The sequence below is a fragment of the Ambystoma mexicanum genome, chromosome 5p (genome assembly GCF_040938575.1).
Source record: "Ambystoma mexicanum isolate Mex_15411 chromosome 5p, UKY_AmexF1_1, whole genome shotgun sequence".
In the NCBI taxonomy this organism is placed as follows: domain Eukaryota; kingdom Metazoa; phylum Chordata; class Amphibia; order Caudata; family Ambystomatidae; genus Ambystoma; species Ambystoma mexicanum.
Genome location: NC_090930.1, coordinates 1,042,811,303 through 1,042,883,391, shown reverse-complemented (window position 1 = coordinate 1,042,883,391; position 72,089 = coordinate 1,042,811,303).

The window sequence follows — 72,089 nt, the reverse complement described above, 5'->3', positions numbered from 1 at the left end:
CAGGCACACACACATAATGTTCACAGTTTAGGATAATGGGCTGGCACCTGGGATGGCCAATCAGATTCCAGGGGTGGCACGTGCCACCCCAGGCCGCTCCCTGGACACGCTACTGCACCCCTGCGCCCCGGGAGGATACTATCCTATAAACGGAAGTCTCATAACTTAACCAGACTTTATTAAACTGGACTCCCATAAAGTTGCAGGACATGCAAGTCCAATGTCTTCATCTATTAAATAAGGTTCGTTTACAGGTCTCAGTGGCAGAAAGCCACAAAATTCCACCTGCACTAGAAAGTCCTTGTTTTTATTTTGGAGTTTTATGTGGCTCCATCTGCAAGCACAGTCGCTTCACAGCGCCTCCAAGGCAGAAGGGGAGGGGAGGTGGAAAGCTGATCATGCCCAGGCTTTGGACATATTCAGATCAGTAAATCAGGTATGAGGCAAACGTATGAGTGAATATCAATATATATGGCCAAATAGGCTAACCCTTCATACAGTAATCAAATTGCATGTGGTATCGGAGAAGACCGGATCACACCCCGTCAGACTAGCACAGACTTCTTGATTCCGAGATGACCCAGTAGGAGGGAGTTCTGTCATTCTCGTAGGACTAGCTTCTGCACCTCTTTAGTGTGAAAGTAAAGTTGAGGCCCTAGAAAAGGCAACCCTTATTGTGCGCATCAGTTGGGTTGTTCCCATCCCCGATGAGTGAAGGTGTTGGGGATGAAGTACAAATCGATATCTTGGTGCATCTGTGAACTTAAAACCTTCTTAACTTGAGGTGTCGTTCTTGTCTTTTCAACTTCCGGGCGTTATAGTCAAGACATGATTAGGCTTTCGCATTACCATTGGGTACTCCCGAGCTATATGTGGTCATAAAGGACAAGTCCGAAAATAATAGGGTCCAACTTAACTGCCTGGCCAACAGGGCTTACACATATTTCAGGAAATTATTCAGGTTATGATGAGCAGTGTACATGGCCATGACTTGGTGCGCCCCCAGGAGGTAGTGCCATCCTTTACTGAAGGCTTGTTTGATGGCCAGGAGTTCATGGTCAGTCACATAGTGGTTCGTCGCAGATGCAGTGAAGGTCTTAGAGCAAAAGGCCACTAGACGTACCTCATTCGTTTTTGGGTGTTGTTGCAAGTGTATGGCTCCATGGCAACGCTGGAAGTGTCAGTTTCCACTAGAATCGATGGTGTTGGATTGGGTGCACTAGGTTAGGTGTAGTGGTAAACCTCCTCTTTAACCCTCAAACGCCTAGCTCTGCATTAGCGCCCCAAGCAAACAACTTCCGTTTCAGTTATTGAATGATCCGCCTCGGAGAATAATTAGATGAAATGCTGCTAAAGGTTTCTTTATTTTAAAATCTTTGTATTGGTTATAGGACAAAACAACACGAATCAGGAAAAACACTACCTAAAAGTCAAAACAAAAAGAGACAAACAACTCAAAAATAGGGCAGACTATAGGCTTCCTTAGGCAGCAGAGGGGAACCTACACATTGTTGATAGTGACACATGATAGACAAAATCATAGAATAAGATGTTAGGGGGTTACATATTTGAAATTATTGCAAATCATATCGGCGTGAACAAATGCAACTATGCAATAGCGTTCTTTATCCATGTGAGGGCATGTCTCAGCCCTCATGGGGGTTTATCATCCGATTGGCAGAACCTTGCCTGCAAAAGGGCCATCCATGCTTCCAAGTTCGTAGTAGGCTCAATCATACCCCCCCCTCAGAGCTCTATACCTTTCCGCTGTTTCCGCAGTGGACCACTACAACAGGGTACCTCCTACCTCTAGGGCAGTCACCAGGCTGTCCAGATGAACTTGTTGATTTCTAACTGACACCAGGTCTCCTGCGGAGTGCCCCAAGGCTCCATCCTTTCACCAATCCTTTCTAACGTGTACATGGAGCTTCTGCACACTTTCCTCAAAGATCCCAACATAGCCATCTACGAATAAGTAGACAATACTCAGTTGTATATGAGAATAAATAGTGTGCAAGATTTAATTTGGCTCTGCGATTACCGAGCGATCATCCAGTCCAGATGTCGACTACCAACTTCAAACTAAACACATCTGAGACTGAAATCGCCCTCATCGGTTCCCCCACTAAAAAACAACTCATCCAACAAATGCTCAATGATATGTGCCTAGAAGGATTTGATCCACAACTCTCAGACGAAGCTAAATCCTTAGGCCTCACCATAGACAGCAGCCTGTCCTTCCACAAACACATAGCCAAGAAGGCGCAAATAGCCTGGTTGAGAATCTCTACCCTTCAACCAATTAAATCCTTCATCCTGCTGCAGGAATTCTGGACGGTAGTGCAGGCCCTTTTGGTCTTGAACATTGACGAGGGAAATGCTCCCCTGACAAGGTTCACAGCTGCTCACTTGGTTCCCCTAAAAGCAGTCCACGGGGAGCACAGAAATTTGATCAAAACACCCCCATCCTACACAAACTACATTGGCTTCCACTGCAAGCCAGGATACTGTTCAAGACTGCGTGCATAACCTACAAGCAGTCATGAGTTGCACACTAGCGCACCTAGTGTCTAAGTTCCACATATCCACATACATTAAGAATATTTTGTGAGGGACCAGCTATCAGAGGTATTCTAGAGACCTACTTTTCTATGTAACCAGGGTGGAAATAACCTATAGGGCTCAAATGGGAATGGGGATTAATTTTTACCAGCGCCCAGAAAAGGGCAATTACCGGGTCCGCCAAGGTCGGCATTACCCGGTTATTGGCCTTTTCTGGGTCCCGGTAAAAAAGCATTACCGGCGGCAGCCACCGCCTGCCTCGTAATGAGGCCCATATTCTTTCTACACACCGGCCTGATTCTTGGCATATCTATTGCCCAGGGGTGAGGGCTGATAGTGCTGTGAAATGAGACAGGGGCAGGTTAGTGAAAGATTCAATAAATTGAGTTATTGGTATGGCAATCTTGATTGGGGAGGGAAAGAATTCTCTGCATTGATTGTTGCCGCATAAATATCTCTTACAGCAAGGGGAGTGAAACAGGGAATTTGAATGTGCATATTTAAATGCACACATGTAAATGCCAGTTAAGAATAGGCCTCAGATGTGTTTTAACGCATCTCATCATTTGCACCAAAATATATTTGGAGAATTTGGCCTACGTTGTGCATCTCAGACTTACACCATTTATTTTCTTTGAGAATCATTTATTTTGACTGTGCAGAAAGGAGGAACAGGACCTTTCAGAAGGGCTTGAATGCATTCAATGGTACTGTAAGGAAATGTATTTCTATTGTTCTGCTTTTAATGGACAGTGACAGCACATCATGGTGAGACTGCTATATATTATTGGAACAGTGCAAGCACTTAGCAGATCATTTTAAACGAGGAGTAGTGTAAATCTAATGTGTTACACATGAGATTTACCTTTCACATCACTGTCAATCATGTGTACAGTGGGGAGGAGGGATGGATTGTACGTTGATATTGTGCCTCATTCTTCCTTTCCGCGATATTAATACTCCAGTATGTTGAACCCTTTTGGTTCTTTTAATTAAGATAATATATTGTACGATGGATCGGATGGAGAATAACTCTCACACCAAATAAGAAGACTCACTCAGGAAGTTGGCAAAGTGTCTGTTTTATTATCAATTATCTAAAACAGAGAGTACAATGGACATCAACAGACGTCTCACAGCATGGTCTCAATGCATTTCATAAAAAAACATTACTGGCAAACAAAGCATGCTCCACAAAAAGCATCATAGAACAACCCATTATAATGCTTGTAGATTTCTCAATTGCGAACGGGGCGGATGCAAATGACTGTTCACAAGGAAAATGCCCTTTCATAACCGGGTCTAAAATTTCACTGTAATATTCTAGAGGTTTGTACCCTAATGTAGTTCTCTGTATAAGTACTGCTGTCATAACTGTCCCATTTATATGTGAAAACAAGAAGAACTCCTCAGCATAACTAGGAATTCCTAAAAACGGGAGCTGTACAAATGCTTTCTTCAATTCACCAAACCATTCTTCCATTTCCTCAGTCCATTCTATTTTCTGCTTATTCAACTGTGCTTTCTTTAAAGCCTGCAAAAGGGGTCTTTGTGTATGAACTATAGTCAAACACCCATTCTCTCACATAATTACATAATCCCAATAACTGTTGCATCTGCTTCACAGTGTGCGGTTTTGCAGTTTTCATGATTGCTTCAGCTCTTTCAGGTGTTACCTTCTTTACCTCATGTTCGCTCAACTGCCCTATGTAAAACACTTCTTCTTGACAATACTGAAGCTTCTCCTTGCCTACCTTGTAACCCATGTCTGCTAGGATAGTCATCAACTGAATTGAGTCCTGCCTGCACTCATCTCCTGTACTGTATCGCAGTGTTTTTCAAATCAATATTGCCTAGTTCCATCTGTAGGGTTCTATTAAGGGTCAGTGGGGACTCACAGTATCATTGAGGCAGCCTTGTGTGTTTCGGATGTGTCTGGCGGAATGAAAACAAAGTCAAGTCAAGTCTTGTGAGTCTTTATGCAACGGGATTGAGAAAAATGCATTTTTCAAATCAATCACAGTGAAATATTGCACTTCTACTGGAATACTGCATAGTATTGTTGCTGGATTAGGAATTAAAGGAAACTCTGCCTCTACAATCTGGTTAATCAGTCTCATATCTTTTATACATTTCCACGACTCTCCCTTTGATTTCTTCACAGGCTACACCGCGGTATTGCACAATGATTCTGATGGTACCAGAATACCTTGCTCCATCAGTGCCGAGATAGTCTCAAAAATGGCTTTGTTTACCTCTTGAGACACAGCTTTATTTTAACCTCCCCTACTCCTTCTAATAGGGATACATCATAAGTGCATGTGATCCATAAAATATACTGTGGTCTCTCCACCCCTTTTTCCAACAAGGGAAACTGCGTAAATCTCGATTCGCAATCGCCTCCCATTGTTGGCATATCTATAGTGGGGACAATTGTTCCTGATCACCTTCTTCCTGGCACTGACCTTGACCTGTTTACATATGGCAGTGATTCTCTCTTCTTACTGTACGATAGTCCTCTAGGGCGCTCTGAATATGCTATAGGATCGGGCGTTCTTTCTTTAAGTTGCTCTAGATCAGACCATCTTACTTTCTTCACTGCCTGCAGTCCGCCCTCTGCGGCACATGCACCTCCTCCCTCTTCCCCACAGAAGGATTCTCACTCCTCGTCTGACATATATAGTCCCCAACCAGTGTGACTCTCATCCCCGTCATCCTTGTCTAAGGTCAGTCTACTTAAAGACAAGGCTCTATCCTCAAGACTGAATGGATTATTCTCTTTGCTGCATGATTGCAAGACTAGGGTGTGATCTCCCTTCCCCCAGCTGCCCGATTTGCCACCTTCTCTTAAGTCCTGATAGGGTTTATCAAACCTATCTCTGATGCTCCCTATATCGAAGTTCTCTTCTAGGGTCACTCTAGATGGCCCTGGCGTTGCTCCCTGTAATGGGAGGAACTCCTCTATACTGCTCCATTGTAGTACTGGACTTGGCTCCATTAGCTCTTTTTGAATGCGATCAATATCGTTATCACGCTTTCTCCTTTTTCGTTCTAATTCTTCATCTACTTCTCTTTGTTTACTTGATTCAAATCTAACTCTTCCCTCTTCCTTTTTTGTGTCGTCTCTCCTTATCCCTGCTGTTCTTTCTTCCTCTTCACTTCATCTTTGGATTATTCTGCCTCTTAATTTCTGTGCTTCCTCCTCTTCTCTCTTCCTTTCTTGCTTATCCGTTCTTTAATTGCTCTCTGTCTGTTCTCATATTTGCTTTACTCCTCTGCCCTTTCTTCTTTCTCTTGTTGCTCCTCCTGATACATCTGTTCTCGCCGCTGTCTGCTCTTCCTTTAATACTCGTCTTCTTTCAATATCTTTTCTTGTTCCCTGTCTTTCCTATCCTGTTCGTCTTGATCCCCTCCCGTGGCCTAACTTCCTCAATGTTTTTGCCATCTAGCTTAAGTAATATCTGTCCTCCCATCCATTCATTCTGTACGAGCATTACTTTGTCAGCTTTATCCTTCTCTCCTTTCCATCTCTTGATCTCTTGTTCTATCTCTGTTGATACATTCAATTGCTCGCTTTTCTCTTCCCTATTCGGGAAGACCGTAAATATCTCCTCTTTTCTCTTAATCTCTTCTGGCCTATCGTCATTACTGTAAGCATGCAGTTGGTATAGTGAATTACTGTACCCCGTCACCGCTATCAGTTCCTTTAATGGATACAATCCTACGTCTTCCATGCTATTGCATTTTACCTCAGGCGAGATAAGGGGAGCAGAAGGCTTGACACCTTCCTCTTTACAATGGTTAAGCATCCAATCCTCAGGTGGTAGATCCTCTCTCCATTCCTGGTACGTCTTCCAAAGCTCTAAAATAGCTAACCTTTTCTCCAATTCCTTTCCTGTGTACCAGCGTGCAAGTATGTGGTCATGTTTTGCAATACTGCTTTCGACAATGATCCCCCTTGTGGCAATGGCATGAACATCTTATCTGCCGTGACTTTCACCCACTCTGCACTGTACTGTTTAAGCTTGGGCATGTGCTTTGGCAATCTCTTACATAAATGCATCAGTCTCAATTGACTGTCAATACTTACCAGTTTTTACAAAAATACTTTTAATGTAAAACAAAAAACATGAGCGCGCTCCAACAATCGCAGCTCAAAACCTCTATTTTTCAATACTCCCAGTCTCACTTTGAGTCGGTACCGACAGTTTTGCTATGTCTCCTTGACCTTTTCTCAATTCTCCTTACACAATTGTCACTCTTCGATAACTTAATTTACCACAATTACACACACAGACTAGTCGACTCTCCACATTTATCCTCAGTGATCACTCCTTTGTCTCTGCCCCTAATAATACCCGAATCACAGGATTTGAATTGTCATTTTATATGGACCTGTCCAATATGTATCCAAGTTTACTTCGACTGAGTGTATGACAACTCCTTCTAAACCCCTTGGGTTAGGACTCCCGCACTTTCTCTCTCCTATTTACACAAAAAATAACACTTGTTACTTTTCCCGTTATTTTTAAACTACCGGTTACTTTTCCCCGTTATTTTTAATCTACCACAATCCCATCCCCTCAGTTTGCCATTCCCCTTAGTCTACTCACCATTTGCTCATTCAGCTCGAGGCCTTCGGTATATCGGCCTCCCCTCCATACGACCACTTTCGTCTTCCATCTTCAAAGCACCTGTGGAAACCAGGAGGGATTTTGTCAAAGAGTCTCGATTTTCTTGCAAGAATTCTATATCGGCCGCTCTCCACAGGAACTCTTGCGATTTTACAGCTAGATGGCGGAGGGTACTGGATCCTCCGAAATACTGGAGTCTTACTGGTTGATGGGTCTTGCTACCAAACCATCCGACATACTGCAAAGTGAACCCTTATGGTCCTTTAATTAAGGTAACACATCGTACGATGGATGGGATTGAGAATAACTCTTACACCAAATAAGAAGACCGAATCAGGAAGTTGGCAAAGTGTTTGTTTTATTGTCAATTATCTAAAACAGGGAGTACAACGGACATCAACGGACATCTCACAGCATGGTCTCAATGCATTTTATAAGAAACATTACTTTATAGCAAAAACTTGTCATATGTGACGTCATACTACATGGCAAACTACAAAAGCCTTCATGGAATTGTGATTGGACTAAGGGAGTGTCTAAGTATACTTTTTCATAAGGGATTGGCTTGTGATTGGGTCTCTATAGTCATGTGGGCAACTCATGCCCTCCCTTAGTGCAAGTCATCTTTGACAGTGATTAGAAACACGATATGTCATTGGCTCTCAAACTATACGTCCCTTCGTTATATGTCCCTCTACAATTGGTTGGCACACTTGTACCCTTCTGGAAGATTTGATTCTCTAACAGCACATAAACTGGTACCCCAGGTGCTGGTGGGTGGCCTTGACCATCCATACCTTCCCACCCAATTAGCCCATCATCTTTCATTACTCATGCCTTCTGCCATTCAGATTGCCTTTGAACTTGGCCTTGTAGTAGCTTTTCTTCTCTGGGAATATAAGGGAGTGTGAGCACGTTCTTATCAAGGTCCAGGCTTGCATGCCCACATCCATTTCCATATTGGACTCACATGACAGGAGACTGTGAATCGGCCCATTTTCAGCATTTTTTTCTCGTGAATAAAGAAACTTGGCATTCATGGTGTTCTCTCTTTGTAACTTAACAAGGGATGCCTCGGTGTCTCACAATCACTGTTCTTCAAGTACTGATAACCCATTTTGGCTGCTTTAGCTTTTGACACAAGGCCAAGCAGTCTTCCTTTGGTCCATCTTCTAGCCTCTGCTTATTTCTTTGCTGTGACACACACACAGCTATCAATCCTCCTTTCTCCACGGGTTGAGTTTACTAACATTGTGACACCGAATGTCCAGATTCTACATATATACATATTGGCGGCCTATACGTATAGCCAGCCTTTACGATTACTTGGGGCCTCATTACACGGACAGCGGTAAGGGTTAACGGTCACCGTTAATGGTACCGGTGACCGTTAACCCTTACCGCCTTACTACGAGGTCCCTTTGCGGGTTGGTGACATTAACGCCTGCTTTTTGCAGGCGTTAAAAACCAACCAGCAAAGGGACCAGGGAGCTAATTACGGTACCGCAATTTGCGGTGCCGTAATTAGCACCTTCCCCATTCCCATTATGCCCTATGGGGCAAAAATGGGAATGGGGAAGGGCAATGGGGGAAGGGGGAATTACTGCCCCACCAACCTTGGAATGGGGCGGTAATTCCCCTTTCCACCAAGGCGGTGCCGGTATTTTACCGGCATGGACCAAGGTGCTAATAGCACCTTGGTCCACCGCCGTCCGTGTAATGAGGCCCTAAGTCTACTTGCATTACAGCATCTGTACAGTTATAAAAATGACTTGGATTTTCTGCAGTTCTTCTGCACATGTGCAATATTCATTCCGCACATGAAAGTCTTCTCGATTCTTTACTTCGCCATCTTGTTCTATAAGGTCTATGCTTTCTCTTCTTTAGTCATCTTTCTCAGTGTGTCACGCTCATTTCTTGTTATGTCACCAGTCTCTCCTTTTCACATCTTCACACTTCTTCGGGGCTCTCCCTCAGGTGACCATCATCTCTTCGGGGATACATCATATAGGGTTTTCTCAGTGGATACCTTCTCTCAAAGGCTCTTTGTGGTATAGGTACCATTAATGGTGTTGCATATGTCGCAATTTCTGGTTTCCAACATATAGGCAAAATATGGGATGGGACTTCCTGCAGAGGCATTCAGCTGCTCCTCCATGTACTTTCAAGCTGGCGCAAATGCTGTGGATTCTAATGGAATCCGCCTGAATTGTACACCAGCAAAAAGCCGGCGGATGCCTTAGAAATCAGTTGTAAAAGCTACCTGCCATGTGTAAATGGAAGGCTGTGTTTACTCATTTTGCATGGAGGAGTGCAAATGGGTGGTATACAAGCAAGTGTGCCAACTTTTTACACTCCATTGTTGCACTCTGCATAAAATGGAAGATTATGTGAACGGGCCTGCCTATGCAAACCTGTAACTGTAACAGGTCCCCTCTGTGTAAATTACACAGAACACAAGAATGAGCTCCTTCATGCTCTCTCCAAAACGATGGACAATATTGTATGCCGCAGGTCGGACAACCAACAATGCCCAAGCCATCCTCAAGGCTGGCCGCTATGAGCAAAATCAGCACATCTTCTCTTTTACAATGCACTGGGTTGTAAATGTTGTTCATTTAGAGTACCCTAGAGAAGTATAGTTGTGTGACAGATCTCCCAGTTGTGTGCGAAACATGCTTCCACACCATAATACTAGAAATCAATAAAAATTGCAAGCAACTATTCCTATGTATGTAATGCAAACTCTCACAAGTTGAGAATTGGATACGCCAGAAATGTCTATTTTCCAGTTCTTTGTGTTTTAAGGTTATCCTGAGATGTCATATAGTCTGCTTTGATCACATAAAGGCAAATGTTCTAAGTATCAAACCTCAGTGTTGCCCATGCAGGTTGCTGCCAGATTTATTGCACTCTATATTCTATTATTACAGGTCGGCAGTCACAGGCCCTCCTTTCTCAGCATATTTATTTGTTTATTTGAATTTTGTTTAGCGCTGGCGCAGAAGTACCACATGTTTTCAGAAAAGGATTAGAGGTTTAGGATACACAAGCGATGGCATTGGAGGAGGGCAGAGTTATGTGTGGGGAAACAGGTATGTTTTGAGGCTCTTTCTGAAAGATGTGACGGAGGATGCAGTGCTTGTGTGGAGAGGTAGGGTGTTCCATCCCCTGGGTACCCAATACGTAAATGCTTGTTTTTGTGGGCATGTGCGTTTGCAGAGTGGAATGTGTTTAAGGTGTTGTCTGGCTTGTTTGGTGTTTGTGTGGGTGATGGGTTTGAGTTTGCCATGAAGGTAAAATGGACTTTTGAGGTGGATGGTGTTGAATGCAATGCAGAATTCTTTGACGGCAATTCTCTGGGCTTTGGGAATCCAGTAGAGCTGGGAAAGAGCAGGGGTGATGTATGAATGTCTGCGTAGTTGGAGTATGAGTCTGGCTGCTGCATTCTGTATGGCTTGCATGGGTCAAGAGTGTTGATGGGGAGTCCATTGAGGAGTGCATATCTATAGACCAGCTTAGAGAGAACCAGTGCTTGGACTGCGGTGCAGACGTCGTCAGGAGGAAGGATACATCTGCTGTTGCGTAGAGAATGTAGTTATAGATTGCATCTTTTGGTGACAGGAGCTATGCGTTCTGTGAGGGAAAGGTGGGGGTTGTTGGTGAAGCCAATGTATTTAAAATGTGTGAGAGGGATATGTGTGGGTTGTCCATGGCGAACTCTGGAATCCAGGAGGCAAGGTTGGGTTTGTGCCTTGAGGGACAGATGAGGAGTTCTTCTGTTTTTGAAGGGTTCAACTTGAGGAAGTGGGTGGCCATCCAGCTGGTGATGGTCGAGAGACAGTTTTGAGGATGTGGAGATGTGAAGGGGAAGACATGTGAAAGTATATTTCTGTGTCATCTGCGTAGTAATGGAAATGCATTTTGGTTTTGTTGCTAAGGGTCTGCCCAAGAGAGTCAACATTTAGGTTGAAGCGGAGTGGCAATAGGGAGGAGTCTGGCAGGACCCCATATTTGACAGGGGTGAGGCCTGATCGATAAGGGGGCATGGAGACAATGTATGTACTGTCAGTGAGGGTTTATAGTGAAAATTTTCGAAAACAATAATGTCGAAAGTCATTATTTCGAGAAAAAAATGTCGAAAAAAAAAGTCTAATTTTTTTTTCGATGCGTTTTTTTTTCGAAATGGGGGGTTCCCCCCAACCCCCCTTTTTTATTTTACCCATTTTTTATACTTACCAAAGCCAAAAAATACATATAAATAAAAAAATAATACATTCGACTTTTTTTTTTCGACATTATTTTTTCGACATTTTTGTCATTCGACATTATTTTTTCGAGATTATGACTGACCACCGTCAGTGAGAAGGAGATGAACTAGCCAAGTACGGTGCAAGAGAGATTCATCCTGTGGGCTACGATGTCTAGTAGAATGGTGTGGTCCATGGTATCAAAGGCTGAAGATAGATAAAGGAGTATGAATAGTGATGTGTATCCTTTGTCTCTGTAGAGGTCATCAAGGATGTCAAGAGTAGCGGTCTCAATGCTGTGTTTAGGCAGAAAGCCAAATTGGAAGGGGTTGAGTAGGTTTTTTGTTGTGATTTCTTGTTGCTGTTGGGTAGTTAGAAAGTGTTCCATGATTCTGGTGAGGTATTGTAGGCTAGTAATGGGAGAGACAGGAGTTGATAATGTGGAGCCAGCGCGGAGCTACTGCGGTGATGCAATTGGATTTCATTTATTTTGATAATGTATTTATTTTTACTGCTTGAGCTGGGCACGCATCACCCAGGAAACGTGCAGGTTTATTTTTGGGCAGTGAGGGTGACCAGGGTGTCGGTGTTGATGGGGCGGAAGGTGTGCCATCTGTTGGAATGTTTGGAAGTGGGGTTTGTGAGTGGGAGAGCTGAGGGGAGAGCTGTCCTGCTGTTGTGTATTTTGGAGTTTATTTGGTTCATAAGGGAGATGCATACTGCAGTGGATGGGGGTGCGGAAATTGTGGATGGTGGTTTAGAGAGGGACTTGACGATGTTTAATAGTTTCTGGGTATGATTGTGTATGGCTCTTTTATAGTCATGGTGGCAGTGTCTAATTGGTAGCATGGTTGAGCGGCATGGGTTCTTTTCCCAGGCACTTTCTAGGCATCTGGCTTCCTGTGTGATAAAGAGGAAGGAACTGTTGAACCATGGTTCGTGGTGGTTGTTGTGGGTTGCTTGTAATTTGAGGGGGGAATTTTGTCGAGTGCCAGTGTGATGATGTTGTATTGATGGAGTAGAGTGGAGGGATGTGTAGGGGGGAAGGGGTTAGTGGTATGAGTGGTGCTAAGCAATATGTTTGGTTTGTCAGGCTTGGGGGTAAGGGGGTGTTTGGCAGGTGGTGGGATTTTGTGAGGTATGTGAGTGTGAAGGGGATAGCAAAGTGGTCACACCATGATACCCAGTTTCGATTATCCATGTAGACATGATTTGTGCTTGCGATCAAAAGCTCCAGGGTGTTTCCAGCAATGTGTGTGGGATACTGGCAGTGTTTTTCAGGCACTGACTGTAGGCAAAAGGTCGGTGTGTTTAAAATAGCTTTGGCCTGCACCTGTTGATCAGCGCACACCTACTGGTAAAAAGAGAAAAGAGATGTCACAGCCATGTTATGTTTTGGTTATACCGAGTGGCTGCACCTCCATATTGAGCTAAAGGCAGCATGTTGGCAAAACGCCAAGTATCATAGGTGCCTGGTTGACTAAACCACATGGCTGGCACGCATGCGCTGCCGTCACTCTGGGTGATTTAAAGCAGCAGCTGTGCCACAGCAGCATGAATGATGCAGCCTTACTGGAGTAGTGTGCAGGCACGGGTCAAAGTGAATGCCAACACCTTCAATCCATTCATGAAAATTGATGAGCCTGGCTAATGCCACTCATGCTACAGTTGCAGCACTGCCCAGCCATTTTTAGAATTGGATACGATGAGCTAGGCATTTGAGTCTGTCAGCCTTCAGCCAGCAAGTTTGCAATGCCATCACAGAAAATGTGTGCACACTGAGTCTCATTGACAGTGAAAATGAAAAGAATTAAGAAAAGTTATCAGAAAATGCACAAAGCAAATTCTGGTGATGACATTGGAAACAGAATCGTAAGTGCAGAGTTGCAAATAAGTCCCAGTGCTCTGCCCTGGCAAACATTTGTACAAATTAATCTTTGCCCCTTCCCAGGCTCGGAATGGCCTGTAGGGCAACAGGGCAATGCCCAAACCAAAAACACAAAATGCTAGTGTGGGCCAGTTTTCTTTGGTCAAAGAGGGCCACTTTTTTGGCCCATGTGGGCCAGTTTGATGAGTTACTTCACCATGCGGCTAGTAGTTTTGACCAGAGTTACTGAATAAATATTCTCAAAAATGCACAATTTGCATCACATTTGATCAAAAACATTCCCTTGGGTACTACCCAAAAAGTCTGTGACAAAAAAGCAGCCAAGCCAAAAAGTCCTACCTTAGGGAAGGGGCAGGGTTGGACTGGGGCATATATAAATCCTGAAATATCCAATTGCAACAAAATAGGAGAAAAATTAGAACGATCTGTACATTATAGTTACGGTTTTTGAGTCCTTTGTGGGTCGGATTTGACATTACGTTGGGCAGTCTTTTATTGACTTCTTGCGAGATATTTTGGATGTCATTCTTGATCAGTTGTCTTAATTAATTTCAGGATTCTGGTAGTTTCATCATCTGGTAATCAAAGAGTATTGACCTTCTCGGAAATTAATGTTACATTTCTGAGTATGGCATGTTCAGCAAGATGAATTGTCTAACAAAAGCTAAAGACAGACAGGAGTGCACATGTGTCACCCATTTTGACATAGTAATCCTAACATTCAATGGGAAACAAAATAAATACTGGGAACAACAGGAGAGAAGATAATTAGAAAAAAAAAACGTTTCAGCATCCAAATCCCTGAACCTGCAAGGGTGCTTGGAAATAAAACATCCAATCTAATCCTAAATCATACTTTGTGCCTCATTACGGGTCCGGCAGTAACCCTGTCTGTGCTACCGGTGGGTTGCAGCCGGACCCGTAAAGTCAGGTGCCGGTAATTTTCTTAATCCCCATTCCCTTTGTGGACTCTATGGGAGTGGGGACACGGAATGAATGGCCCTGTTGTTAATGGTGCCAGTGGTTCCGTGATGGCTCTGCTTCCCGTGACTGGTGCGCTCAGCAGGGTCAGACCTGTCGTGCACACCGACTACGTCAGGCAAACATGTAGTTTTCCGGTCTGTAAAAAAGGGTGCTGGTGAACCTTCCAGCACCCCTATTTCCGGACCGGCAAACTTGTCATGAGGAACATTGATTCAATAATCAATATTATGACACCAACCTGCAGTTAACAGCAAATACATATCAGTTTTGGAGATCCCATATGCTATTGGAAAGAGGAAGGACATAATCTTGTTGTGTGAAGTTTTAAAGCTCAGTCCCTCTTGTAAAGATAGACTACAATACTACTTAACAGTGAAATTACACAACATACCCATCCCGGCAAAGGATCTTCCAAAAAACGTACAGAAACCAGCAGAACTGGATTAAGAGGGAAAAACCTCGGAAATGACGGCTGCACTTGCAAATGATGCATTTTCATATTCACTGGAAAAATATTTATTTCCCACCTTTGATAGGTCCAGAAAGAAACTAATGTCATCCCTTCACGCTCTCCACAGCGTGGCATTAGACAGAAACACAAGGCACACGGTTTTTCCTAAGCCGAGTGAGTGGTTAAGTATGGGAATGGGTTAATGCTGATCTACTCTTGTACAGGCTTCACCAGTATGGCACTTACATTTGAAATGGTTAGAACACAGGTGTACAAATGAGGAGTAATTTGTGCTGGGTATGAATACCACCTCCACCAACAAGTTTCCGAATTGGCTTTCGGATGTTTTTTATTGTATTGGTTGTGTTGCTTTTGTTTACCCTTTGGCAAATAAACCAAATATACCGTAGGGCAGGGGTCTTCAACCTTTGGCTCTACAGATTCATTGGACTTCAAGCCCCATCAGCCCAAGCCAGCATAGTCAATGATGAGAGTTCATGGGAGAAGTGCTCCAAAACATCTGGAGAGCCAGCAGTTGCAGACCACTACTGTACGTAGCATGGGACTGAAGCTTATGTACGCTTGGTGCAGGTGCCCTTTAGTTTCATCCCCAAAAACAGTTGCAGAGGCTTGCCTGGTGTGTGATGTATGAGAATGTGCTAACACTCATCTACAATGGAACTGCAAAATACCCTTGCATTGTGGTAGGGCCAAGGCTGGTGTCTCCTGTGCAACGGAGCCAGAAAGGCATAAGACCCTGGATATCCTACGCCACTTTTTCGTTCCCACTCCTCAGCAACACTTTTTCTATACTGGCATATGTGAACCTGTCCAATTCAGCTACAGATCTGTGGGAACTTTATTTTTTTGTTTATTTTGCTGCTTATGTAACTTTGTAACAAAAGGCAATGTGGGTTTAAAGCTTAATCCGCAAACAGAAACAGAAAAAGACGCACTCAAAGTCACACTGAGTCTTAAATAGTACAGTGAAATGCAATGGTCACTTAGTGTAGTGTAAAAACAAAGAGGTGATCGCTGGAAGCTTTAGAATGAATCTTAACCACTGGCATTGCTCGGGGCAACCCTCCAGACCATCGCTCTTCGCCTGCCAAGCCATTACAGAAGGAGAAAGACCATATGCAAATCAGGCTTGGTCCCACCACAAAAGGGGCAGTCCAGCCTGAACTTCTAGGTCACATCCCTTCTGCACGAGACCACAAGAATCCCCAGACATGTTTCAGCCTTTCATCGGTGAGGAGTAACTTAGTGTAGTGTGCCAAGGTTTAGTTTTTGAGAACACATCTATATACTCAACAGTATCTTGCTTTCTTTCACTCCTATGGTATCTCTCCACTTGAATTGTGGATTTTGGCTACTGTGGGTTCAGAGTACCACAAGGATCTAAATGTGTAAATCTCCTGCAAAATGTCTAGTAGCCTCTTGCAAGGTGTTAACACCCTTTCACATAGGTGATTCTTGCCTGCACACAATGCAAAGTGTTAATAGGCCAGATGAAGTTTCCTTGCCTTCATGGCTGTACTGAAGAAAGTACATGATGAAATAAAACACTGCTGATCTGTACATGCCTTGTGTACACTGACTCCTATGTCTACACCATGTAAGGGACCCTATTCTGAAGGCAACCATATAGTTATTAATAGCGCATTGCAACTATTGTATTGCTGGCAATACCTTCGCCGTTTCCAAGAAAGTAAACACTTGGGTGGTTCTTGATGGGAACTTTCCATGAGACCCAATGTCTCTCATATTCGATCTACGTGTGGTCTCACCACCATACGAATAAACTACATTCGTCCCTTTCTTACTGCGGAGAATGGTGCTCTGCTTGCTACAGCACATGTCAATTCAAGATTGGATTACTATAAAAGCATGCTGCTAGGCACCACAGACCTCAATATTCAGGCCCGGCAGGTCGCCCAGAACAATGCTGTTCGAGCAATCCATGCCAGGACAGCCCTGCGTTAGCTACCAATAAAACATAGGATCACACACAACATCTTGACCCTGGCTTTCAAATGCCACTCTAAAATCTGCCAGGCTTATTTTATCGATCGTGTTAAATTGCATGTTAACACAAGGAACCTTTGTTCCTCCATTGCGCCTACTTTCATTCTGCGCAGATGTAAACTGGCTCGCTTTGGAGGGACTTCTTTTGACGTCCAGGCTCCCTTACAGTGGAACCTCCCATACACCTGGCTGCCAACCTGCCTTCCTTCAAGAAGGCAATAAAAACGTATCTGTTGAATCTTAATCCGGGCTAATTTATATTTGTCCTTTGGTTGCCCCTGACCCCTTCTGATCTTCTTGCTCCTTACCTTTTTGGTGTCTGTCTTGTCTTGTCCTTTAGTGCACTCTGAGGCCTGTGGGTGTGTGGTGCTTTTTAAATTGTAAATAAAGAAAATAAATAAATAAACTCATTCAACTAGTTGACCTACTGGATATCAGGTATAGCAGGTGAAGTAGCCCATGAGTTGCAATGCAATATTAGTAACTGCATGGTTGTTTGCATGGTTGTCTTCATAATAGTGATCTTTACATGCCATAGACATAGGAGGCAGGGTGTACAAGTACCTGCAGTGCTGGGAAGCATCCACCTAGAGATGAGCACCAAGCTCAGAGAGCTCATTGGTTCTGGACATCCATTACAGTAATCCAGCAATCTTAAGAGCCTCATCACAAGTTGGGCGGTATCCCCAGCGGTATTACCACCGGGGCTATTAGCGTTACCGGCGAAACGGTAAGTCCCCATTCCCCATTGGGCCCATTCGGGAATTCCCCATTTCCCATTGGGCCCAATGGGGAATTTTCAGCGCTACTACCGCCGGCGCTTTTAGCGCAGCATTAATAGCACCAAAAATTGGCAAAATCGCTGCAGATTTGCCCCCAGCTCAGAGGTGGGGGTAAATACTGCCAAACCCGTGATTTGGCAGACCCTTAAATGTGGCGCTAACAGCATTACCACCACATTTAAGGGTTACCACCAAACTCGTGATGAGGCAGCTAGTATTATCCTCTCCTGTTCTGCAATCTACTATCAGACACTGGAAAAGCTGTTGTATGTGTGTCTCTCTCCCTCTAAATGACAGAGAGTGTGATGGCAGAGAGTTTGTGATGTCATGAGTGGAATGTGAGTGCATAACGGAATGATCTAAGCACGAGTGTTCAACCTGTCTCAGTTGGGAAGGTGTATCCTGGGTGGTGCATACCAGTGGGTCCGTCTCTAATATTATTGTACTTAAGATGCATCTGAATACAGCTACTTAACTTAAAGACTTTCCTGAGAATCTGCAGATCCTACCTCATAAAAGAATTCACTCACAAAATTGGATAATTAAGCACTGAAAGGGTAATTGCTGTACAGTACTGTATCAGTTGGGGTACCGTGGGGCGTTGTATACAGAGCTTTTTGGATGTTTTAGCCTTCTCCACACATTTTAAAATATCCAAAAATGGCTTAACTAAAGCAGTGATCATGCAGTACTACATATTGTAGTAGGTTAGGGTACACTGCACATACAATACATGCTACCCATACCTACTTAGGACAGTTCACTCCAGTTCTTTTAGACCAAACAGTGCATATTTGTATGTTGCTATGACAACATTCCCTCTTGCTTCTGCTTCACTTTAGACTCTGTGCAAGACTATGAGAGGACTGTGTGGCATCTAAAGACAATCCTGTTGCAAGGCCATTGGATGAACATCAGCTTAGGTGTGATCTGTCATACTAGGCTCTGAAATGGAATTGGAAGACTGCAAGGAGAATTATATTTGGGTGGTAAGCAGGACAGTGGGCCTCATTACGAGGAAGGCGGTAGAGGGTTAACGGCGCCAGTAGAGCTGCCGGCGCCGTTATCCCTCTACCGCCTCATTACGAGGTCTGCTCGCGGGTCCCGCTAAGGACATCTGGTAAAACCAGGCGTCCTTAGCGGGACCCGCTAGCAGACCAGGATACTAACAACGGGCTCGTCATTAACAGGCCCGTTGTTAGCATCCTCCCCATTCCCATTGAGCCCTATGGGCGCTCGAATGGGAATGGGGATGTACTTGTTAAGGGTCCCAGGAAAGGGAATTACCGGGCCCTCCAAGGTCGGAATGGCTTGGTAATTCCTCATTCCTGGCACCCGGACCCGGTACCCGGTATGGGGGTAGCCATGACGCTGGTTACCTCCATACTCGTATTGAGGACCAGTGTTCTTTTCCTTCATTAGAACAATGCCTTACTCTGACTCTTTGGGCACCCATGTGCATTATGTTTGGGATGTAACAAGAACAGTGTTCACTTTTTGTTTATAATAACCATGCCTTATTCTGATTATTTGAGCACCCCGGTGCATTACTTTGGGAGGCAAACAGGACAGTGCTAATTTCTTTTATTGTATAGTAACACTGCCTTAGATTCTGGAGGCTATGCATTATGATCTGTGGCTTCAAGATGGAAAGCAGAGGGTCCACATGAAGCTCTTGATGGAAATGGGGGAAAACTTTGAGGATGGCATATTCATGGACAAGACATCTGCTGCCCTCGAACCGTTCAACAGGAGGACCCACAGAAGGATAGTGCCACTTTTGAGCAAGCACACACGAAGCATGCTGTTAAAGTACATGTCAACGACACATCTGCAAGATGGATTTAGGACCCTGATATACATTAAGGGGAATACTGGACAGAGCCTTTTTTAAAAGATCATAATTATGTAGAGACGGTTTCCATAAACATGGCAGTATTACTGAGAGGACACCCACAAATTATTAATTGTACAGGAAAATAACCCCAAGCAGCCTTTATGGGAGAAGAGGGGCTCTTGGGTGGTCTAAAGGTCTACGGACAGCCATGATCTAATTTTAAATTATTCTGGCCACACATTTATGGGTATCTGAAGCATGTGAACAAGCCCCAAAACAAGGCAGAACTATTGAAGAGCATCTCAAGGTTTTGGAGACAGGTTGTAAACATAGCAGCCTATGCAAGGACATCGAACCACTTGGGGAAGATTCTCCCCGTGGTCGTAGAGTTTAATGGTGCTGCTACAAATTTGAGAATGGATTGTATGCCTCCCCCTGAATTCTCATCCCATTATGTTATTTTATGTTTTCTACTGCTCTGGTCACCCAATAAATAAAATAATAAATAAATAAAATAAGTAAGTACAAACTAGAATAAGGATTTATTGCGAGAGCAGCACGATACAAATAAGTGTGCGCAGTAGCTGAGACAAGAATTTCCTACTGTATAGCGGCACAGAAGGATGACATTTAAAAGGCAAGAAGTGTCAATCTTCCGGGGAAAATGTTAGCGTTCACAAATGTTTGATACCTTCCCTCCTCTTTTTTATTTTTCCAAAACTGGCTCTTCAACTATCTTTCCTCGGTCTAGAACTGGACATTCTGAGACCAGCAAAACATTAGATCATATCCCTTATCACAGGCCTCCACGACTATCCCAATCCTATTGAACTACCCTTACTCTTACCCTGCAACCGTGCCCCTTTTATCTATGCCCTCATACTAAGAGTCATCTCTGATGGATAATTCAAAGTATTTGCTTTTTCCTTCACAGCTGTCGCCTTTGCCCACAATCACATGTAGACCTTGTTTCCTGGCACTGGTCTGTACAAGGGTGTCCCTATCCCTTCCCCAGAGCAGGGACAGTTCCCATGGATACCACCACCCACACCCCGATGGGTAGGAAGGGGTGCTTCACTTTCTAAAATAAAATCCCTGTTAACAGGAGATGGGCTACACTTTAAGTTCTTTGATGACTAATGGACACAGACACCAGACTGAATTTGTATAGGGATCCCAATGGGGACCCCTCTAAATTAAAACACGTTTAATCTTTAAAACCTTACCTTAGGATTTCCCTGGCATGAGCTCCATCTAAGCGGGGACTGGCTACATCAGCTCACCCTTCCTTGGAGGTGTCTCAGGGTCCCTTAGGATGAGCCTGCTGCAACCTATCCCCTTCCTAACCTCAGGTACCACCCTGTTAAAATCCCTGTTAACAGGAGATGGGCTACACTTTGAGTTCTTTGATGACTAATGGACACAGACACCAGACTGAATTTGTATAGGGATCCCAATGGGGACCCCTCTTAATTAAAACACGTTTGATCTTTAAAACCTTACCTTAGGATTTCCCTGGCATGAGCTCCATCTAAGCGGGGACTGGCTACATCAGCTCACCCTTCCTTGGAGGTGTCTCAGAGTCCCTTAGGATGAGCCTGCTGCAACCTATCCCCTTCCTAGCCTCAGGTACCACCCCACGGAGTGTGAGGCCAGAGGATGGCCTCCATGGGTGATCCCATCTTTGTCACGCCAGACTACCTCCCCTCTACCCCCTACTCAAAACCATGTCCATCTTTACAGCCGACCCCTACTTAACCTTTACACTATGTCGCATACCCCCTAATATCTCAACTCTCTTCTCCCCCCTGCTTAGTATTCACTCTACATAACATTAATTAAATAAATATATGCACATAACTACTCATATGAGGAGGGACATTGTAGATGTTGTTTGGTTATTTCCCCCCCTTCCATTGACTGCCCATGGCCATGCTAAACGCTATGGCCATTCCCACCCACTTCCTGCCAATCCCACCGAACACACATCCTCCTGGGATCTCTTTGAGCTAAATTTACCCAGACTTAAAATCAAAGTTTGCACTCGAAGTGCATCCTGCATTTTTTTTAAAAGCAGCCTTCTGAGAGTCTTCTGAGAGCTAAAGGTTTGATTGGTGCTGGGAATGTGCTACACATGTCATAGAAATGTCTTAACCAGGTCTGCTTTTAGCCACTTGATGTATAAGCAGTATGGTGTCCTTCACTGAAGTCCTGCTCAAAACAATCATTAGCAAATCCGACATTTTCAGCTTGTGGACAGGTAATAGATAGGCAGTTGCCAATCCCTACTATCATATGCCCAGGTATGTGCACCATTTTCATGCTGATACCATTAATGGCCAGTTAGTACCGCTACAGCAAATACTTTTCCTATGCCTAGACAAAAGGCACACAACTGTCTGCTTTGACAATGTGTGTTGGAAATGTACCGTCTTTGTACAATTCCATGTGCATTATCAGTAAATGGTGTGGATTGTTAAAAGATGCTTCTAAGCACTTACATTCTTAAAGACCTTTCTACAGACATCAAAGGCAGCGAAAAGTCTCCTTGGCGCTGGGGCTTTACGAATACGATTCCAAATTGCAGTGAAGTTTGATGTGAAAAAAAGTAGTCGGAAAATTCGTTGACATTCATATAAATGGTCAGTTCCTACAATTTCGCTACTTTATTAAGTTAAACCCTTGCCAACGACATCTGTGCCCAGCCGGCAGAAAAAGATTTCAATCAGAACTGCGCCGGCTCATCCCTTCATCCTTCCTAGGTTGATAAATTGAGTACTTTAATTTGGTAATCATGATCCTAGTATTATATTAGTAATATTAATATTATCGTTATTATGATTATTATTAATATTATTATTATTATTAAGCTTGTAGCGATAAAGAAGAATTCAAAAGTTCACCTTATTATGGGTTAATTGTATACCCGCAGGTCTTGTCAAAACTCAGAGAGGACAGTATTAGGAGCGAGTCTAGGAAGGAAAACCAATGAACTGCCTCATGTTTTGTTGGAGAAACATGTATTTCGATCTTGTTTTTATTTGCTGAAAATGAAAACAAGCTTCACCAAAACACTCCTTGTAAAGGGCATATTGATGGCTGGAGGAGTCCTATTTCTGGGTGATCTACATATTGAAGATACAATAGTTCATACAATACACCAGATAGCCGTGGCTAAGGAACTGGAAACACTAATTGGGCACAAGAAAAACATTAAATTCATCTTCGGAAATTAATACATTTTCAGATTTTTACAGAAATGTACAGTTGTGCATTCCCGTGTTGACAGTGGTTGAGGAGCATTGCGGTAGGACAGTGAGAACAGTACTATAAGACTCTGGGGATCCCTCCTGAGAGAGGAGTACACTGGTGACCAATCACTGTTGCAATGTTCATCATTTCTGGGGTTCCATTGTTCCAGTGATGGGGAGTCAGGAGAGGGAACAAGCAAAATCAGGAGGCTGGACAGGGTGGGCGGTGTCTGTTGGCTGAGCACAGGTTGGGTTTATAAAGCGCAAAGTGGTGCATAGCAGGGGAAAGACTCAGCCCAAAGGAAATTGACAACGGCAGTGGACTAAGGAGCCATTTTGCACTGAAAGTCAGCCCGCACGAAGGGATGTGTTTGAATGGTCAAAGAGGTGGAGGGAGGTTGTAGAGCGTAATAGTAGTAACGTTCAATACCTTGTTAAGAGTTGCAAAGGAGTAGATAGGGAGTGCCGTGAGGAGGGTGGAGCAATATTCAAGTCTAGCGAGGGCCAGGGTGGCGATAAGTGTTTTTTCTGAGGTGCGGGGGGGGGGGGAATTTTCAGATGTTCAGGATGTTACCCCACAGCAGTGGAAGTGAGTACATGCTGAGAGAATCCCCATATTCTGAGGTTCGGGGAAAAGAGTAAGGAGATCACATGGAAAGAGCATAGGACAGGGAAGAACCGGCTCAGGCATTGGAGGCGGGAGAAAGACCTTAAAAGTGTTCAATATCTGGCAATCCAGCGCCACCCAGGGAGGTATATCAGAAAGGCAGTTTATCACATGAGAGGAGAGGACAGCTCAAGGAGTGAAGGAGGGGAGGAAGAGGATTTGACTATCCTCAGCAAATAGATGATCTGAGGAGCTGAGTTTACAGAGGGAGGGGAAGAGCGTGATCAGGCTGGGCGAGGACGGACTCTTGTATTATCTCTACTCAGGAGTTCAAGGAAGGTAATCACTCAGGTAGGAAGCTCCCCCGACCCCCCCAAGGAGGATAGTGCCCTGAAAGCCAGGATTTGAGAGAGACTAGAGGAGGTAGGGAGGATACAATGTGCTGTAGATGGTAGAGAATACAGGTAAAGAGAGTGGAAGAAATAAAGCAGCAGCCACCAGCAATGAGAGAGTAAGAAAAGCAGGAGCGTCCTCTCTTCATAGAGTGTCTTCAGTGGAGTCTAGATTTGAGCGGGGCATAGGGTCTATTGTCCTCCAGGTAATCAGTGATGCAGTTGAAGACGGCATGCTTGAGAGCGTTGGAATGATGGAGGCTGGGTCGCTGCTGTTGGGGACGGGTTTCTTTGAAATGGTGTATGATGATGGAAGTTTGGCTGAAGTGCAATTTAAAGTGTGATTGGGCTGAGCTTGAAGGCACCTTATCGGGAAACATAGGAGTGAACCATTGCAGTCAATCAATTTCTTTTTTGTACATATTTTTCATTCATGGATTTAATGCTACAGCTCAACAAGCCGGTGGAAAATATTGTTCAACGAAAACCAACATTGAAACACTTGTCAGACCAAATGGCGTTGGAGGCTAGTGATTTTTGGGGAAAGATATTAATTTACCTCCCTGTATATAGTTACTTAATGTAGATATTTTCTTGTCTTAAACATGTTATAACCTTGCATAATGTCATCAAAGAGATTGATAAAAGATATATGGATACGTCAACCAATTTGGAAAATTGGCCCTTAGTTTGTAGCCTCTCATAGCTTCGCGTTTGCCGCCTGGTGTGACCCCTCAATGATTTTGAGTTTCTAAGACAGCCTTGCTGCGATTGGACCATTCCTTAATGGTCAGGCCACAAAAGCGGTTAATGGAAACATCAGTGGAGGCCAGAAAGAGAGCCTGTTCTAAGATGGCCTGATGTATAGTCTTGTAAGGTAAGCCCCTGTGCATTTGGCAGCCATTTTACAATACGTGCATTGGGACTTAAAGATGGAAGCCTTCTTTTGACACTAACTGCTTAATGCACGCATTTCACAACCGTGTTGTCTATATCTCATTTGGACGTGTCCAATGACGCACGCGAGGGTACATCTGGAGACCATGTAAGGTCAGTGTTTTCCAAAACCAGGGCAGCAAAGGGCCGGCCTCGATTGGTCGAGAGCTTCTCGGCTGCTCTATAATGTCCTGCTTCATAGTTTCCATGCAAAGAAACGTCGAGACGCTGAAAAGGACATGCAATATGAAGAGTAGTGGCCACGCCCCTCCAGCTGTGACCCAATATCCAGCGCTGAGAAGGGGGTCCGGCTTTGAAGAACCGACACAGGATGCTGGGAGCCTCTCTCTGCACAGCCCAGGGCAGAATACACCAGCAGGGTTTGACAGGACGCCAAGTCAGTTCATTAGAAACATCTTTTGTCTGAAGAACGCAATATTGTTCATGGGCTGTTTTTGCTGGCTAAAGCATTAGATGTCAGGCAGCAGAGAAGCGGCCCATGGGAGCCGGGTTCATAAAGTTATTAGTGGGGCCCAGATGTATTGGTCAGTTTCGAAAATGCACACTAAAAGGGAGAGCGGCTGGGGCAGGGCACCTCTCTTTGGTCACCTAATGCTTCGCCAGGTGCTTTTCACAGTTTTAACCTTTGCAAGCGTTCAATGGCAGCACATTATGACTGCAACTCCTAGCCAACATGAATGCCACGTGACGACTGACAATGAAGCAATGTCTTGGATTATTGTCGAACAATACCATGCATCCTTTACTTCAAGACCCTTACTCATTCCCAGGCTATTAAGCAGAATCTGGGCCCTGTGATCAGAATAAAAAGATTACCCAATTACCCCACCCCCATTGGGAGTTACACAACTGGGGTGCAGAGTTCATAGGTCTGATGAGCTCCAATCACAGTTGTGGGTGGACGCAGAGGACCATGGGTTGGTCATGTCTCTCTGGGCCCTGCCAGAGCAGAGTGTGGTACGGTGTCACACCCCCAGACACCTCCAGGTCTATTCCAGAAAGTAGGCTGAGTAGCCTCGCCCTGTGGAGGATCCTGGTGAAGGATGGAGGCAAAATCAGAGGGGAGGTGTGGCCTAAGATGAGCGTGGAGGGAGAGCTGCTGTACATTCTGAAGAAAGGGCTAAGGGCCAATGAATAGCCTGTGACACAGGGCGTCTGTGCTCGTGGAGTGCCTGGTCGCAGTCCCCCATCCATGCTACAAACATCTTCAGCATGACCTAACCTGCACAGAAGAGGCTCTGGGGCTCTGCAGGGACGAGTCACTCAGTCGAACTTGTTTATTCGAATTTAGTTCATCATATAGTGAACAATTCGACGTACATACAATATACATAATAAATACATTCAATATAGAACCACGTGTTAAATACATGTTTTAAACTCGATACAATACTCAGCTGTACTTTGCCTAAAATCAAGGGTCTTCATTGATATGATATATTTTATTTATATTGCGCTCATACACAGGTGTTTCAGAGAGCGACAAGGGAGGGGGAAACACGGGCGAACAAAACAACGATCTTACTAGGCCCAATGACATTGAGAACACGCAAGTGCATGGGAGAGGGGGAGGGGAAAAGTGAAAGGAGGGAGGGGAGAAAAAGGAGAGTGCGGGGCAAGGAGACACAGGTAAATAATAATAAATTGATAAATAATAAGGCAGCAAACAATGGTAGTGCAGCTAGCAAGTGGCAAGTGCTGGGTTTAAGGCGGCAGACTGAGTATGCCTGATAAGTGCTGGAAGAAAGCGAGGGGGGGGGGGCTGTATGGGTACAGATACATACCTCAGTGCAGCAGTGCGGGAGGGTGGCAGGGTGAGCAGGTACCTGGGCCCGGAGGACAGGGGGTGGCCAGGTGCACAGTGCCGAAGGGGGACAGAAAATGAGCAGGGTCGAGGGGAGGCGAAGGCAGAAGCAAAGAGGAAGGTCTTGAGGTGCTTCCGGAACCGAAGATGGTTCCACTCGAGTTTTAGTGTGGCAGGGAGGCTGTTCCAGAGGGATGCCCCAGCCAAAGACAGAGATCGACCCTCAGCTCATTTCTTTGAAAAACGACTGACCCTGGGGAGTTAGAGGTAGAGGAGCGGAGAGCTCAAGAGGGGCGGTATTTGTGGAGGGATAGCTGAAGGTATGTTGGACCCAGGCCCCAGAAAGCCTTGTGGACAATGCTGAGGGTTTTGAATTTAATTCTTGCATCCACAGGGAGCCAGTGGAGAGATTTCAGAGCTGGAGCGATACGATCCCAGGGCTTGAGGCCAAGGGCAAGTATTGCAGTCCTGTTCTGGATAAATTGCCAAGGATGGAGAGTAGAGGCAGGTAGATTTAGAAAGAGGATGTTGCAATAGTACAACCTAGAGAGAACCAGAGCTTGGGAGACAGAGAGATTCTGGGGGAAGGAGAGGAAAGGAAGAGTACCTCTGAGGAGGTGCAGTAGGAAGTTTGATTTTTTTTGTGACATCAGCAATGTGGGCCGAGAAGGAAAGTGTGGAATCAAAGATGACCCAGAGGTTCTTAGCCTCACAGGTACGGATGGGAGGAGGGCCAAGGGAGGCCGGCCAGAAAGTGAGGGGAAAGGATGGTGATGGTGTGCCTGTGAGGAGGATCTCCATCTTGCTAGCATTCAGACAAAGATAGTTGGTGGCACACCAATCTTGGATGGCAGTTAAGCGATTAGAGATGAGAGAGGTGGCCGAGGGGAGCCTGAAATTGAGTTGAGTGTCGTCCGCATAGCACTGGAAGTTCGAGCAGAAAAAGCCAATGCAGTGGGCGAGAGTTGCCAGGTATTGGTTGAAAAGCCAAGGTGAAAGGTTAGACCCTTGGGGAACACCAGAGGTGGAGAAGAAGATAGATGATAGGAAGGACCCAAGTTGGACCTGGGAGGGTCGATCGGAGAGGAAAGAGGTCAGCCAGGCCAGAGCCTGATCAGTGATACCTAGGTTATCACAGAGACGAATGAGCAGGATGGTATGGTTGACTGTGTTGAAGGCAAAGGAGATCGAATAGGATAAGTACAGAGGGAATGCTAGAGTCAAGGTTGGAGAGCAGATCATCATGGATGTTCAGGAGAGCAGTTTCCGTGCTTCTGCCAGCTCTGAAGCCAGACTGATGGTTGTGGAGCCAACCAACAGCGTCAGAATTAATGTTTAGCTGAGAGATGGCCAGCTTTTCCAGTAGGTTGCCCAGATAGGGAGTAATAGGTGTTGGGCGATGGTTGGCCGGACACGAAGGATCAGCTCTGGGTTTCTTGAGGAGAGGATGCACAAAGAAGTGCTTAAGAGAAGAGGGGAAGGATCCTGAGGCAAAGGAGTGGTTGCAGAGTTCGGCAAGGAATGGGAGGGATGGGGCAAGGGTATAAATGTGGTCCTTGATAGTTTTAGAGGAACAGGGATGGACCTGTTTTGACTCGGCTTTCATAGATCAAACTTGTCTAGTGACCTCATCAGGGGAGAAAAGAGGAAAGGATGAGAAGGAGGGTGGGGGGAAGGCAGAAGGAGTTTCAGCAAGTACAGACGGAGAGGGGAGAGGAGCGGGAGAGGAGGAAAGGGGGGACAGGATGTCCTGGGTTTTTGAGATAAAGTGAGAGACAAGGGCATCACACAAAGCCTGGGAGGCAAGGGGAGGGCTAGAGACTGCAGCAGGGTTGGCCAGTTCCTTGCAGATTTTGAAGAGTTCGGCCGAGTAGTTAGATGCCGCAGAGACACGGCCTTGAATGTGGACTGTCTTCTGGGTACGGACAGAGAGTCGGTATTGTCTTTGGGGTAGGCAACAGGCCAGTTTGTCATAGGATGAACAGGAAGCCCTGCATTTTCTCTCAGCCGCCCTACACTTACGTTTAACTGTAGCTAGGTCTGAGTCATACCAGGAATTGCACTTGGCTTTGGACTTCAAGGGGATCCTCATGACAGGGGCAAGAGTTTCAAGAGTATCAGAAATAGAAGAGTATAGGGGAGACAGGGCTGTGTCAGGGTGAGAGTCAGCCAGAGGATGAGGAGGGGGAGAGAAGGTGGCAGTGAAAGCCTCAACTAACACACACTTCATAGGCCGGATGTTCAAGAAGGTAGGTGGCAGTGTTGGGGCAGGCTTAGCTTATCTTAGCTTAGCTTGGGAGGAAGAGAGAGAGAGATGAGCGGAGAGCAGGCAGTGATCACTCTATTGGACACGGGAGTAGAGAGGGGGAGGCCAGAGGAGATCAAGACATCAAGTGTGTGCCCTGCAGAGTGCGTTGGGTCGGAGGTGAGGATAGAGAGGGAGAGGGAATCACAAAGGTTGCGAAAGAGCAAATTTGAAGGACAGGGAGAGTAAAGGTGAATGTTGAGGTCACAGAGGAGGAGGAGTTGAGTGGTTGAGGCCAGGAGGTAGGAGGAGAGGTCAGCCCACTCGGAGAGAAAAGAGGTGATTTGACCAGGTGGTCGGTAGAGAGTAGCAACAGTAAGAGAACCGCTAGGAGATATGGAGAGCCTGCATACAAGGCATTCGAAAGAGGAGTAAATCTGAGTGGGAATGATAGTGGCAGGAATCCACTCAAGAAAGATCAGGGCTACACCACCACCGGGATGGGTGGATCTAGGAGAGGAGAGAAACTTGTAGCCGTCAGGGAGGAGAGTGTCAGTGCTTGTGACAGAGCTGGCCGTGAACCAGGTCTCAGTAAAACCGAGGATATCCAGGTCCAGGTCTTCAAGGAGGTGGCAGATGTCAGAGGAGTGTTTGACAGCAGAGCAAGAGTTGAGAGTGGCAAGATGAAGAAGGTTGCCAGCCTTAAAGACCTTCCGGGGTGGGCTACAAATCAGAGGTACGCCCTGCGGAGGTGTGGAGGGAGCCTGAAGTAGGGCAGAGGAGGGGGGAAGTGTGGACAAGGTAGCCAAGGAGTGGGAGGAAGGGACAGCTGGAGATGAAGTTGATGAGGATGGGGAACCGGCTATTGAAGAGGAGGAGATTGGCCTGAGTACCTTGGACCAAGGCAGTGCCATTAAGGTAGACATTTAGGATGACTCAGGATGAGTCGAAGGAATCCATGAGGACTTCCCAGTGAGTTCCACCATTAATGGGAGAGGAGAAAGGACAGAGCACAGAAATAATATGCACGGCGCATAGATCCGGCGAAGGGCCGACAAAGAGGATGTTGGTGAGGGTTTGTCTAGAAGAGGCATTAAGGGGACAAGATCATTTGTGAGAGTTATAGAGACCCTTACAGAAAGAAAGTGCATATTACTTTCTTGAACCATATCATTACAGTGATATGGGGACCTTTCACTATGTAGAGCACTTGGAGCGATTCGCAGCTAAAGGTAATCGATACAATGATACACGAGTAATCATAACACCTGGCTGTTTGTCGTGAACACATGATCTTTAATGTCCATCACAACAGTGTGTGTGTAGAAAGGCAGCTAGGGAAACACGGAAAACGTACACATAGCAGCATCTTCCATCATTGAACAACTGTGTTGCTTTACATACAGAAAACTTATTAAAAGACAATGCTAACATACCTGTGATAAAGTATGTTTATATTTAAGACAACCACAGTAGTGCCCTCTGTGATTCCACTGTTAAAAGCTCATTAATGTTCATTTGCAACAATTTTAAGTTTTTATTTTTAATTTTTCCAAACTTCAGTCTGGGGAGGATAACTCAGGGGCAACGTGCTTGCCTTGGAAGCAAGACGACACGGAGCAGCACAGGTTTGATCCTTGGGTCCGCACTTAGAAACCTCTGGGTATTAAGCGCGTTATAAATAACCTATCATATCAATACAGTAATATCGTGGTCAGTCTTGGACAGAAAAGCAATGGTTTAATTTTAAGCTGAAAATATAATAATTCAATGGAGATACTGCCAGCCAAGATTTTAAAAACATGTTCTCCACCTTGTCTATATTGATTAAATGGATGTACCCCCATACACCCGCCTGTCAATTCCACATGTTCTTGATTGATAGGGCCTGATTTAAAAAGCGTGTTTAAATTGGAAAGTCCCACTGAACAACCCTTTGTAAATCAGGCCCATAGACATTTAGTTGGGACCCACTACATTGCCACCATAATTGGCTGCCGAATGGTGTATACCTCCATTAGATCTAATGGCCAAAACTTATTTTTCGACCTCATTAGCCCACCTGTGTATGTGTTGGAGTCTCAGATCTAAAATATGAAAAGATCTTACCCTTTTCCAACCTCAGGGCTTCTGCATAAAACAGGGAAGTCAGTTTCATATTCCTACTACACACCGTCACAAAAGATGTCTTTATATATTTATAAATTGTACCTAGCCATTTATTAGCTGGTCTAATGCACCTGTAGTCCTCCCCATTTATTTATTTTAGTTATTTATTGAAAATGTGTATGGCGACTTTACAGCAAAAAGTGTTTCCAGGCGCCACAAGATAAACAACGGCTGTGGGGGGAAAGGAGCAAAAGAATAACGGTCCTACTAGGCCTTGTGACATTCGGATCACACAAGTGCAGTATAAAAGTGCAGGGGAAGGGAGAGATCAGGGTTCAGGGATGTGATAGGGAGAGGGTGGAAACGAAGAAGTGCTTGTGGGAGGGGGCCCAGGGCTGGGCAAGTGCTAAAAGGTGCCCAGGAGGGTAAGTGCCAGGGGGAGCCAGGGGTTAGGGTAAGTCCAAGGACAGGGGTGGACCAGCCTCAGAAGGCTAGTCATGTAAGGGTGCCTGAGGGCAAGTGCTGATAGAAGAGGTGCAGGGGAAGGCTGGTCAAAGTAGGACGTGACCCTAGTAAGACTCGTAAGGGAACAGAGGCAACCAGTTGCAGCGGCAGGAGGAGACTACCACGGGAGGGGGAGAGGGAATGAGGAGGAGAAAGGGAAGGTCTTGAGAAGCTTCCAGAACTTAAGGAATTCTGGCTCAAGTCAGAGAGGGGCAGGGAGGCTATTCCAAAGGGAGGCTCCTGCCAAAGAGAGACATCTACCCCCACTCTCTGCTTGGAGAAACGTGTGATCTGCAGAGAGTTGGAGCTAGAGGAAGGAAGGACTCTATCAGGGAGGTATTTAGGGAGAGAGAGTCTGTTGTATTATTCTGTTGTATTCATCGCAAGCGCCTGGATGCCCTAGGGCCAGGCGGCGCTATACAAATAATAAACTAAACTAAACTAAACTAGAGTTGGATGTAGCAAGGACACAGGCCCCAGAAAGCCTTGTGGGTGATGCAAAGGGTCTTGAATGTGATCTTGCTACCACTGGGAGCCAGTGGAGAGATTTCAGGGCTGGAGAAATGTGGTCCCTTGGCTTGAGGCCAAGGATAAGTCTTGTAGTCCTATTCTGGATTAGTTGAAGAGGGCGAAGGGAGGAGAGAGGTAAATTAAGGAAGAGGCTGTTACACTAATCAAGTCTTGAGCGAACCAGAGAACTAGAGCACTAGACTCATTGAGTTTCTGGGGAAAGGTGAGGGAAGGAAGAATGCCTCTAAGGACGTTAAACTGAGGGTGGGTCTTCTTAGCCAGGTCAGCGATATGAGCAGAGGAGAGAGAGTAGTTGAAGATGACACCAAAGATGTTAGCCTCACATGAGGGTGAGGGGAGGGTGCTCCAAGGAGGGCACCAGAGTATAGGAGGGAAGGAGTGAAAAGGAGTCCAAATGAAAAGGATTTCAGTCTTACTGGCATTAAGGCAGAGATCATTAGCAGAGCACCATGCCTGAATAGCAGTCAGACAGTCGGGAATGAGAGAGGAAGAAGAGGAGGAAGAGGAGGGAATCTTGAAGGAGAGCTGTGTGTCATCAGCATAATACTGGAAGTGAGGAGCGAATGTGGAGATGAAGTGGGCTAGAGGGGCAAGGTAGATGTTGAAGAGCCACAGTAAGAGGTTAGAGCCCTGAGGGATTCTGCAAGTCGAGAGTGAGGTAGAGGAGAGAAAAGGTCCCAGTTGAACTTGGAATTGTCGGTCAGAGAGGAAGGAGGTCAACCAGTCCAATGACAGGTCCTGATGCCAAGGGTATCACAGAGACGGATTATAAGAGTGGCATGATTGACCATATCAATCATGCACCAATATGATTTCCTCTATAAAGTGTATGTGTTAGGAAAGAAAGTAGGCACCATGCAGTGCGTGTGGCCTCAGCCCATAATGAAAATAATAACGCAGGACAATAATGTCCAAAACCAAGTTTGTTAAGAATGAGTTTCACAGTTCATGTCTGTATATCTCTATAAGCCGTACAAAAAAACAAGACATGCATTCAATTCTCTTCGGGGGTTGAGCATGCTGGGCAACATCTTGTTACCAGTTTTCAAGACCAAACATGCTGTTATTCCTCTGAGTTGTAAGCAGTCGAATGTTTCTATGCGTTCGTAGAAGCTATTAGCCCATAGAAATCATAGAAGTTATTTGCTCATAAAAGATAATTTTGTACCAATACAGAGGAGATGATTATATGATTCCTATTATATTAATTAACTAGTTCTCTTGTTTCTCGACACTCTCTGGTGGGCTTTTAATTGTGTTGCCACAGATTGGTTCAGATTGACTGGCTCAGTGAAAGCGTGCAGAGCACTGATTTTCCCAAAGTGTAATTTAACGTGTTTTACCCACAGTATTAGTCTGTCTTCTCTTTTGGCTAATAGAGCCTGCAGAATAGTATGAGTTAATTCAGCTTTAGAATTACACCATAAACGAAGCCATTGCAAGATTGGCTGGAAAATGAAGTTGTCATAGATGAAATCCAAACCCATGAGTGCCATAAATGGAGGCCAATAACGGCAGCCCAAGCACTTTTTCAAGCAATGTGTTCTCTGCCACCTGCAGGTCTGACACATTTGCAAAGCCCCACAATGTGGAACCATATTTGGCACAGTAGCTGCTTTGATTTGATAGACTTGGAGAATGTACTTTATCTGCTGATTCTTGTACATTCGTCTAAATCTATCTACTCCACCCAGCACTTGAGTAAAGCAAATTGTTTGCTTGTTGACTTGGCATGCACCCCCTAGGTTTGTGGAAGATAGAAAATCCAAGTAGCCATCCTCTACTTGTGCGATCACATTGTTACCACTATACATTTATGTGGATTTTATAGTTCTATGCCCCAGGTGGCAATTCTTAATTGCCGATTTTGCTGCGTTAACCCGTTATCATTCATGAATTTGGTATATGCTCTAATAAGACTCTGTAATGCACGAGTGGTATGGGCAATACACAGTGTATAATTAGCATAAGCGAAAACATGTAATTTTAAATTTCTTAATTTTGGTATGCCAGCACGCGTCAGGGAGAGTGTCTCGTGGAGTCCGTTTTTATAGAATGAAAATAAAAGTGGGGCCAATACCCCTCCCTAACATACGCCCACCTTAACCTCAAAATAATCAGTGTAGTGGCCAGACTTCCCACTCCTCATACACACCATTGTGTCTTTATGGAGGATAATCACCAATTCTAATAGTTGCACCGAGCAGTGTAAATGACCTGAGCACTGCCCACAATTTCGATTAACCTTGTCAAAGGCCGTACTCTGGTCCATCAATGCCAGATAAATGGGTGTTTGTTTCAGATATAGGGAGTTGGTGGCAATCATGTATATATTTAATGCTTGTTTGCAATTGCCAACTCCTGATCTGAAACCCAGTTGTGTATTCTCCAGAATCTGATTATCAGCTAGCCATTGCTCCAATCTGGCTAGCAGAAGTTTCCAAAATATTTTACACAGTGTGTCCAGTAATGAAATTGGCCTATAAGAAACAGGAGAATTGCTAGGACCTTTTTTGAAAAATGGATACATAATTGCCATCGTCCAAGATGGTGGAATGCTTTTCAATGCTCTGATCGCATTAAAACATATGGTTAGATTTTGGGCCCATAAATCAGTTTGCGCCCGAAAGAGATCAGCAGGAACGCCATCGGTTCTGGGGCGGTTCTGGGGCATCGGTTACGGTTTTTCTTTGAAGCAGTAGCTATGACATTGGCAAGCGAGAATGAGATGTTAGTAGAATTGGAGATTGTGGTAGCAACAGCACTATTAACGCTCTGCTCAGCTCCTAGTAGGAACAACGATTGATTGGTCACAGAATTAGTGGCCTCACTATGTACGGAGCTAAAAAGGTTCAGCCAGGAAGTATCTTCCTCGACTGTCTCAAGGCTGTTTACTATACAGGAGTGACTGGGGCATGCAAGATCAGTTCCCAAAATGTATTTTGTCATCTGCTGCATTAAGAAGTTTAGCTCATGCTATCTCATCCAGTTCTATTTTTCAGAGTTTTGTCACTTTCTTATAGTGAGCCAGTGCAGCCGTGATTTCTGCTTTCGAGGTGAAGTCCTCTTTTTAACTTTGAGAGTTCTCTTGGCTAGATTGTATTCTGTATTGAACCAGCTCCGGGCTACAGAGTTCCTCGAGTTACTACAGGGGACCTGAAATACCATAGATATGTCCGAGGTTAGGTCAGTGGACACAAGGCTGGCACTCATTCGCTCTTTACCACTGTAGGCTGATATGTTATGGCTCGGATTGGGGGAGATGCTTTGTCAAACTCTCCTTTTTTGCCCCCTAGCACTCATTTTGCACACAGGCAATTCCTGGGCTTGGCATTACTAGAACCCTATTCAGCTATCAGCAGGAGGGAACCCAGTATAATGACCTGGTTAGTAGCCGCCACAACTCCCATCAACTCTGGAGCACATTTCAAGACTGTCACGCAGCCAGGACATGGCTTAACGTGATGCCACCACCACACTAGTAATGGCCGCCACGAAAGTTCTGCTAGCCAATAAGGGAAGTTCTCTTCTTCCTTCTCTTGATTACATTTTCTCCAAGTCCTCCTTCTGGTCCAAAGACATAAAACGATACATATATCCCAATGATGACTATTGCTCACGCTTATGTTTTCATTGCCCTACATGTTGTGAGTTTAGTCGATCTGTAGTTGTCTTCCTGACTTTTCACTCTCTTCCCTTTTCAGCTTTTGGCCCTGTTTCCGGCACCTCAGAGACCATACTCTGGCTACCAGAATGGGCCGGGTCACAATTCAACTCTACACGAACAAGGCTCAGCGCTTTAAAACCATCATGGAGAAGAGGTGCCAGCATAAAAGACGAATAACATAAAAAATGATTGCATTCATTTGACCCCGAAGCATGAGCATATGCTAGGGAGCGGTGCAGCCATGATTGTGGCTCCCGCCTAAAGGCCTCTGTCGAAACTTCTGACAGAGCACGTGACAGGCCTCTGAGGCCTAGCTCTCTGCCACAAGCTGGTGAGAACCGAATGTTCGCGGTGGACGCCCTTCCTGCCTCGCTTTGAAGCGTACATGCACCCGCGCAGTAGGACTCTTGCCATCCGACCTAGGCTCCGAGCCCTCACGGGAATATCCATTGACCTGTCCTCGACCTTATTTAAAAGTCTCATTGTTCAGTGTAGAGGCCGAGAATAAATGTGGTTTGCATTTTCAAGGTTTTATTGTTACTTTCGAGAGGGAAAGTTCACTAAGGTCTCCCGCATCCTGTGCTTAGCCAGATGGTCAAAGCCCGTCTTGACAGTGGCTGTTTTAGAGTTGACGTTTTAACATTTACAGTACATGTAATTCTGTCTTGAATTTCAGCACATAACCCCCGCCACAGAGTGACTGCTGTTCCAAAACGCAGGTTGTACGCATTAGGGTAATGTCTAGCACATGGAAGCTGCAGGGCACCTGCTTTCATTTTGAAATCCGTCAGCAGGAAAACCTGGGCACTGTCCGACACGAGCACAGAATACGACTACCATTATCACTCCGCTGGAGTGATGTCAAACCTCAAAAACAGCCCCAGGTTCAATATAAAGTGGTCTTGTCATCTGCACACGGTTTTCTTTACAGTCCCCTAAAATGCGTCATGTAAGGTGCTTGATGTATCGGCCTCAGTCTTACCTGCCAACGAGCTCCTTGTTAATGAAAACCTGTCATGAGTGCATACATGCTAATGCACATTTGGAGAACCTTTCACTTTTTTTTTTGTAAAATCTCGTTGGGATAATGGTGGCTGGTGAACTTTCAAGCATGTAGAGGCTTGCTATCTGTCCAGAATAGGATTAACTAAGCGAGGGAGCCGGACATCACACAAGCGTGTTTTGTAGGAAGTGAAGCTCTTGCAACAAGGAAATATTTAAAATAAATGGTTGAAAAGGGACATTTTGTAGCACAACTCTTTTTGATGAAACTTGAACAGGGCTATAGGATTTAATAGTCGTAACTAATGGTCCATATGAAATATTCCAGCACTTTGGATGCGTTCACAGTGCACAGATTCCTGCACAGCAAATTCATTCATTTGCATCACACAGAAATACTGCTTGGTGTTGTGACATCAGCACTGAGATACAGCTCGCGTGCTGAGTCACATGTTGCACGTCACATGGTGGTCCAGGTGACAGGCCCTAATAAAGGGGCCAGTGGAAGTGAAGCTAGTGGTCCTTTTGGATATTGCAGCTCCAGAGATGCTTGGAGCACCATGGCCCACACGGGCTGCCCTGCCTCACAGGGCAGCCTCACACCCTCACACCGTGGGCACCGGCCCCCTAACAACTTTCCGTCTGAGGGTCCACAGACCCTTGCACTACTGCAGACCTGCCGGGTGCAGAAAAAACAAAGGGATCAGCTGCACCCTCAAGGGGGAGAGCCGGGGTGTGCCCAGCACGGTCTGGGAGCCGCTACCCGAGCATGACGCTGAGCCCCAGCGTGGCCTGGGAGCCACTGCTGGAGCATGACTCTTGGCCCTCTTGGGGACATCTGGCAGTGCCGGCCTTCCAGGCCACTATCATCCACCCCGCATAGGGGGGTGAAGAGGATGTGCATGGCTCCCGCTGCATCCGTGTTAAAGAAACAAAGATTGACACTCCCACCCGAGCGAGAGAAGCAGCGAGCGAGGGCCACCGCCACAATGACAAGTTGTAGTCTCCTGCCTTGGGGAGAGTGGGGGCGGTGAGGCCTCTGACAATGCTGCAAGGAACTAAGAGGAAAAAAGAATGAGATGAAACTCCCACATGGGTGAGAGAAGCAGCGAGGATGCCTCTGCATGGTGCCTAGTAAGTCTCCCACCTGGGGGAGAGGGAGAGAGAGAGGCACGGCCTACACCACTGCCGCAAAAAGGCAAAACCCCCCCAAAGAATTAATGAAAATGAAACTCCCACTTGGGGGAGTGCGAAGGGGCGTGGGCAGCAGCATGAAAAAAAAATGAATCTCCTGCTTGGGGGGGATGGGAGGTTGGGAGCAGTGTAGTGACCGCCACATGTGAGGACTGCCGCCGCACTGACATATGTAAGTCTCCTTCCTGGGGGGAGGGGGCAGTGCAGCCTTTGCTACAGCGGCAAGGAAACATTATAATCACCTGCTTGGGGAAGAGGAGTGGCCTGTGCTGCTGTAGTTAATTGGAGCCCCAGCCTGGGGGGAGAACACAGAGGAGTGGCCTGTCCCCTTGCATGACATTAAGGTACTCCCTCCTAGGGGGAGAGGTGCACTACACATGTGCTCCTGCTTGATGGAGAGGCGCGTTAAGTGAAAGTACTCCTGCCAGGGGAGATGGGCATTAAGTGAAAGTATTCCTGTGAGGGGGAAAAGATAGAGAAGTGGCCTGCCCCTCTGTTAAGCAAGGATATGCCTGAATGTGGTGCAGCCCATGAGCCACCGCCACAGGATGAGCAGAGAGTTGCAAGGAGTTGGCGTGAACTTGACCACTGCCTATCCTGTGCCCCCATCAACACAAAACGCTCCCACCTGGAGGGGAGCCCACAGATGGCGTGACCTGGACCGCCGCCATAGCAAAGTCCCACCTAGGTGAGACAACAAGAGCACAGCCTTCGCCGCTGACCTTCTCCTGCTTGGGGAGAGACCGAAGGCGGCGTGGTCACCTCCACAGTGTGTGCACCCTCCCCCCTCTCTCTCTCACTCACTCTCTCTTTTTCTCTCTCTCAGAAAATTGTCAATCATGAATCATATACTGGCATGACTGACAGTTATTTTAAATATTGCTCACAAGAAATACTTGAGCCATTTCAAAATATTGTTCCAGGAAATGTAATGCATGTCATTTTCACTAGGGCACTTGACAAAATATAACCTATTAATTGGTCATGCAATTTATCAATAGCTGAAAGAATATGTGCATGCCAGTTTCGTATCGCCCCCTTAATAAGAGCATGCCAATTCCAAAAGTGCGATGCCAGTGACATCGCAATTAGCAGCCTGGTCCCGTTAGGGGACCAGGCCGCTAACTGCGGGCCTGCCATTAGCAGGCCCGTAAATAGCGCCTCCCCATTCCCATTGGGGCTCAATGGGAATGGGGAATGGTGGGTGCAATGGGGATTTACCGGTCCCGCCAGGGTCGGACTAGACCGGTAAATCCCCATTGCACCACACCGGACTCGGTCCGTTATTGGAGGCAGTCATGGTGCAAATAGCGCCATGACTACCTCCAATCTCGGAATGAGGCCTAATGTCTTCCAAATTGTAGAGTTGGACTGGCAAGTTCTGCATAAAATATGTAACCTGCTTATGTAATTTGTTAGAAGGCCCCAACTGTACATATGTTCCATTTATGGAAAAAACTGAATTGTAGCTAAAGTAACTGTGGGAGATTCTGGACATTGTAAAACTCACATAATAAATCTGACATCATGCCCTTGTAACCCAACCAGCTGGGAGGAAGGCGGTAACTATCTCCCCTGACCAATCCAGTTAATTAGAGGTATGCTTAGCTAAGCCTGCCCTGCCATATAATTCTAGGATGTCAGCATGCTCTATAAAAAGGGTGGCTGACAAAACTCTAGAGAGAATCTTTCCTGAGTTGTCTGCGCCTGCGTTCCGGATCTTCTACATTCATCTTGCCAGATTCCAGATCCCACTGCAAAGCCAAAGCATAGCCGATTCCATATACCACTGCAAAGCCAAAGCATAGCTGATTCCAGATCCCACTGCAAAGCCAAAGCATACTTGATTCCAGATTCCACTGCAAGGCCAAAGCATGGCTGATTCCAGATTCCACTGCAAGGCAAAAGCATTGCTGACCATCCCAGCAAGGACTCAATCCAGAGACCCCACTAAAAAAATACCAATAACCAAAGGGCAAAGCTGTGGTGTTCTTTTGGGAAGCATCCTGAAACCAGACTGGCTTTTTGACCACTAACTGCATGCCTGCTGCAGCCCTGCCATCCAGCTGTCCTGATTACATGGTGACCAGACAGGCCCAGCTGTTGTTCTGCTAGGAGAGTCCACTGCTACCTGGTGACCCGAGCCCTGGAGTCCAGAACCCGGTTAACTGTTCCTAATCCTAAATTTAAGAGCAGACTGTGAGTATCCCCCATCCCATAACACATAGTCTACCCCATCTTGACTTTTGCCATTGTGCCACTCTCTAAGCAACCCTATCTATAACCTGATAACTTGTCTAGTCTGTGTTAATTTTCTGTGCACCCTGTTCTTGTTTCCTAGTGTTAGCGCAATTCTTTCCTTCATCTCATTTTGTAACTCATTAGTAATATTTGGAATAATTTAAATTAATTCCCACATAGAGCAGAACACGGTGGGAAAAGGTTGACGTCACAAATCAATCTTTGGCTTTCTTTAACAATATAGTCTAAATAATTTAGTTTAAGTAAACTTTGCCTTTCCTTTTTAAAACCGATTTTCTCTTTTGAACTGCCCTATTTTCCGTAAAATGAACCTCATTCAACTTTTCTAATCTCTCTCAATTCTTCACCTAGAGTCCTTGTTTCACTCGTTTCACTTCTATATTGCCCTTGTGCTGTGCATCTATCCCTCTGCCCAAAAAATGCATTTCGATTCAGTGTTTTTCACCCGTTTTTTGAAAAAAAACGTTTTGGCATTTAAAACTGCAAACTTGAGAAAATGAAACTTTTCCATGTGTGAGTTCGGCTGCACTGGGTTTTCAATTTCAATCTGTTTTGTGAACTGTATGCTTTTGTGATACCTTACCTTATGGTCGATAGTGATATAACATCCCTAATATTGTCATAAAATATATGTATATCCTTATTTAACACACATATAATTAATTCATGTTCAAAATCCGAGTGTCATTTTAGGCTTTTGCAAAGGGTTTATGAGTGAAGGTCGGATTTCGATTGTGTTTGCTGCCTCTTACCGCTGACTGCCAGCTGCTTCTTTCTATCCACTCAGAATTTCGATTATTGGTGGCTTGAGGGAACATTGCAGGGGGAAACCTTACCTTGTGTGCTATCTACCCTAATTCAAAAAGGGCTCCTATTCACTTGTGCTTTGGATATGTTCTAGTAGAAGGTTAACCAAGTGCATTGCTTCCATTTCCATTGTCATTATTACCCCATTAGAGATTGCTGCCCAATATTAAACATTTGTGTGATTTTTGTGAATTCTAAAAACAAATAATATTGCATTTTCACCAACCGGCTTGGTTCATCGTCCATTGTGACCCGGGGTATTTGTAAAAGGGGATATAAGACAGGTCGGGTACCGGCTCAATTTGAATTAATTGAAATTAAGAAAAAGCATTCCTATTGAGCACCACATCCCAGGCTAAGACCAAGTGTCCTGGTCCAGAGTGTGACGTCTGATTGGAATCCTTAACAGTACACAGAATACCCTGCCCATCCACAATCTGTTCATATGTATGTGGGCTCTTAAATGGATGAGATTAGCTCAAACCCACACTTCTCCAGCATGGAGTCTGGCATGGATTCACATGCTCATGAATATTCCCCCTCGTCAGGCTGGGAATCCTCGGTAAAAGAAAAAACAGTTTCACTTTCACTTAAAAACTATTTTTCTCCTCTAAACCAATCACTGTCCTCTGTGTCATACTGCCCCCATCCAATGACAGTCCTCTGCCTAAGCCCCACCTCTGGCAGCCATCTTCAGATTTTTACCGACACAGCCCAGAGGCATCAGTGAAGACTGCAAGCACCCCTGCACAGGGAAAGACACCGGTCCAGGTTCCAGTCCAAAGCCTTCATGGTTGGCGTTCAACTAATGGATGTCTCATCCACAGATGATGACGACCAAGAGTCAATTCATATGGTCCACGAAGATGACGAGCACGGCGGGGCAGGGCCTAGTGCTCCTTTGTTACATCCTCAACCAAGGGACATTTCTGTGGACATTCTGTCGACTCTCCACGCCTTAGTGTTGACATTCAGCAGAGGTTATCCCCGGTACTGGCACCCATAGTGCTGCAGGCTCCTGATCAGCCTCTGTGTAAAAAGAGAAAGCATCATCCGATGCCCCCACATCAACCTCCTCCACCACGTATGGCCTGACTCCTCCGGCGGACCTGGAGATGGGTACTGGGACATATACGGCCATGGGTACCAATGAAGAAGAGGACTTTGTCATGGCGGACAATGGCCCTCATTAGGAATCTGGCACTAAAACCATGGTGCTATTAGCACCATTTTCCATGCCGGAGTCCGCCATGGAGAAAGGGGGAATTGCCACCCCATTCCAAGGTTGGCGGGGCGGTAATTCCCCCTTTCTCCATGGCCCTTCCCCATTCCCATTTTTCCCCCATAGGGCTCAATGGGAATGGGGAAGGCGGCAATTGCGGTACCGCAAATTGTGATACCGTAATTGCCATCAAGGTCCCTTTGCGGGTCCCTACTTTAACGGCTGGTCCAGACCAGCCAATCAGGTCGGGTCCCGCAAAGGGACCTCGTAGTAAGGCGCTAAGGGGTTAACGGTGCCGCAGCCCTTTACGGCACCTTTAACCCTTTAGCACCATGGTCGTAATGACCCCCAATGAATCATTTATCACACAAGAAAGTTACAGCGCAGCTCGTCGGGTTCTGCAGACAACACGCTCTACAGAAATTAAGAAGCGTAGTAAACTAAGCAACAGGGTGGGGCAATATCAAAAAACTGCAGACAGAGCTGAGACCGAACAAGACAAGGCACACAGATTGATGCCTTTTCCTAGCCCTGAAGAAGTAGTATATTGACACCAGTCCAATGAAACCGGTCGGCTTTAACACGAACTTGTATAGTGACTTCAAAACAAGGTAACAGAAAAGGTAGTAATAATTTCTCCCTTGAAAACCAGGAAGGAGAGAGATCGAAAACACAATACAGAGAGACTCAATGACTGGAAGTCATCTCTGTAAGATAGTTGGACCTCACTTTACCTTTGATAAAGAAAATCAAATCCTGTAAGCAAGTCATGCAGTAGTGAGTCCTCTTGAATGTTGCATCTAGAGCACAAACGAAGCGCACAACAAGAGCATGTCAGTAGAATAGGTTTTCCTTCTCTTTTTTTATTTTGTTTTAAACTCTTTTTGCTAAACAAAGAATCTGAATAAAACATAAAGAAATTCATTTGAATAGCAGTTGACAGATGCCTGATCTCTCCTGGCATGTGCCTTTTAGCAAAAACTTCCAAATTCTCGACAGATACGGTAGTTTGTATATAGGTCAGCGATACGCACTTGCGGAAGTATTTGTCGAAGTAACGCTTTTCAGCCTGGTTTCGCTTGGCTCGCTGCTCCCATTGGGAAAATGCCATGGACTATTGCAGGACGAAGGAACACCCAAACCAAGCTTAGTTGGCTTGTGTAATTGTCCCGCCTTTGGAGCAACTGGATTGGCTCCTTTGCTATATTAAGAATATGCACGCGCTGGGGCGTGGCTACGAGAGCCATGTAGGAGGACGCGTTCCAGCGGAGCTCCCGAGATCCTGAACAGATCCGGGCAAATCAGTGCAGTACGACTGCTTATTGAAAACCGACGACATGCATGCCAGCGTGTGAAGGTGCTGCCGAAGTACTGTGAACTTTTGGAGGTCATAGTAGCTACGACGACCGAGATCGGAGAAGAAAAGTCGAGAGACGCTGAGAACAAAGGGCGACTCAAAATGGCCGACATAGACTTGAGACGGGATTGAAAAGAGTCGCGGGAAGACCTAACCAGGTCAGCGCGTAATGCGCCCACTCATCATTCGGTAGACCTGCACATCCTCAGAACCATGTCCAGTAAGGCAGTGCGACCTAAGGCGAAACAACCCACGCTGGATGACTTCACCAAAACGTCCCCGGGCTCGGACGCCACCAAGAATAAGGATGCACCGGCCGTAGGTAGCGCGACGACTTCGAGCTCTAACAAAGAAATCCTAGCAGCGATTGCGGACCTGAGAGCGGCCTGGGAGTCGAAATTAGAACAGGCTGTCTCTGAATTAAAAACAGCATTGGACCTCAAAGTTGGGGAGGTCCAGGAAGACGTCAATCTACTGAGACAAGACGTTAGGGTTCTGGCAGAGCGCACAGAGTCCCTAGAAAAAGAAGTCGGCCCGAATACGGCGGACTGTGCCACCCACAAGACAAAACTGCACGCCCTAATCCAAAGGGTGGGCAACCTGGAAAGTAGAGCGGAGGAGGCGGAAGGACGGGCCCGTCGCAACAATATCCGCATTGTGGGCCTACCGGAGGGGACGGAGGGCCGTGACCCTACTGACTTCGTTGAGACCATGTTGCTGCAGGAGATATCCGGAGGGGCCTTATCCCAAGGCTTCGCAGTGGAGAGAGCACATAGAGCCCTAACGAGGAGGCCGCCTCCTGGAAACCCGCCCAGACCCATCATTGCCAAAATTCTTAACTACCGTGATCGGGAAAGAATATTAGAACATTTTCGTAAAGGAGGCACGATCAAGAGAGGAGAAGCAAACATCACGGCGTATCCGGATTACACCCTAGCTGTGCAGCGGAGCCGCATGAACTTTGGAACTGTGAAACGGAGGCTGAGGGAGGCAGGTTACAAATATATGTTGCTTTACCCTGCAAAACTGAAGGTCATACAGGCGCATAAGACTTTATTTTTCGAGACCCCAGAGGACGCCATGGAGTGGCTCGACGCACAAGGGTGCCCTCAAGAATCGGCGGACCGGCCCCAGAAGGACTCGGAGGAGCTACGGAAGACGTAAAATGGCGTCGCAAGATGGCGCGACACATGGACCCTAAGACTTGATTATAGTCGGTTCGGAACCTTCGGTATGGAAGGTCAGTTGGTTGTACTGTTTGCCACAAACATTGAGATTATTATTGAACGGGAGCCCCATGGAGCGATACTCTCTCCCCACAATAGCTTAGGTTAGGTGGCCATTAGGGCGACCTCACCCTACTGGGCTCCGTGTACGGACTGGTGTTTGCGGAGCCAGATGTGGGGGTGCCTGAGCTCTTTTGTTGAAGCTGGGCAACAGTTGGGGTGTGTGGTGTTGAGGGAGGGGAAAGGGGGTTGGAGTTTAGTTGTGTGTGCGGTTAGTTTGGGAATGAGCTTATTTGCGGAGTGGCCGCAGTGGGACGCTTTCTGTGTCATGAGAACTGTTGGAGGTTCCCGTAAGGGGGGTGGGAAGACACATAGCTGCCATGGGTGACCTCAAGATTGCCACCTGGAACGTCCGAGGCCTCAATAATTACTTGAAAAGAAACAAAGTCATGTTGTATCTTAAACGACAGAAGATCGACATTGCCCTGCTACAAGAAACGCACCTGGCCCAACATAAACTAGACCTTGTAAAGAAAAAATGGGGGGGTACAGTGGTGGGCTCCCCGTACTCGGCCTATGCCAGAGGTGTGCTGATCTGGGTGGCCCCGCATGTCCCACTCAGAATTGTACGAGAGGAGGTAGACACGGAGGGTAGGCTGGTAATACTGAGGGTACTGATTGAGAACAGAGGACTGAGTATTATTAATACATATGCCCCCAATCAGAATACTGCTGTATATTTCAGGACTCTATGTACACGCCTGGGCTCGTGCGCAGGAGAACCGATCATCTGGGGGGGGGATTTTAACTGTGTTCTTGACCCCAAGATAGATAGGTCCGACAGGAAAGTAGACAGGCCCACCCCAGCGGCCAGGGCTCTACGGGTACTATTAGACGACTATGGACTAGAGGATGTCTGGAGATTGAAACACCCCACGGCCTTGCAGTACTCTCATTATTCGGCCCCTCAACAGTTGCACACGAGACTAGATTGCTTCTTTGTTACGCCAGAAGTGACGATAACAACTACACAGGTTGAATACAGAGCAAGGGTCCTGTCGGACCATTCGCCCTTGGTGATGACCTGGCAATATGGCCGCCCTAGAGGGCGGATTCCAACATGGCGCCTCCGGGCGGAGGCGCTCAGAGACCCGGCCTTCAGAGAAGATATTAGAGAGACGATTACAAGGTATTTTGAGGAGAACACAGGCAGTGTGGATTCGGCTGGTACACTTTGGGAGGCCTTCAAGGTGGTAGTGAGGGGCGATGCTATTTCTAAATCAAAGGGCCTTCAGGGGGGGGTTTTAGCTGAGCTGGGGAAAGTGGAGAAAGAATTGGAGCGTGAATGTACCAGAGGGGGAGGGGACACAGACCTAGTACTCGAATTACAACAACGATGCTCAGAGCTTTGGGAGCGGCTTTGTGACCTCAATTACAGGAAATACGTGGAGAGGCAACATGCAGGAGGTGACAAAACTGGTCGCCTACTGGCATGGCTTTACAAGAGGGAAACCCCCAGGGCCCCGGTCATGATGATAGAAAGGGAAGACGGAGAGGAGGCTCACACTCAGGAAGAGGTTAACGCTGCTTTCTTAGATTATTATAAAGCGCTGTATGAGGACAAAGGGGAAGACAATCTGGATAAAATCAGGGACGCACTGGAAGATATAGAACTGCCCAGGATTAGTGCAGAGGAAAGGGAGGAGTTAGATGGCCCCATTACGCTAGATGAACTGGAAGAGGTGGTGAAACGGCTGCCTACTTGCAAGACCCCGGGCACTGATGGACTCCCGAGTGAGTTCTACAAAACGTATAGCGCAGAGATACTCCCCCCTATGCTTGAGATGTACAACGAATCATTCGAGGGAGGCCGATTGCCAGACACGCTCAGAGAAGCGCTGATCGTACCACTGCCCAAGCCTAACAAGCCGAGACAACACTGTGGATCGTACAGACCGCTGTCGATGTTAAACCAAGACAGTAAGATTCTGACAGCGGTCTTGGCGGATAGGCTGCGCAAGGTCATCGGCAGGCTGATACACTCGGATCAGACAGGTTATGTCCCTGGCAGGAACATAACTCATAATCACAGGCGGCTCCACCGAGTGATAGAAGAAGGGAACAGAAGAGATGAGGAAATGGCAGTGATCTCCCTAGACGCAGTTAAGGCGTTTGATTCGGTGAGGTGGCCATGGCTGTTTGCGGTCCTGAGGGAATATGGGTTTGGGCCAGGCTATATCAGATGGGCGAGACTACTGTATAGCCAGCCTACGGCTAGGGTGCGTACAGGATCAGTGATATCCGACAAGTGGCACCTAAGTAGGGGTACTAGGCAGGGATGTCCTTGGTCCCCGATGTTATACATATTGGCCTCGGAACCCTTAGCGGTATATCTTAGACAGCAATATGACCTGGTGGGCATCGAGGTGGGAGGAAAGAACCATTTGATATCCTTATATGCCGATGACCTGCTGCTGTACCTAAAGTATCCTGAAGAGAACCTCCAGTATGTTTTGGAGGTCATGCAGAAGTATGCCGAATTGTCCGGCATAGCGGTTAATCCTGACAAGTCGAGCATGTTCCCTCTAGGGTGCTATTCGAGGGTCCCCACGGAACGCTTACCGGTATTGCCCGTGCCTTGGGCAGCCGAGTCCTTCCGATACCTCGGAATAGATATATATCACACTGTGAGAAACGAACACCTGCACAACACCGAGGTTGCTGTGGATAAAATCAGTGCGTCTATGCGATTTTGGGAAAAACTGCCGCTAGCGATGATAGGGCGAGGGGCGTTGCTTAAAATGGTTGTCTTGCCTAGACTGCTGCATTTCTTCAACAACATACCATACTTAATAGCTAGGAAGTTCTTTACCAAACTCGACAGTATGTGCAGGGACTTCCTATGGCATGGCACTCGCAACCGAGTGGCGTTGTGGAAGCTACAAAACTTCTACGATAAAGGAGGAATTAAATTACCACATTTTGAGGCCTATTATGTAGCGAGCCAATTGCAATATGTTACACAGTGGCTCTCTGATGAGGAATCTCCCGAGTCCAGATTGGTTGGGACAGATTGCACCTCGTTTTATTTGAAGGAGATCATCTGGGTCCCTAGACAAGACTTAAACCTTTGCCCTGGTATGCTGTTACTTGGGTGGAAAATGTGACGTAGAGCATGCCGGTTACTGGAAAGCCCGGATCCGTGTTCGCCGCAGGTGCCACTGGTTGCCTTGACTGCGGGAGATGGTCAACTTAGAAAATTGATCAGAATGTACTGGGAACCGGTTGGGTTGGCCACGTTAGGAGATATATGGCAAGATGGGGCCATCAAGGATTTTGCAGACTTAGAAGAAGAAGCTGGGTTACATGGGGGCCAATATGTTACATACTTCAGGTTGGTACAGATTATCAGAAAATCTTGGCCTGAGACGGTGTTAGCGGAGGATCCGGATGCCCTGATTGACACAATATATGACATATCAGAGGGCGGACACGAGATCTCCAGATTGTACGAGGTGGTGATGTCCCGAGTGGGAAAGGACTTGACAGACTTGAGACTAGAATGGGAAATGGAGGTGGGGGTTCAGATGACGGATGGGATGTGGGAACGGGCTCTGGGATATCATAAAAAAGTGTCCAGGAATGCTAGATTACAGCAAATCCAACTATATATCACACACAGAGCGTATTTGACCCCCAAGAGAATAGCTAAGTTTGCTAACTCGGGCAGGCAAGCATGCCCGAAGTGTAACGAGGAGAACGCGGACATGACGCATATGTTCTGGTCCTGCCCAGTAATTGAAGTCTTCTGGGGAGAAGTGTCACAGAAGTTGGCTGACAAAGGGGTCTCGATAAGCATTGACACGACCTGGGCTTGCCTTCTAGGGGGGTTCTCCAGACCAAAGAACACCAGACATCTGGGGAAACTGAGAGACCTAGCGTATATACTCGCTAAGAGGAGGATAGCTATGAACTGGAAGCAATGCTACAAACCTAGGATAGAGATGTGGTGGAGGGATCTCCAAAAATGGGCGGAGGCTGAAACCATGGTCTGGCAAGAGGCATGCAGTAAATGCGGGGAGGAGGATGTGGGCAACCTAGTAGCCTGGAGGTCATTAATCACTGGTCTGTTTGGGGTACGAGGAGAACCTACTGCCTCGGAGGAGGAAGTCACCCGGCCACACCAGGTCGATACGGAACTACCCTGTGGATGAGCTCTTGGGGGGGAGGGGGGGAGTGTAGTGTTGTGCTTTGTTAAGTGTTTTATTGGTTTATTGTGTATAATGTCACAAGTTTGTTTATACTGTTTTCACTTAAAATAAAAATAAAAATATTTTTAAAAAAAAGAATATGCACGCGCACAGCGCGTGCACACTCGCGGAAGTACTCGTCGAAGCACCGCTTTTCCGCTTCGCCGCGCGGCATAATCTACCTTTGTTTGGGATAACACAATTTGTATTTTGTTCCTTAACCTGGAAGTGCAGTGCTGCACATCATTCATTATACCACGGTGAGTTTGGCTTTGCTAATATGTCTAACTCTTTTCGGCCATACTCATTAACAACTAATATGCCAAGTGTTATTCATACTGATGGCTCTGCAAACTGCACGTCAACAAATGTGAGTTTACGCACTAGTCATAAATCTATTGTGCTTGCTCCCTCGCCTGCTTTAAACATGCCATATGCGTTGCAGTCCCAATTAGTTTAAGGCGACCGCCGTTTTTTACTCCATTTAAACCTACCATAAAATACCATGACTTTTCCATTACTTTATCCAAAACTACTCCAAATTCCGTTGTGGCTGTCTCTGAAGAGGCCAACACACTTTCAGATGCTACGTTATTACAACATCAAGAGAACAGATTCGTGTTTGTGCCTAGAGTTAGTCCTATTTGCTCAGTCTCACATTCGTCTTCTAAGCATGATACCAGAGACATCTCTATTTATGCTAGTCAATGTGAGTCACCTATCTCGATTTATAGCGCAAATTCCACGTGCCGAGGAGAGTGCTCGAACTCCATCACACATATGTACATTCTACACCAAGGCATCCTAGTCATCCGCCTCCCATGGAATGTCTGCCTGTGCACAATCCAATGATTGAGATAGCTTTGTCTGCCATTAACACTACTATGCTAACTCTCTTCAAACTGTATGAATCATTGGATGCAAAAATCTCAAAACAGACATCACAGTTGGATCAACTGACGTTATGGCTAAACTCTTCCCATTGATCGATGTTCCCCCAAAGAACCCGCTCTTACAACTCCTGTTGTCAATAACGAAGACGTGTTTATCTGCGAAGATAGCGACATATCAAATCGCATGACACAGCCGCAGCCTGTGTTGCCTATCTTCCCAGCGGTCATCCAGCCAACTGTTGATTCTGGGAATGCGAGCTCCAAACCCACAGATAATGAATCTTGGACAAGTATGCCGCATTCCCCCCCTAGAAATGCACAAACACCAGCCCTTGTATAACCCATAGGTGACAAGGTCACAACGTCCAAGAGAGATCTGTACTTTTCAAAACAAAAAAGAAAAAAGGGTCTTGCTGTGACCATGAAGAAATCAAAAAACGTACCTTCGGTCAGGCATACGAAAAACACACTGACTTCTTTCTTTCAAGCAATTGGAACAGCGAATGCACACACATTTGGTGGTGCTAAAAAATGGTCTGAACCACAGCCAATTACCAAAGCAAGCGTTCAGAGTGCTCCACCAAAAAGCCTCGACATTCAGAAAGAGTTAATAAGACCACCGTTGTCATATCCCCCCCTAAATGATCTGGTGAATTAAATTCATAAAGCAAGTTTACCAATAGCAACGCAAAAATCAGGACCGGCTTCATCTGCGAGTGCTAAGCATGCAGAAAGTCCAAAACAACAAACTGCCAAAGAACATCCATCACCTTTGTTAATTGAACAATTGAAGAGAGCGGTTGATAGTTATTTAACACAACGCATGCCGCTCTCCACAACAGTTCCCCAGCCAGAAATAATATTCAAAGGCCCAACACAAGTGCAGTGTTTAGAGACACATAAAACTTTAAAACAGTTTCTACCTTCTAATGACTCTTCATCAAATCATACAATCAACCACACATCAGTTACTTCTTATCCCAGTAATATGAGACCTTCTCTGTCTGTGGTCAGGCAATCTCCCCATCTCATGATTTCGGATGACAGTCAGATTATCACGATACACCAAAGCATTTAATTCTGATTGCCATTCAGCGATCATGAAATGTCGAGAGGGATCCTGTCCATCATATACTCTTAACAGACAGAGCGTGCTCAATATCTTCAGCGATGTGTCCGAATTGGAAGATATCAGCTCTCATGATATTGCTCAGATAGAATTAATTTCAGACAAAGTTGCCTCAATCATTAGACTTCTCAAGATCCAGAAAGGCACACATTTAGATCACACCATCAGGTGTCTGCAGCAAACATCTACACTTGTGCACGATCTGACACTGATCCTTCCTTGGATACACGTCAAATACAGTAACCATTAGTTCCTCCATGTCAAACCCCATTCACCTTGGCCAGATGGAACACTCAGGGATTCTTCCACTTGCAGGCCTCTTTCCGCGACTTTTTGCACAGCTACGACATCATGGCTCTCCAGGAAACATGGCTGTGCGAAACCCCAAGTTGGGATAACTATGAAATGATTCTTTTACCAGCAATTCGACAGGAGAAAGGCCGACTCTCGGCGGGCCTGCTAGTTGCGGTAAATAAGAATCGTGGCCTCGTCATATCAGCATGGGATTCTGTAAACTCATTCATTCTTTTGGTCAGAATTGTCTATTCCTCACATGTCATTGCTCTTATAAACATCCAAATGCAATGATTCATTGTCCACAAAACACTACAGGACTGTTTCTGTTTGTCTCCCTGTGCAGTGGCGTAACACAAGATCTGGGGGCCCCCCTGCAAACCATGCTGAGGGCCCTCCCCAATTCGGCAACAAATCATCGGTAGCCGCACACTCTGGGCTGCCCTAGATTACCACACTTGCGCAATACGCACAAACGTGCTGCTGAAGGGGTATGCTGCACACTGCACTGGGAGAAAGATATAAATATGTGTTTTAATGCAATATACAGCACACTTTCTGAGAAGAATTGGCTAAAAAGCCACAGTGTTTGCTATTGTTTTGTAAGGTAACAACAATCCAATACATGCAAGTCACCAACAGTGCACATGAGCATTAATGATTTGCTATTAAAAATGCCATGCCACAATGAAAACATGTCCAACTGGCTGTACAATGTAGACCAGTGTAGACACGTAATAACATTACAGTAAAGCATGCCGGACCATATTTAGACATAGCTAGACTGGTTGCACCAAAATGACAGTCGAAGCAATAGGACTCATCAAGAAGAGAGCACACATTAAAGCCTGCGTCTCTGCAGCCTCTAACAACATGGCCCAGCTCTTTCAAATCTGCAAGGTACTGGCCAATCCTGTTGCAGTCTCTACCTCTCCTGTTCCATCAACAGGCCCTCTGTACGGCTTTCGCCTCTTGCATCTCTGCTAAAACTCAGGACATCCTGTCAACTATCACCTCTCACTCTTGTCGTCGGAAAAGGTGCTCGCCCGCTCCTCCAGAACCACCAAGGACCATATTGACACCCTTGCTACAGCCTTGGCCGATTTCTGTAATCATTCTTTTTTCCACTGGAACTTTCCCCTCTCCCAAACTCTTGGAAATCTGGCCATCTCCCAGCGTACTCTCCACACTGAATCTGTTGGTTGTCTCCATGATCATCATTCTGGCTTAAGAGCTGCCACAGGCACGGAAACTGCTCTCGTGAACACCTGTGAAGATCTGATCTCTAATCTTGATTCCAGCATTCCTTCTGTCCTCATCCTCCTTGAACTTTCCTCTGCTTTCGACATGGTCAACCATGCCATCCTGATCAATCGACTCTGTGAGAACCTGGGCATCATGGATCAAGCCATGCAGTGGCTGAACTCCTTCCTCTTGGACCACCCCTCCCAGGTCCAACTTGGTCCCTTTCACTCCACCACCTCTCTCTACCTGTGGCGTTCCCCAGGGCTCTATCCTCTAACCCTGGTTTTTCAACCTCTACTTGGACCCTTTGACCCACCTGATCTTTACCTTCTCCTCTAACTTTCAGTGTTATGTGGATGACTCAGCTTTCCTTCGGGCTCCTCTCAGCCTACTCTCCTCTCTCGCTCATTCCTGGTGTCATCTTCAAATCCAATCTCTCTTTCTCTCCTCACATCTCGGATGTAGCCAAGAAGTCCCACTACCAGCTGCCCCTCCTCAAAAGGATTCTTCCCTTTCTCACTTTCCCACAGAAGCTCACTGTCTCCAGAGCCCTGGTTCTCTCTAGGCTGGACTACTGCAACAGCCACTTTCTCAATCTGCTTTCCTCTACTCTCCGCCGTCTGCAACTAATGCAGAACAGGACTGCGAGATGTATCCTTGGCCTCAAGCCCAGGGACCGTATCTCTCCAGCCATGAAATCTCTCCACTGGCTCCCGGTGTCTGCAAGGATCAAGTTCAAGACCCTTTGCATTGTCCACAAGACTTTCTGGGGCTGGAATCTGCACTACATCTAACACTCTCTTCCAAAATACCTTCCTTCTCGAGCCCTAAGGGTTAGATGCTTCTCCAGGCAGAGAGTGGGGGGGTAGATCCCTCCCCCTGCAGGTGCCTCCCTCTGGAATGGCCTCCCTGCACCTCCCAAACTTGAGCCGGGCCACCTGAAGTTCCGGAAGCAGCTCAAAACGTTCCTCTTCTCCAGTCCTCGCTCTTTCTTGATCAGTCACCCTTGCACTGCCTCTGGGCCTACCATGCAGTTAGGGGTTGTAACTGTAACCCTACAGTTCCTTGATCTCCTTGCACTAACCAGAGCCATGCTGCCCTGGCTGCACTTACTCAGAACACTGGTGCCCTGTTTTCCCCTCCCCTCTCCCTTGCACTTCCCCCTTCACTTTACCCTTGCACTTCTCGTTCTCGCACTTGGACTGTCTGAATGAAAACAAGGCTTAGTAAGATCATTTGTCTTGTCCTCCCTCCGTTTTCCTTCCCTTGTCTTGTCGTGCCTAAAAGCACTTGTTTACAGGTACGTTATATATGACTTATCATATAATTGTATCACAGATGCCCAGAAAAATATACAATGCCACAGTAAGAAATGGCTAGACTGGCAGAACCCAAATGCCAGTCTAGCCATGTAATTACACTTAGCAGGACTGCTTTATCAGAAATGCCCAGTTAAAAAAAAAGTCATGCCAAACTGAGGAATGTCTAGACTGACTGCTCCAAAATGCCTCTCTAACCACTAATATCACATATCATGCCTGCTTAGCATGGACATGGACGACCATTATGAGTTATTGCACAATCCCACACCCTACACACACCCCCTCTCCCTTACATGCCCTACCCCAACCTCCAAAATCAGCTCATTGGCCCAGAATTACCTCCACGTCCCTCTTCCTTGTCCTAGTGCTTACGCATGAGGCTCCTTGCCTCATAAGTAAGTACTGGGATGAGGAAGAGTGGGACTAGGATTAATGAAGATTACAGGTAGCTAAGTCAGTCATTACCTTCATGTACCTCTACCTCACCCCAGTACTACCTCCTCATACACAAGTACTGCCTCATACACAAGTACTGGGATGAGGAAGAATAGGGCTAGGAGTAATGAAGATTACCAACAAGTAATCAAGGCATTAAACACAAGTAGTGGTGCAACACCATTGAGCTGACTGGCCTTCAGCACTCCCTCCTTACCCCCTGAAATTGTGGGCTATCTTGACGTGACCTGGCTGACCTAGAGAGCAGTTGCTGGACAGAAAAGGACACAGATGTTAAACAGCACGAGGGTTTCGCTGTGAACAAGGACCTGGCCCAGCAATTACTAATGTACAGCATTTCACTTTTAGTACCTGCATTCAAATGCCAAGTTTTTAAAGCAATTGAAATTGTGATGTGGGTTTAGTACTTGCATGCCAGGGGAGTGATTGGAAGGGTAGACAGGGAACAGGAGACTCGTTATTCTCACAGCAGTCCATAAGTAGGTGCTTTCAGACTTAAAGGAGAGAGTTAACTGCTTGTAACATTGAAGCTGCACTAGAATAGTCTCATTAAAATGTGTAAAGAAGTTAGATGCCCCCACACAAATAAGTTTGTTCCTCCCCACCACACGTGAAGTTAGCACCTCTCCCAACATTTGAGGGGTTAGCCCCCCTGAAATGTAGGTTTTGTTGCGCCCCTGAACACAAGCAAACACCATTCACCATATATACACACACACACCTAGCCATCCATACATTTAAGTGTGCACGCTTTCATCATAAAGGCACACCCAGGCATCCACCCATACATTTTAGTATGCATCCTTTCCTCGTACATGCACACCCAGCCACCCATGCATTTGTGTGCACCCTTTCACTATACACTCACACAGGCTGCCACCTATACATTTAAGTGTCCACCCTTTCACCATACAGGCACACCCAGGCAGCCACCCATACATTTAAGTGTGCATCCTTTCACTGTACACGCACACATGCATCCTCAGCCACCCATGCATTTGTGTGCACTCTTTCACCATACACTCACACACGCACACGGCATGGAGTTGAGGGGAGCCATGACACTTCAAAAATACAATGGGCCTCCTTACAAGTTTGCTGGTCCGGTAACAACGGTTACCAGACCGGCAAACTACGAGGTCTCCTCGCAGGTGCCTTTTCCCCCACCAGGTCTGACCTGGCGAGCAGACAGGCACCCGCGAGTAGACGATGTTGGATGCACCCACACCATTCACGAATGGTACCGGTGCATCCGGCTTCTGCTTCCCCAGGGCTCAATGGGAATGGGGAAGAATATTTTCCGGCGCCCGGTAATGGGCAATTACCGGGTCCGCCGGGTTATAATACCATGATAATCGCCCATTCCCGGGTACCGGAAGAAAAACGACTCTGGCAGCAGCCGCGCCCGTTTTACCGGCACCGATACCACCAGAGTCGTAATAAGGACCAATTGTTTCTCTTTGAAGTCACTCTGACTTCATAAAGAAATTGTTTCCGTTAAGGACTGAACCATAATGAAAATAATGTCTTTATGAAGGCAGAGTGACTTCAAAAATAAGCTGTTTTAGAAATCATAGGGCTTCCCCCACCACATGACATGGAGGCCTCCAGCCTGGGGTCTTCATGTCATGGGGTGGGGGTACCCCCCAGACTTCAAAAAGAAAGTTTTTTTTGTATTCACTCTGCCTTCATAAAGAAATGATCTATGTTACAGAAATCATTTCTTTATAAATGCAGAGTGAATTCAAGAAACATAAAAAAAAAATGAACATTTTTTTTTCTTTTTCTTTTACCTCAAGTGGGGCCCCTTCCAGGACATGTGGTTGCGGGGCCACCCGCACGCACGGGGGCTGCGGGGCCACTGTTACGCCAGTGTCCCTGTGGGTTAAGTAACTCTATATCCGTGTATAAGGAAGTAAAATGTGATATCCGTTGTTGTTCTGAGACTGAATTTACTTGGGCTACTAGTTGTCGCGGCTTGACACTCTGATTGAGTAGAGCCCAAGTTGCTGCCGATTTCTTTGTGGATATCACTTGAAAAATCTTTTCGCTGTCTCTTTGCAATTGTTGTGCTTTGCGAGCTCTAGCCCACTGTCTATATTTGCAACGTAATGAATTTAAGGTTTGTTTTGGGAAATTATTACCTGGTTTAATAGCTATTCTACGTTGATAGCACTATTCAGCTTTACTGGCCTTAATTTCTGGATCAAAAGTGTGGATGTGTTTACTCTTAGCATGGTTCGCTACAAATATAGGACGATGCAAAGATAGAAATAGAGTCGAATATGATGTTGGGTGACGGCATTCGGCATTATGATCAATCACTCAATTGAACTTTTCTAAACTGTGTGCTTACCAACGAATGCGTGGTTTGCCATTGTTGACCGTCACCTGCTGTGACATCCATGTTTGTTTGCTTAATGTATTATTCCAGTTGATGACAGTGGCCAATAGATTATGGTCACTGTGGGATTGAGATAGGATATTAAAAGAGGCCACGTTTTTGAATAAATTGAGGTCGACAAACATATAATCTATAATGCTAGCCGAGGTTCGCCACTGCCAAGTAGGCTTACCATTGAGCATACGGAGATTTCTATCTGACATAAAGGAGGCACATTTGATGACATCTTTAGAGCGAGCACTCCGATACGGTGAAAAACAGTCTAAATTGAAGTCACCCACAACTATTGTGTCACTGATATCTGGAGTCTGTGCAATTAGCTCAAACAGTGTGTCTGAACCGGAATAAGAGGCATCATCGGTAAGGGCTTAGCGGAGCATGGTTGAAGGGCAAGAAAGACTAGGGCAACACAAGTTGGTGAATGCAAAATTGTAGAAATGATTGACCTGTGTGTTTCTTGTGTGATAACGGATTAGGGTAACCCACAGGGAGAAAACCCGAAACAGTCCTGTAGTGTTTTGTGGATAATGAATCATTGCATTTGGATGCTCCTCATAGTCTCTCCACCAGATGACGTGGGATTATTCCACTCCATGATTGGCCCCTGAGCTCTTCCAGCTGGTGCCAGGGGAAACCAGGAAGGAAGATTTCTTGTATGAGAGGCGAGACTCCTAGAGGAAGACGATTATGGTAGCTGGATGACATTTGGGAGGAGGACCTAGCCCTCATGAAGAACTATTGCATAGCTCCAGCTAAGCGAGACAGATTGGAGAAGAAGTACAGGGTGCCGAAGGTCGAAGCCATCACTGGACTCAGTAGTGTCGGCTGCCACAAAAAAACGGTTGGTTAACCCAGCCTCTTTGTCACCAGTTCCCCCAGACAGCGAGGGGAAGAGGGTGGACGCCATGGGAAAGAAAGTAATTTATACAGCCTCATCCACAATCAAAGCGGCCAATGCCCTGGCTATCCTGGCCAAGTATGACAGAGAGGCGTGGTACAAGATGGGCCCGATCCTGGAGTTCCTCCCCAATGACAAGAAGATGGAAGCTCTTGCCCTCTTTCAGGAAGGGGAAGTGGCTTTGGACCATGCTATTATGGTGACAGTGGACATCATTTTTTGGCAGATGGGAAACAGAGTCTGCCTTCATCGGCAAGGATGGATGAAGACCACTAACTTCCATCAGGACATCAAAGCGAAGGTACTGGACATGCCCTTCGATGAAGAAAATATGTTTGCAAAGGTGTTCAATGAGTCCCCACAGGCCATTAAAACAGATACGGACATGTCACGCTGCCTGGACACACTTCAGCAGCATCACTTGTATTCTTTTTGCTCCTCCAGTGAACAATCGAGCAGATCATCAAACAGATTCTCCACATTCTACAGGCAACCCCCCCAATCCTCAGAGAAGGAAGCCTACAGAGGCTGCTCCTAGGCCGACGGTAGCAGAGGTCAGCATTGCTGTCGACCTCAGTGCAGGGTGCCGGTGCCCAAGCAAGCCTGAACTGGCCAAGATGTCGGGCCCCCACTCGTGCACCCTGGTTTGTCAGTGTGTGGAAGAAGATAACCACCGACAGCTCTCGCCCAGGGGCACACATTGGAGTTCCAATGCAGGTGCCCACGTATTCCACCGGTTCCCCGTCAGGAGCTTCACATCCCGCAGCTCCTGGAAGAAGTGCGAGCCATGCTAAGGAAACGGACGATAAAGCTCATTCCCCAATGGCTCTAGGGCTCCGGAGTCTATTCCAGATACTTTCTGGTAAGAAAGAAGATACAGGGTTGGAGAGCCATCCTGGAACGACGCCGTCTGACCAAGTACTCAAAGTCCCAATAATTCAGGATGCTCATGTTGCAACATATGCTCAGCCAACTGGAAGAAGGGGATTACTTGATGTCGTTGGAACTGGAGGACGCCTACTTCCATGTCCCCATTCATAAGAAAAATCTGAGGTTTCTATGGATCATGGCGCAAGGCCAACATTACCAGTTCAAGTCCCTACCATTTGGATTGAAATCAGCCCCAAGAGTGTTTACAAAATGCCTGGCCCCAGTGACGGCGCAACTACAGGGAATTCACGTGTACCCGTACCTGGACGATTGGTTGGTATGCAACAGATCTCGGGAGCTGGCCAACGAGCACACAAAGGAGACCGTCAGCCTGCTGATGGAGCTGAGGTTCTCCATAAACAATCCAAAGTCCTGCTTAACGCCATTGCAGAACGTGCTGTTCCTTGGCACCATACTCAACACAGTGACTTGCCTGGCTTCACCCTTGGAGGAGAGGATAGCAGCCATTCAAGAAATGGTGCAGTGTCTGTCATCAGCGAAGATGGCCAAGGTGTGGGCCTTAAAGTTTTGGACATGATGTCATCCTGAATTTACCTCGTCCGTCTCTGCAGGCTGCAGGTGCAACCCCTACAGGAATTCTTGGATGCATGTTGGCTACAAGTATCTGGAAGTTTTGCGGACAAGATCCCTCTCAACGAGGAGTTCTGGCGGGTGATAGAATGGTGGGGGGTGCGCTCCCACATCGCCAAGGAGATGGGATTCCAAACCCTGCTATACCAGGAGACGGTCACCACGGACACATCTCTGGAAGGTTGGGGGTCTCACACCAGATGTCTACACACCAGAGGTCTGTGGCTTACAGAGGAGAAGGATCTGCACAGCAACATCCTGGGGCTACGGGAAGTGTTCTGGGCCCTCAAGTCTTTCCTACCGTCTCTGAAGGGCAAGGTGGTGAGGATATGAACAGACAATACCACCATCATGTTCCACATCAGGAAGCAAGGGGGCACTGGGGGTCTCCAGTGCTCTCCAAGGAAGCTCAGGACTCGAGTCATCGGACAGGGGATTTTCCTCATCCCACTCCACCTGGCAGACATCAAGAACACCATTGCAAACTCCCTCGGCAGGGAGCTCCGCTCCTGCCACAAGTGGGAACTTCATCAGGATCAGGTGTTTGTCAAATTGGGCAGACCCCTGTTTGATCTTTTCTACCATGGAGGTGAACTCCAAAAGGCCAAACGTTTTCAATCAACCGAGGAGTTTGGGGGATGGGTTTTCCTTCCCATGGGAAGGTCTGTTTCTGTACACGTTTCCCCTATTCCCTCTCCTGCTATGTGTCATCAATACACTCCGACAGTGTCGGTGCAAGAGGATACACATCACCCCGGCGTGGCAGCGGCAGATTTGGTATCTGGACCTACTCAGCCTGTCAGCATTGCCTCCAGTCAAATAGCTGGTACCTCCGGACCTGCTCACCAGAAAGGAAAGCACAATATTGCATCTTGACCCAGGAAAGCTGCACCTGAAGGCATAGCTCCTGCAGCCTTAGAGTTTGGAGGTAATGAGTTGCCAGCAGACTGCAGGGAAGTCCTCGCCAAAGCCAGAGCGTCAGCGACTCTAAAGTCCTAGGGCCACAAGTGGAAGCATTTTGCTACGTGTTGCTGGTCACAGAAGATTACCTCTCTGAGGGCCACAGATCCTTTCATACTTGCTGCCTTTGGCAAAAGCTGGACTGGCTCACGCATCCATCAATGTACACCTGGCAGCCATCTCAAACTACACCAGATCCCTGGGAAGACCTGTGCTGTGGTCCCACAGACTAGTCAAGGAGTTCCTCAAGGGATTGTTCCGATCTTATCCTCCAGTGAAGGCTCCTGCCTGGCATGGGAACTCAATGTTGTTCTGATGAGGCTCATAGGGGCGCCTCTCGAACCTATGCATCAAGCACCTCTCAAGTTTCTCTCGTGGAAAACGTCTATCCTTGTGGCCATCACCTCTGCTAGACGTGTGGTTGAGATCTAGGCCCTATCCTCCAAGCAACCATATCTGACTTTCTACGAATCAAGGGTTGGTACTCTGTACACACCCTTATTTCATGCCGAAGGTTCTGTTGGAATACCACTTCAACGAGCCTTTAGTGTTGCCTGTTTTCTTCCCGAAACCTTTGTCACTGGCGGAAAGGGCCTTGCACTCGCTGGACATTGCTCGTACCTTGAAGTTCTGCGTGACATGCACAAAGACTTTTCGGAAAACTTTCCCACTTGTTTATGAACTTTGATCCTGTGAACCATGGATCCATTTCAAGGCTTCCATTTCAAGGTGGTTCTCTACAGCTGCATCATGCACTGTCATGCCGCTACTGGTCCATCTGAGAGCCCATTCCTCCAGAGCGATCTCTGCGACAACGGTGTTCGTTTCTGGGGTGCCCCTGCTCGATATCTGTAGGGCTGGAATGTGGAGGTCCATGCACACCTTCACAAAGTTCTACTGCGTCGACAGGGATTCAAAGGATAGAGTCCAGAGTCGGCTAGGCAGTGCTACACAACCTGTTCGCTTGAGGTGAGTTAGTTCCAGGGGTACGTTTAATTGCTTCTGTTGATCCTTGTCACATCCCGTGGTTGTGTAATGTTGTACTGCTGTGTATTCATTATTCATGAGCATGTGAATCCATGCCAGATCCCATGCTGGAGAAAGTTTAAGTCACTTACCTGTAACTATTGCATGTGTCTGCCATGGATTCACTTTACATGTTTACCTAATCTGAAGATGGCTGCCAGAGGCGGGGCTTAGGGAGAGGACTGTCATTGGATGGGGCAATATGACTAAGAGGACAGTGATTGGTTTAGAGGAGAAATACAGTTTTTAAGTGAAAGTGAAACTGTTTTTTATTTTACTGATGATTCCCAGCCTGACGACGGGGAATATTCATGAGCATGTAAATCCATGCCAGACCCCTGCTGGAGAACAATAGTTACAGGTAAGTAACTTAAACCTAACCCTGTGCTTTATGGGTAAAATGGGAGATGCTGACAGGGTGGCCAGACAAATGAGGGCAACACTGACAGGTAACAGTGGAAAATGCAAATTCATTAAAAAAAACATAGATCAACTTATCCTTTGATTCGTGGTTAGAATTTGTCCCATGATCCAATTAGGAGTAAGTTAGGATCACTAAATGTAATTAAATTTCAACATGCACATTTACTTTTTGAATTTTTTACCTTTTCATGCATAACATGCCCGTCCATTACTTGCACCTGGGCGTGTGCTACTTGTTTGTGAATCAGGAGGTTACATTCAGTTTGCATACGGGTTCAGAAACAAATCATGGTAGGCTTTGATTTTGCCTGATCCACAGAAACCCGAGTGTATTGGGCCCATCGTCCTGCTAATTTCCACATTGCCTATATACTGGTATGCCAGTTTTGCACTGTCACCAGAAAATTACATTTTCAAATAACCTCAAAAAGATGACTAATGCAGTTTCACCAGTGCCTTGCCAATGTTGCCCTGTTCTGTCTGGATCAGGTGTAAACCCATTTCTAAAAAGTAGAAGGAAAGAAAGAAGACCAACCAACCTCTACTCGCTATCGTACACCTGTCCTCGATGTACGTCCTACTATGGTGCATCGTGAAGATATGGGCGTTTGTCTTCTTTTTCACCGGATTATTGACTTCAAAAGTGATGGAAGTTGTGGTGTAGAGACGTCCTCTGCACATTTGCATAATCTGCTCTCAGTGGTTAATGTTCACAAACCGAGGTAGGGCTTAGCAATCTCTGTGTCAACATGGCCGCCTGGCTTTACCTCTGCTCTTGTCCCACTTTATATCACTGTCTTGAAACAGCTTTTTCTCACTTATTGACTGATTATCTTTCTTCACTGTTCTTAAACAGTTCTTCTATATATCTTTAAGGCGACTTTAATTATTTGCTGGAGTCCCTTAACCAATCAACATTAAATATCTGCCAGATATTCTGATCAGTCTAGGGTTTAACCAGATTATTGACTTTCCAACTCAATCACAGGGCCGCACCCTTGATTGAATATTCCCACAATCTTCTTCTATACTCATTAAGCATTCCTTTCTGCTGCCTCGGACGACCATGTTTTTATTCCATTTGTCTTCAAATTCCCACCAATTTTAAATTAAGCAACCACAATTCTACCAAGACCCTAATCAGAAAATGGTTTTTGTTCTCATACTCGGCCATAGCCACTTTAATCCCACGCGTTTTTTTATTTAATTTTCAATTTGAAGAACCCACACTAAGTGCAGAGAAGATTAATAATTGCCTCCCTCTTGACTAAGAATTCTATCTATCATAAAAAGCAACAAGGGAGCTAACCCTGGTATCTAGTAGCCTTAAAGCATGAATATTTATCTCTTAGATGGGCAGAGCGTACATGGCTAAATTCTAAATTTAAGAGTGATCTGATTTTCTTAAAGCAAAAGATGCTAAATTATTTAAAAAATAAGACTGTCCTAAATGTAGAAGAGCTCATTTTGCATACATAATCTCAATGGCTGAATACTCTACCAACAAATATTAAAAATCATTGAAGATCTAAAAACTCTGAAAGTTTAAATCAGGGAGTGATTTCCTCCCCACAAAATTGTAAAGATAAGAGGAACATTTTTTAAGTCAAGAGAACTGAATTCAGAAAGAAATGCACTGAAAAAGTCCATCCACGAATGTATATAGTTTTGTCCACACCTGGGATGCGGACCCTTATCCTACTGATTTTAATTTTCTTCCACCCCTCTCTCAAGATATTAAGCAATACATCTGGTCACCACAGCCAAACTCTCTGGTTTTCTCTGAGATCTCTAACATCGAATGCTCTTTAAAACATCCGTTCAGTCCTTTAAAGATGGTAGGAGCAGTTATCAATAATTTCCTTAAATCTGATGTCTTTCCACCTCCTTTCAAACATGCTCCGGTCCTCCCACTAGCTTATCTGCTCACAACATCTGTGCATTAGCTTCGGTTACGAAACACCATGCACAAAATGTGTGTGTAATACTTGTACAGTGCCGCACACACGTGTGTTCTTCACACAAGATTTTTGAGCACCTTGCTGTTACAACGTTCACTGGTATGTTCGAGACCACTGTCCTGGTTGGCTGGATTGAGACAACACTCTACCTGGTGCTTCCTTTTCTTGCCAGGCGAAAGGTTGTTTAGAGTGCCAATGCTCTTGCAAGATAACACTAATCGCTTGCATGTGCCAAACCTGCCCTTGTGCATCTCTTTGATGTGATACCAGTCCCAGCATAGCAAGCAAATCTGTATCAGTATCTCACTAGCAACTGGATGTGTGGCCTGCAGGTTACGCATGGATTGCTTTTGAAGGTGCATTAACCTATTGAGATTCCAATGTTCTATCCCACCTCTAAGACTAGGAGGCCGAATATCTATTATGCCTTGGTTTGGCCCATTAGATCTACCTTTCACTCCAGTTCAAAGGCTGTTTAGTTTGCCTAGGAGATGCTAATCATTGGGAGGTGTGAGCCATCTAAAAGCTGAGCAGAGCAGTTACATCTTTGGCTTTGTCATGTAGTGTCTCGATAGGGCAGGTTGTGTTTGTTTCCGCTGCCTCTTAATGATTGTTTAAATGCAAACACTGTTGTAACAGTTGAGACCGCTTCTTGCAGTAGTGCTCCTTTCCCTTGGCTGCTGAGCATCACTGCAGACTGCTGACTTTTGTCAGCAATGTCCTCAATTTGTGTGGGCTCCAGACCTCCTAAGCCGATTGCTAGCTTCCCAACTATGTACTACACTATTTCCGTGTTCATTAGCAGATGTTCCAGCACATTCTGATCATCTTGGGCTGAAAGGGCCAATGCTCTGGCTAGCGCTTTACTGAAGAGCACAACATCATGCCCCCATCCAATTTGAACCTTCTTTAGGCAATGTGTCCCGATGCCACTCATGAGCTCGTTTTTTTCTCCGCCCAAAGTATTCTGTGCACCCTCAAATACATTGGGGAGCATCCTGTCCTCTTGAAGTCCTGTGCACATCCAGTATGCCCCGACAAAAGAATTATTCATGTTTTGGATACCTGTAATTGTGCAAATCCCTTATTCCGTGCATGTAGTTTCCTATTCAAAGAAGGGAGACCTTTCTGCCAATGTCCATGCAGATGTACACCAGTGTCGGGACAGATATTCCCAGTTCCCGAATGATCCACTACAGAGAGTGCTAGAGCACTGAAGTAAAGGAAGATAGCTGAACTCTGTTCTTCGAAGAGACTTAGTGTTTTATGTAACTACTGTTTACTTTACTTCATTTGTTCACCAAGTACTGAGACCAGTGGCTATTGATCCAGTATTTCACGTCTGTGATAGTCTGGCATATGTTATGCATCATCAGGCCTGCATCATAGACTGGAGCAAATAGTCCTGGCTGAGCCACCCAGGCAAACCCCCTCACCTCATCATTTCAGTAATTGCACCTGAGCTCAGAAAAAGATAACCCATTGAACATGTAATTCAACAACTTAACTAGGTAGCAGACCGCGACAGCAAGCACGAATAGAAAGCATACCTCTTTTTCCTTGCACACTATCTTCAGACCAGTGGCTGAGGATCTACATAAAAATCTCTCTATCTAAAAGTCAAAAGTTGTGTTTGGATTTGTGGTTCTGTGGTGCGAAGAGTTGTTCCTTATACAATTCCACACTGTTTCACCAATCTGCACCAAATGTTGCATAGTTACCTGTTAGGACCCTCCAGACATTACTGTTTACAATACATGTGGACACCCCAACCTTTTCCCTGGATTTCAGCAAAAGTCTAATCTTTTTTGTAGGTTTGTGGCTTAGCAAAGCGTTGTTCCTTATACAATTCCACACCGTTTCACCAATCTGCACCACATTCTGCATAGATACTTGTTAGGACCCCCACGGACATTAATGGCTACATGACATTTGGACACCCCACCCCTTTCCCCGGATTTGAGCAAAAATTAAAATGTGTTTGTGGTTTTGTGGTCTGCCAACGAAGCCGTAAACCATGGTCACCAGGAAGGTAAACATAAATTGTATGAGAGGCGAATGGACCTGAGAGGCGAAGGTGAAGGCAGGTAGTATTCCAGAAGTTTCCACATTTTTGCTGCATCAGGTAATATTACTTTTCCAGAGGATTTTTGCGAGATGGTGCCCGTCGACGAAGCCGTAGACCATGCTCACCGGCAAGGGAAAGAAAAAAAGTTATTGTTCAACTGGTCCCGACACGAGGAACAAAACTCGAAACTCGAGGTCCCCCATGTGTCAAAGAACTAGGATGCAAGATTTCAGAGATATTTGCACTGCAATGCACCACAACGAACTGCAACAAACCAGAGTAAGGCAGAACAGCGACTTAACAGATCATTCATTTTCAACAATTAATGCATGTTATCATGTCTATCTACAAAACCCATTCGGAGAAGGGGTACTTTTGCTAGTGTTTTATAAGATTCACATACATAACTTCTAAGAACTTGTGGGAAACTAGTGAAGTGTTAGGAACAATACCAAGATCTTTGCAAGAACTTATAAAGCACCCGAACACGTATTAAATTCTTATAAAGTTTTAAGTAGGATTTCAATAACAAATGCTTGTCTGTGTTAGGCCTCTTGCTTTCAACCTCTTCCACAAACTAGCCTGGACCATCTACATCTAGATAAGGGGGAGATCTGAGCAGGACGAGAGGAGATGGGGCAGTGTGTATTCTTTATTGAACACAACACTGTGAATATTTCCACCACCGGTTTCCTAAAGTCCTCTTCATTGTAAATGCATACCAAGGACACCCTTGTCACCATTTAGCATTGAACAGGTCATATTGTCACCACACAATGGGCAATATTTGTGGTAGCTATGGGGTGTTTATTGGCCCCTGATGTTCTGGCTTGCGCGGCCACTAGTAACTCCTTTTTAAGCCCTTTGATTAAACTGATGGGATGTCTGATCCCATAAAATGAAGTGTGCCTGTAATCTTTTCTAGTTTTAGTAGTTTCTTTCTTGTGCCTGTTGAGCAAAGACAAAGAGCATCATTACAAGTTACTGTTATGGCCACTTGGTCCAGTCAATTTATGCTACTACTAATGCTGCGGGACGAGGTACACAAGATATTAATAACACGTGCCAATACATGCGCCAAAGACTGTTGCAATGCAGCCATCACAGATTTGAAGGGGGCCCCGGGGGAACGTGCAAGAATACAGTATAATTGCTCTGTGCACGCAAGTTATCGGTTTGGGAAGAATTGGATAAAAGACATGTTGTTGGCAGGTATTTATTAATATAGATTGCTTGGGACTCGTTTCCCAGCCAGTTGCCGGCTTGCAGTAGCATTTCCCTGCTTTAAAGGGGGACAGTGGCTGCCTGCCATTGGTGGATATTAGGATAAAGGGGGGGAATTATAGGTTATAGGCAGGAAGGCTGGTATTGCTTCCAACAATATACTATAGGTCAGGCCCCACAGGGAGATAATGTTCAGGCTCGGGAGCCAGCTAAATTGGGGGTGCGCAGGGAGCACTGTCATTAAATTGAATTATTTTTGGATTGTAGCAAGATAGCAGGACAGGGCTCTGGACTGAGGGGCTTGGTGGACGCCCAGGCATTGAGGGAGGACCTGAGTATTATTAGCAGGGCATCCAATGCCCAGCTGGAAGGGGCAGGGGGGGAAGTTACAGGAAATGGGGGGCTGCGGAGGATAGGCCACAGAGCAGAGTGGTGTCAGACAGGGCCCTCGCCGCGGTGGTGGCTTGTAGCCCATCATCGGGAGGGGGTATGAGACAGAGGGGTCAGAAGGAGCAGGAGCGAGGTACCTAGGAGAGCAACCAGGGGGGGGGAGAAGATATTGAAGGGTCGGATAGTGGGACGGGAGCTAAAGGGCCGGGTAAGGCCTCTAGCTGAACAGGAACAGGGGCAGAGGCAGGCACAGGTTAGGGGTGAGGTTAGGGTCATTCCCATAAGGGACGGCTGTGCAGAGGGGGAGAGGGGTGAAATACCTGCAGAAGAGTGCAGCTCGTGGAAGAGGGCTCTATCCCCGGCTGTTAGTGGAAAAATTATGCATTATGCAAAGGGCGTAGTGTGGACCCCGTAGTTCCTGATGAGGTGGTAAGAGAGGGCTTGAGGGTGGCCCCTCTGGAAGACAGCAGAGAGCAGACGAGAGGGCGCAATACGGCATAGGGTGGAGGAGAGAACCCCTCGTGCAAGAAGAGAGGAGCAGGAAGGGTTTGGCATAACCCCGCCGAGAAGACGTCATTCGAGAGGCGGGGCGTACGCCCCGGGCTCACCCAAGGAGGAGCTGCCCGGACCGAGCGTGCACTTGCATCAACAATGGTACCTCACGGGGGAGGATGAATGGGAAGAAGAGAACGGAGTGCATAGGAGGGATGAGGAACAAGATGGCATGCAGGAGAGGAAAAGGATGAGGAGGGGTCTAAGGTTTAAAGGGAAAGATGGGATTGAGGGGAGCAGAAGTGCAAGAGGATGGCGGGGAAATTGATTGGGGGAATCTGCTGATGTTTTTTGTCCCAGCAGCAGGAGCCCGGTGAGAAAAGAGAGGAGGAGTGTCGAAATGGAGGCCAGGATGCCGCGGCTAGGTGACGGCAGGGCAGAAAGAAGTGAGCAGGAATGGGAATGGGTGGCGGCATGGGTCAAGTTCGGCACAAGGTGGGGGACACACAGGGAGGGAGCCGGGGCACAGGTGACAGGTGGGGAAACAGAGTCTCTTGGCGAGGGCGAGTGGAAGGAGTGTCTCCTCTGTGGAAGTACATACTGTCAAGGGGGTGGAGCCTGTGGCCCAGGGGGTGATTGAGGTTGCTAAGGAGAGGACTTTGGAGGGTGCAGGGAAGGACAAAAGGATGACTTAAATGGGCATTACAAGCCGCTGGGTGCGCATTTGATGGGGGGTGACAAAAGAAAAGATATGGGCAGGTGAGTTGTGAATGTTTTTAAACTCCTGCACAGGGAGGTGAGAGCGAAGGAAGGGTCCAAGGAGGAAGAGCGGGCGTTGGCCGCAAGAACAAAGGAGCCGGTCACAATTGACAACTGGACGTTAGCATTTATTATATATGCAAGTTTTTATTGCGAGAATTTTCCAGAGAGCTGTGCAGCGTTACTGAAATACATGGATGTAATAAGGAAGGCGCGTACGAGTTTCAGGGATTTTGCATGGGTGAGATACAATGAAGAATTCAGGGCAAGGATGGTGGAGAATAGCTAAGCGGTATGAGGAGAGATTGACATGGATCTATAGCTACAATGGATTGCGCCTACACGTCCAGCACCAATGCTGCATATGGTGAGTGGTTTATCTGTGCCTTACCGGCCTTTCCATGGTCACCACACCACGAAGGAGGCAGGGGGAGGAGGCAGGGGTCAGCCATCAGCACCATGTTGCTCATTCAATAAAGAAAGCTGCACGAGAATGGTGTGCAAATTTAGGCTGGAGTGTAGCCGATGTGCGGGACAGCATCCGGCGACACAATGTTTTCAAACAGGGGACAGAGGGAGGGGGCGGGGAGTAGGGCGAGGAGTTGTGGGGAAAAGCCTATACTCTAGTTAAAGTTGTGGTTCTGAAGAGGGGCTCAGTTTACCCGGACCGGGAGGGGGCCAGGATTTTTGGAAAACGTTGTTCACAAGGTTGTTATGTTGGGGTATCAAGGTCCAAGGATGCGGCGGTGGGCGGACAATTTGCAGTATGCATGGGAGAATTTGGAAGTGGTGAGGGTGAAGCTGCACAAGGAGGGGCAGTGGAAGAGTGGTAGGGCCGTTTACAGATCTATCGGTTGACCTATTTGTGTTTTCCTGTTGGGGTCATGCCTAAGAAGGCTGCGGGAGTAGTCAGGCTAATTGACCATTTTGGTAGGGCCGGAGGGCATGTCAGTGAAGGACTTTATTGCGCCAGAAGACTTCAGGGGGTACTATGCTAGTGTAGAGCAGGCAGTGAGTTTGGTGAGGAAGGATGGTTGTGGTGCATTCATGACCGAGTGTGTTATCAAGGCAGCATTTCCTCCGTCACTGGTGCATCCAGAAGATTTTGGCTGCTGGGGAAGCAGTTCGAAAGCCAAAGTAGGTGAAAAAGCATTGCATATGGGTGGGGCAATTTTCATGGGCACTGTTTGAGCGCTTTAGCTCTTTGTTGTGATGGGTCTTACAGTTTGGTTTGTGAAGGAGGGTTGCATTCGTTAAACGATTTTCAGTGGGGCTGGCAGAGAACAGGAAGGTCGGAGGATGTTGGAGGTCTTTCAGGCATTGATTCAGGTATGGGAGTGCCATTGGCGGGAGGTTAAAACTGAAGAGCGGGCAGTGGTGTTGAAATTTTTAGGTAGGGGATTGGAGGCTCTGGCTGGGACCTCATGCTTGCCGCACGGCAAGGTGAGCAGACTTGTAGGGTTGCTTGAGAAAGTGATAGCGGCCTAGAAAATTATACTAGGGGGCATACAGAGGTTACAGGGAGCACAATTTCGAGTGTCGGGTAGTGGCCCTGGTTTGTATTTTTGCAGAAACATGGTGCAGTCTATGGTGGGAGTTAAGTACCCACATCACAGGCTGAGGTTGTCAGGAGCAGTCAGAGAGGATTGTAAGTGTGGCTAGGTTTACTGGAAGAATTTACTGGGGAGCAAATAGGGATTATATCAGAGGATTTTGCATTCGGGTGAAGGAGCAGAAGAAGAGCGGCAAACAAGGGATAAGTGGACAATGATGCTACGTGAAGTGGAAAGTTATGGGAATTGAAATGCATGGACGGGTGTGCATTGCAGGGATGAGGAGCAAGATGGGGTGCAGGGGAGAATAAGGGTGAGAAAGGGTCTAAGGTTTGAAGGGAAAGATGGGGTTGGGGGGAGTAGAAGCGCAAGAGGATGGTGGGGAAATTGATTGGGGAATATGCTGATGTTTTTTGTCCCTGCAGCAGGAGCCCAGTGAAGAAAAGAAAGGAGGAGTGTCAGAATGGAGGCCTAGGTGACGGCGGGGCAGAAAGAGGTGAGCAGAATGGGAATGGGTGGCAGCATAGGTCAGGTTGGGCATGAGGTGGGGGACACACAGGGAGGGAGCCGGGGCACAGGTGACAGGTGGGGAAACTGAGTCTCTTACTTCGGGGGCCTTGGTAGACGGCAAGTGGAAGGAGTGTCTCCTCTGTGGAAGTACAAACTGACAAGGTGGCGGAGCCTGTGGCCCAGGGGGTGATTGAGGTCCCTAAAGAGAGTATTGCGGCGGGTGCAGGGAAGGACAAAGGATTCCTTATATGGGCATTACAAAGCCGCTGGGTGCGCATTTGATGGGGCGACAAAAGAAAAGATATGGGTAGGTGAGTTTGTGGATGTTTTTGAACTCCTGCACAGGGAAGTGAGTGCGAAGGAAGGGTCCAAGGAAGAAGAGCGAGAGTTGGCCGCAAGACCAAAGGTGCCGGTCACAATTGACAATTGGAAGTCAGCATTTATTATAAATGCGAGTGTTTATTGCGAGAAGTTTCCAGAGAGCTGTGTAGCATTACTGAATACATGGACGTTTTAAGGAAGGTGCGTACGAGTTTCAGGGGTTTTGCATGGGTGAGATATGATGAAGGTTTCAGGGCAAGGATGGCAGAGGATAGCCAAGCGGTATAGGGAGAGATTGACATGGCTATATGGCTACAGTGGATGGTGCCTACACGTCCAGCACCACCGCTGAATACAGTGAGAGGTTTACCTGTGCCTTATCAGCCCTTCGATGGTCACCACCCCTTGGAGGAGGTGGGGGGAGGAGGCAGGGGTCAGCCATCAGCAGCATGTTGGGCATTCAATAAAAAAAGCTGCACGAGAACGGTGTGCAAATTTAGGCACGAGTATAGCCGATGTGCGGGACGGCACAATGTTTTCAAACAAAGGACAGAGGGAGGGGGTGGGGAGCAGGGCGAGGAGTTGGGGGGAAAAGCCTATACTCTAGTTAAAGTTGCGGTTCTGAAGAGTGGCTCAGTTTACACGAACAGGGAGGGTGCCAAGATTTTTGGGAAAAGTTTTTCATGAGTGTGTTAAGTTGGGTTATCAAGGTCGAAGGATGCGGGGGTGGGCAGAAAATTTGAAGTATGCATGGGAGAATTTGGAAGTGGTGAGGGTGAAGCTGCACAAGGAGGGGCAGCAAAAGAGTGATAGGGCCATTTACGGATCTGTCTGGAGACTTGGTGGTGTGTTCCCATTGGGGTCGTGCCTATAAGGCTGCAGGAGAAGTCAGGCTAATTGACCATTTTGGTACGGCCGGAGGGCATGTAATTGAAGGACTTTATTGCGCCATAAAACTGCAGGGGGTACTATGCTAGTGTAGAGCAGGCAGTGGGTTTGGTGAGGAAGGATGGTTGTGGGGCATTCATGGCTGAGCGTGTTATCAAGGCAGCGTTTCCTTTGTCACTGGTGCATCCAGAAGATTTTGGCTGCTGGGGATGCAGTTCGAAGGCCAAAGTAGGTGAGAAAGTGTTGAATATGTGTGGGGCAATTTTCATGGGCATTGTTTGAGCGCTTTAGCCCTTTTTCCGGTGGGTCTTACTCACAGTTCGGTTTGTGAAGGAGGGTTGCATTGATTGGTTGGACAATTTTCAGTGGGGCGGGCAGAGAACAGGAATGTCAGAGGATGTTGGAGGTCTTCCAGGCATTGATGCAGAAATGGGAGTGCCATTGGCGGGTGGTTAAAACTGAAGAGCGGTTGGTGGTGTTAACCTTTTTAGGAAGGGAGTTGGAGGCTGTGGCTGGGACCTCACGCTTGCTGCACGGCAAGGTGAGCAG